General features: G+C 43.0%; 1 protein-coding gene and 3 long non-coding RNA genes across 4 annotated transcripts; 3 read left to right on the forward strand and 1 right to left on the reverse strand.

Moving 5' to 3' along the window:
* Positions 1 to 30,043: 30,043 nt before the first annotated feature.
* Positions 30,044 to 32,485, reverse strand: LOC127299616 (uncharacterized). Its single transcript, XR_007850516.2, has 3 exons — positions 32,267 to 32,485; positions 31,965 to 32,165; positions 30,044 to 31,298 (listed from the first exon to the last, which is right to left on the reverse strand). It is a non-coding gene; the product is annotated as an uncharacterized lncRNA (long non-coding RNA).
* A 1,716-nt stretch (positions 32,486 to 34,201) lies between these two features.
* Positions 34,202 to 34,985, forward strand: LOC139830993 (uncharacterized). Its single transcript, XR_011744736.1, has 4 exons — positions 34,202 to 34,358; positions 34,461 to 34,628; positions 34,716 to 34,832; positions 34,940 to 34,985. It is a non-coding gene; the product is annotated as an uncharacterized lncRNA (long non-coding RNA).
* Positions 34,986 to 35,022: 37 nt separating this feature from the next.
* Positions 35,023 to 39,281, forward strand: LOC127299605 (uncharacterized). The gene is made up of 9 exons (XM_051329598.2): positions 35,023 to 35,641; positions 35,739 to 35,963; positions 36,384 to 36,570; positions 36,666 to 36,852; positions 36,932 to 37,030; positions 37,137 to 37,268; positions 37,505 to 37,611; positions 37,694 to 37,766; positions 38,920 to 39,281. Exons 1-9 carry the CDS (start codon positions 35,173 to 35,175, stop codon positions 39,013 to 39,015), a joined length of 1,575 nt encoding a protein of 524 aa, XP_051185558.2. The 5' UTR covers positions 35,023 to 35,172; the 3' UTR covers positions 39,016 to 39,281.
* A 22,906-nt stretch (positions 39,282 to 62,187) lies between these two features.
* Positions 62,188 to 63,629, forward strand: LOC127348551 (uncharacterized). The gene is made up of 3 exons (XR_007879840.2): positions 62,188 to 62,323; positions 62,409 to 62,810; positions 62,896 to 63,629. It is a non-coding gene; the product is annotated as an uncharacterized lncRNA (long non-coding RNA).
* Positions 63,630 to 72,089: the final 8,460 nt, after the last annotated feature.

Genomic DNA, 72,089 nt, shown 5'->3' on the forward strand with positions numbered 1-72,089 from the left:
TGGAGATGGCGGTGGTGTCGATGGAGGAGCCTTCCGGGGGCACTTCCCCGTCCCGGTGGCGTGCCGGAACAGAGACTCCTGTCCCCCAGATCTTGGCTTCGCGATGGCGGCGGCTCTGGATGGTTTCTCGTACCGTGGCTTTTCCGTATCGAGGTTTTAGGTCGAGGACCTTTATATAGGTGAAGAGGCGGCGTCATAGGGTCGAAGAGGCGGCGAGGAGATAGGGGGGCGCGGGCCAGCCCTAGGCCGCGCCGGCCACCCTCCTGGTGGGCCTGTGGCCCCCCTCTGGTCCTTCCCGGGTGTTCTGGAAGCTTCGTGGAAAAATAGGATGCTGGGCGTTGATTTCGTCCGATTCCGAGAATATTTCTTTACTAGGATTTCTGAAACCAAAAACAGCAACTGGCCCTTCGGCATCTTGTCAATAGGTTAGTTCCAGAAAATGCACAAATATGACATAAAGTGTGCATAAAACATGTAGATATCATCAATAATGTGGCATGGAACATAATAAATTATCGATACGTTGGAGACGTATCAGTCTCTCTCCCACACAATGTATGCTAGGATCCATTTTATTCAAACAAAACAAAACAAAAACAAACAGACGCTCCAAGCAAAGTACATAAGATGTGATGGAATAAAAATATAGTTTCACTAGAGGAATCTGATAATGTTGTCGATGAAGAAGGGGATGCCTTGGGCATCCCCAAGCTTAGACGCTTGAGACTTCTTGAAATATGCAGGGGTGAACCACCGGGGCATCCCCAAGCTTAGAGCTTTCACTCTCCTTGATCATATTGTATCATCCTCCTCTCTTGATCCTTGAAAACTTCCTCCACACCAAACTTAAAACAACTCATTAGAGGGTTAGTGCACAATCAAAATTCACATGTTCAGAGGTGACATAATCATTCTTAACACTTCTGGACATTGCACAAAGCTACTGAAAGTTAATGGAATAGAAAAATCCATCAAGCATAGCAAAACAGGCAATGCGAAATAAAAGGCAGAATCTGTCAAAACAGAATAGTCCGTAAAGACGAATTTCTAAGAGGCACCAGATTTGCTCAAATGAAAATGCTCAAATTTAATGAAAGTTGCGTACATATCTGAGGATCACTCACGTAAATTGGCAGAATTTTCTGAGTTACCTACAGAGAATTAGGCCCAGATTCGTGACAGTAAGAAATCTGTTTCTGCGCAGTAATCCAAATCTAGTATGAACCTTACTATCAAAGACTTTACTTGGCACAACAATGCAAAAAAACTAAGATAAGGAGAGGTTGCTACAGTAGTAGCAACTTCTAAGACTCAAATATAAAACAAAAGTGCTGTAGTAAAATCATGGGTTATCTCCCAAGAAGTGCTTTCTTTATAGCCATTAAGATGGGCTTAGTAATTTTAATGATGCACTCGCCAGAAATAAGAGTTGAAGCAAAAGAGAGCATCAAAAGCAAATAAGAAACATTTTTAAGTCTAACCCACTTCCTATGAAAAGGAATCTTGTAAATAAATAAGTCAATGAAGAACAAAGTGAATATCATAGGAAGACAAAACAAGTGTAACTTCAAAATTTCAGCATATAGAGAGGTGTTTTAGTAACATGAAAGTTTCTACAACCATATTTTCCTCTCTCATAATAATTTCCAGTAGCATCATGAACAAACTCAACAATATAACTATCACATAAAGCATTCTTATCATGAGTCTCATGCATAAAATAATTACTACTCCCAACATAAGCATAGTCATTCTTATTAATTGTAGTGGGAGCAAATTCAACAAAGTAGCTATCATTTTTATTCTCATCACCATAATCATCAAATGTAGGAGGCATATTGTAATCATAATAAACTTTATCCTCCATAGTAGGTGGCACCAAGATACCACTATCATCATAAATGGGAGGCAGAGTATCATCAAAGTAAATTTTCTCCTCCATGCTTGGGGGACTAAAAATATCATGCTCATCAAAACCAGCTTCCCCAAGCTTAAATTCTTCCATAGCATTAGCAATAATAGTGTTCAAAGCATTCATACTAATAACATTGCCATTAGCACGCATATAAAGTTCCATAGGTTTTTTAATTTTCTCCTCAAACACCTCATGTCCTAACTCAAGATAAATACTATAAAGATCTCTAATATTTTTGTTGTTTTCCATTAAGCCTAACTAATGAAATAAAAACATTCATGGAATTAAGTAAAGTAAAACAAGTAACTAATTTTTTTGTGTTTTGATATAATGCAGCAAACAAAGAATAAAATAAAGCAAGACAAAAACAAAGTAAAGAGATTGGAAGCGGAGACTCCCCTTGCAGCGTGTCTTGATCTCCCCGGCAACGGCGCCAGAAAACGGTCTTGATACCCGTACAGCACGCGTCCGTTGGGAACCCCAAGAGGAAGGTGTGATGCGTACAGTGGCAAGTTTTCCCTCAGTAAGAAACCAAGGTTTATCGAACCAGTAGGAGCCAAGAAGCACGTTGAAGGTTGATGGCGGCGGAGTATAGTGCGGCGCCACACCAGGGATTCCGGCGCCAACGTGGAACCTGCACAACACAACCAAGATACTTTGTCCCAACGTAACAGTGAGGTTGTCAATCTCACCGGCTTGCTGTAACAAAGGATTAGATGTATAGTGTGGATGATGATTGTTGCAGAAAACAGTAGAACGAGTATTGCAGTTGATTGTATTCGATGTAAAGAATGGACTGGGGTCCACAGTTCACTAGTGGTGTCTCTCCGATATGAATAAGCATGTTGGGTGAACAAATTACAGTTGGGCAATTGACAAATAAAGAGGGCATGACCATGCACATACATGTTATGATGAGTATTGTGAGATTTAATTGGGCATTACGACAAAGTACATAGACCGCTATCCAGCATGCATCTATGCCTAAAAAGTCCACCTTCAGGTTATCATCCGAACCCCCTCCAGTATTAAGTTGCAAACAACAGACAATTGCATTAAGTATGGTGCGTAATGTAATCAACGAATATATCCTTAGACATAGCATTGATGTTTTATCCCTAGTGGCAACATCACATCCACAACCTTAGAGGTTTCTGTCACTCCCCTAGATTTAATGGAGACATGAACCCACTATCAAGCATAAATACTCCCTCTTGGAGTTACAAGCAAAAACTTGGCCAGAGCCTCTACTAGCAACGGAGAGCATGCAAGATCATAAACAACACATAGATGATATTGATAATCAACATAACATAGCATTCACTTATTCATCAGATCCCAACAAACACAACATGTAGCATTACAGATAGATGATCTTGATCATGTTAGGCAGCTCACAAGATCCAACAATGATAGCACAATTAGGAGAAGACGACCATCTAGCTACTGCTATGGACCCATAGTCCAGGGGTGAACTACTCACTCATCACTCCGGAGGCAACCATGGCGGTGAAGAGTCCTCCGGGAGATGATTCCCCTCTCCGGCAGGGTGTCGGAGGCGATCTCCTGAATCCCCCGAGATGGGATTGGCGGTGGCGGTGTCTCTGGAAGGTTTTCCATATCGTGGCTCTCGGTACTGGAGTTATTCTCGGCGAAGGCTTAAGTAGGCGGAAGGGTAGGTCAGGGGGCGCCACGAGGGGCCCACACCACAGGCCGGCGCGGCCAGGGCTTGGGCCGCGCCGCCCTGGTGTGGCGTCGCCTCGTCGCCCCACTTCGTTTCCTCTCCGGACTTCTGGAAGCTTCGTGGAAAAATAAGATCCTGGGCGTTGATTTCGTCCAATTTCGAGAATATTTCCTTACTAGGATTTCTGAAACCAAAAACAGCAGAAAACGGCAACTGGCTCTTCGGCATCTCGTTAATAGGTTAGTGCCGGAAAATGCATAAATATGACATAAAGTATGTATAAAACATGTAGATATCATCAATAAAGTAGCATGGAACATAAGAAATTATCGATACGTTGGAGACGTATCACCGTGATGCAGGACAATTCTGGTGCCGGCAGAAGCCAAAGACAGAAAACCGGATCGCAGCCATGGGCGGGTCCGAAGAAGCAATGGGTTGAAAAGAAATCGTGGCAAGATCAGGAAAAATACACCATGGAATCCGCGATAAGGTCTAGCATGTAATCCTCACAGGTGGTAGCCCACAAAGCATCAACTACCGCAGATTCCTTCAACTCCACGGCTTCTTGCGCTTATCGAAGAGCAGTTTTTCACGCTCAGATGATTTGCGGGATTGGTCCATAATGGTGATAGCTTGTTTTTCATAGCCTGGAGCTGTTGTTGAAGTTCGGTAAGCTCTTTTTGAATTGAATCAGCACACAAAGAATCGTCCTAGAAAACATCAGCAGACGTTCTCATAGAACGAGACGCGGCAGGTGAAGGAGCGAAAGGTCCAACAACCTCGGTATATTTATCAAAAATCAACTGGAAGAAAGAAATGTCGACACCAATCATTCGCAAGGATCACCTTTTCATTAATAGTGGAGATATTTACATAAGCGAGTTCCCTTACAAAAGTTGACTCCTAGCGAGTCGATATGGATAAGTCGCAGATCAGAAAGAAAGCAACAACTATAAAAGAAAAAAGAAAAAACATAGGGACAGGTTGGTCTACTTGACCTCCGTCCTGGCAGTGCTAGTGGATGCAGCAGGCTTCGGGCTCAAGAAGGCGAGGATTTTCTTCGAGTGGGGTTGGCAGCCTTAACCAAAGTTTACCACTTTTCCTTGTTCATCCCTTTGGGACTGCCAGCCTTCGCCCAGTCGATGTCCTGCTGGCTGTTGGCCACCAAGGTGATGGTTCCCTCGACTCCAACCTTCAATTTGTCCTGCCGATAGACCAGGGCAGGATCCTCTTTATCCAAGAAGCGTTGAACGAGCTCAAAAAAATCTTTGGCTGAGTTTCCTTAAGGAAGAAGTGGGGGAAGAGTCGTTTAAACGCGGCACGAGCATTGGAAATATTGGTGCGTGCCAAATCGCCATTTAACTCCAGGATTGAAAGGGTGTCGAGAAGATGATCCTCGATCCCTTCATGCAAAGTAAATTCTTCACCCATCTTTCCTGCTGGAACAAAGTACAGGTCCATCAACATTCAGAGACAAAATCAAGATACACACGAAGAGGCTAGTGCAGGGAAAAGCTTACTAATGAATCTTCGATTCTGGGTATCGAACCGATCTATTATGGCGTTCTCACGCTCGATTTTCCGAGAAACCTTGTCGCTCAAAGCATTCTCAGCATTTTGGAGCCTTTGGCGAAGATCTCCAACAACAACAGCGTCTTTTTCAGCTTTTTCGTGAGCCTTCTCGCTTCGCTCAAGCTTAGCTGCAAGCGTATCAGCGCGTTCTTCGGCTCGGTGGAGAGCCTCTGAAAAGAGTCAAAGGGTGAAGACCCAGCATCAGAAAACAAAAATAGGTGTTAGGCGAGGAAAGAAAGTCACTAAAACCAAGGGGGGTTTACCTCTCAAATCGTCGGCTTCATCACGGAACCCAATAAATTGGGTTCCAAGGTTGATGAGATGCTTCATCAGCTGTAAAGAGTGAACATCAGGAAGCAAGGTCAGAAGAAGCAAAACTCGACAAATGATCAAAGGCACCAGCGGCAAGAGAAAAATAGACGAGTAATACAAAATAGCGAATCAAAGAAAAACAAAACCTACATCGTCCAACGGAGTCGAGGACCTCCCCGCAACAATCTCATGACTATCGCCAGCCCCAATCCTTGCTTTCTTCGACAAGGGGGCTCGGGGGCTAGCTATAGGAGCCGACGTTTCCATGTTTTGTTGAGGGGGAGGTGATGATTCCGGAGCAGAACGACGTTCTTCAGAAAGAACCAGGGTATTGGACGTGCTCGTCGGAGCCGTACCATGAATTGCGGGTTCTTCCTTTTCTTCCTCCTCTTCGGAGCTTTAAATATAGAAAAATGAACATCCCGAAGAAAAAAGAAGTTAGACAAAAACATAAAAGTAAAGTGACTCACGAGCTAACGGCGCCAACGTCATCGTAGGGGTCGAAGGCAACCTCCTCTTCAGGTGAAGTTTCTTCGGCAGCCGATTCAGTGGGCTTGGAGGTGCCGGAATCTTCGGCATCATGTCTCTTCCTCTTGCGCCCAAGAGAAACGGCGAGAGGAGGAGAGATGGAGTAGTCAGAGTCGGAATGTTCTGACTCAGTCTCTTTTTCGGAGGATGCCGTGGATTTTTGAGATCCTGCGACTTCACTCTCAGGACGAGAGGTCGCTTGCGAGTCGTCGGTGACAACCGCTCACTCATATACCTCTCCACCTTCAGGAAGGGGGGAGAGAAGATAGAATTTGGTGGCCATGTACAATGCAAAAGCAAGATCAAGGTGATTATGCAAGGAAAACAAAAAAGCAGTCAACAAAAAATATCTAAGCAACTCGAAGGATAGCTACTCACTTCGGGAAGAGCGTGGGAGGCGCTATATGGCTCCACGCGACAAGAGGAAGGAACCTAGTGCTTCTTGATCAAAGAGGGAAAACGACGAATAAGCCTCTCCAAGTCTTTCACAGAGAGATCCTTGGACAAGCAATCAACATATTTCTCGCCAGAGTACACCCAAAGGGGTTTTTTGCGAGCCTGCAGTGGCTGCACCCTGATCCTAAGGAAGTAAGCAGTTATTTAAACACCCGAGAGTTCCTCTCCGTTGGTGTTCTAGAGCTGATGGATGCGCTTCATCAGAGACACAGTAGCCTTCTTTTCTTCGGCGATGGCCTCTGCGTCCCAAGATCGGCGCCTGAGAATTTCCTCGGCAGCTTCAAATGGAGCACTACCATACTCCTGAGAGCTGACGTAATCATCCTGGATGTACAACCATCTTTTGCGCCACCCTTGGACGGAGTCGTGGAATTTGACGTCAAAATAGTCAACGTCGGGTCGGATGCAAATGCAAACGCCGCCCACATTGTAGACGATGTTTCGGGAGTTGTTGCGCCGGAGGTAGAAAATGCGCTTCCATAGGCCCCAATTGAGGATGGGTGCCGAGGAAGCACTCGCACAAAGTAATGAAAATAGAGATGTGGAGGATGGAGTTCGGGGTCAACTGGTGTAGCTGGATCTCGTAGACAAAGAGAAGACCACGAAGGAATTCGTCGATAGGGGTGGAGAGGCCGCGAATGAGGTGGTCAACGAAAGTTACCCGATATCTGATTCGAGGACGCGGAAAGCTCTCGTCGCCAGGGAAGATCAAAGAATCTTGCTTCTTCAGCAGGCCAAGTTCCTTGAGAATCCTCTAATCCTGATTGGAGATCTTGGATCGCTCCCATCTAGAGAGCTCAGCTTTCTCCATCGGAAGGTTTGTGCCCGGAGCTATGTGCTTCGTCAGCCTCATGCGCGGTGGCATGTGGGAGCGTTTTGGTGGAGCAGTGGGGCGAAATAGAGCTAGGGCTTGAGGAGCTCAGAGGAATGGTGACGTGGGCATAACCCTTCGGGTACTCGACATTGCCATACCCGGTGCAAACAATGAAGCTGGACCAGCACAAGGACTCGACGAGCTGGACCTGCACGCACCTCAACTTGGACTACAAGGAAAGAAGACTCCAACACGAATCCTACTGGGACTCTTGTAAACCCTAGCTTGGCTGATATATAAAGCCAGGCAGGGGCACCCCTTAGGGACACACAACCAGAAACATAATCATAGAGGCGACACGCCTAGAAACCGCAACCCGCGGATTAGAACTAGACTAGATCCAACAACTCCGCCTATGGCGCCCCCCTGTACACATATATTCATATACTAGATTGCTAGCAGGACGTAGCGACCCTCCACCGCGGGGACGTGAACCTGGGTACGTCGTGTACCGCCTCGCTCCCGGAACTTCCGTCGTCGCCTTTCTCTAAAACCCAAGCCCCTCATGGTGGGCATTGCCGAGGAACCGCCTCGCCAAATGGCAATGGTGGAAGCAGAGAGAGGAAGAAGATGTGCGGCGCGGTGAAGGGGAAAAAGGTAGAAGATGCGGTAACTTTCTAGCGAGGAGTCGATCCGTCGCGCCGTTGGAAAAAAGGAGATGTATTTTTAGCCCTACGCGTGTCCACAAGGGCAGAACGGTATTTTTTAGCTAAAAGTTACAGCACAGAAGTTACTGTGTGTGCCGGAAATTACGGAGGACGTGTGTCCCCCACTTGCGCAATGTGTCGATGGTGCAGAATCTCAGGCCCACGTCTCAGTGAAGTGACAGGAACCGTGGTTTCCCAAGGAAGCAATCGTGGCTATCGTCAGCAAAGATGTCACTCCAAAGAAAACTTTGAGTGCTTCTATCAAATATAGCGACAAGAAAATCTCGAGTGTTCCGACAGAGAAAATTAGGGAGACAATGATCAAATACAAGCATTTGTTCATATGCTCTAGGGCTACTCTTATCAGAAGTATTGTTTATACTTCTGATAAGAGCACAAGGTGGCGAAGGACAAGATAAAGTTGGTGAAAATAGTAAAGGTTGAGCCTACAATCAAGTGCAAACACTTGGTTGTAGCCTCAGGGGCTACTCCCATCGGGAGCGCTGGTCGCGCACCCGATAAAATGAAAAAGAGATGGAACAGCAAGTAAAAAAAGGGAGGTTGACAAAATAGCGACAAGACAATAGAAGTTGAGCCTACAACCAAGTACAAGCACTTGGCTGTAGCCTCGGGGGCTACTCCCATCGGGAGCGCTGATCGCGCACCCGATGAAATATAAACTTCATCGTACATTTTCGAGTTATACATAACACTTTATGTACTCCCATCGGGAGGTCAATATATTATGTCATTGTATGACTCGAGTAAATATACCATTCCATCAGCCGAAAAGGCACTCGACAATATATTCTCAGAGTGCGTTCATCGCGATAAAATCTCTGAATGCTGTAATATTTTACGAAGGTAAGTCCCCGGGATCCGTCCTGTGCAGCGTGGTATCGCACCTGAATGTGCTCTACTACTTTATCTGTGTCAACAAACACGAAGAAAAATTCTAGCGGACGTGTTAGGTACTCGATAAAAATTCAACTGGAATTCGGCATATGGTAAGACCTTAAGCGGCGCATGTCGAATTAAGCCACTATCCCAAGGTCGAGTCGAGGGACTTGACCTTGAACTAGGTTTTTGCGGGATTGCTACAAGAGCAGTTAACTTGTACCTGATCCGTCAGATGAACCAACCCCATCTACCATTATCCCTGTACAAGATATAAATAGTTCGAGCAAAAATAAAGATTTATGGAACTTATGGATTGTTTTTACAATGGAGATTTTACTCGACTCTACGATTCAAGCAAAATCTCGGGGGCTACTGACATAGGCATCCTAGATGGGTCTGCCGAATAAGGTACTCGGGGATAACTGAAGGCCCATGACCCGAAGTTTATGAAGCCCGAAAGCCCAACAAACATTGATATGGAGAATAGATATATTAGGAAGTCTTGTTGTAATACGAGAGGGACTCGTGTAAACCTTCCGAACATTGTAAACTTGTACGATACGAAAGCCTCGGCTCCACCTCCTATATAAAGGGGACCCGAGGGAGAAAGAAAGGATCGAATCATTGTCAACACAAACCCTAGTTTTTAGCAGTCGAGCACCTTTGTCGGCTGAAACCTTCCAGATCTACTTTCCCTCTACTTTCTGCGAAAGCCAAGTCTACAACTTGTAGGCATTGACAAGTTAATACCTTGTCAGCTGTTGCTGATCAGATTCGACAAGTTCCTATTAGCCTCCATGGTGGCAATGACTATGTGTCTTGGCCTCATTCTCGGTTCAACCAATATACAGTACGATCAGCATATCATCTAACTAGAGAGAATCGCTTTGCGATTGATCGGAGCTCCAAAGGACGTGGTTCAGCTTCTGCAACTTTGGACAGCTCAGACTCCAAATTGTGGAAGAAGATGTGGTCTAACAAAGAACCGGGGAAGATGACCATCACATTGTGAAGGTTTGCACATGATTGTCTACCATGTGGCCACCAGCTTCAAAAACGGCATATCCGGGCGTCGACAACTTGTCCATTCTGCAACCAGCATGAGACCGTTGAACATGCTTTGTTATTTTGCCAATTTGCCAGAGAAGTGTGGCAAGATGTTAAATCGGAGAATGAGGTTTATATCAAGAGAAGCATGTTCCTTTCACCAAGGACCTGGGTGCTCGACTTTTTAAATCGTTCCTATGATGTTCAGATCACTACTGTTATTGTCACACTTTGGCATATTTGGGATGCTCGCAACAAGGCTCGAGAGGAAGGCGTCCTGATGCACCCCAAGCCAGTTGCTACAAAGGTGAATGCTTACATTGATATGATTCTTGTTCATCTGTATAAACCGCAAGCCAACCATAGTCGTGAATCCTCTTCTGTTACTAAATGGATTCCGCCGCAGGAGGGCAATGTTTTGGTGAACATTGATGCTTCTATCTTCACCTCTTCTAAGCAAATGGGGGATGGTATTGTCATTCGTGATCACATGGGTCTCTGTCCTGCCACTTGTGGTGAGCGCTCTAACAATGTTACAATGCCAGAAATGGCGGAGGCGCTGGCCATCCGCCGTGCTATTGTCTTCGCTCGGGAGGAAGGTTTCTTGGACGTCATTCTCGCATCATACTGCTTATCAGCGATACAACGCATAAATTCTTCAGTGACTGATCGTTCCCCAACATGATCGGTGGTTGAAGACATCAAGTTCTACTCCAAGAGTTTTCTTCTTGTGAATTTCAACATGTGTCACGTGTGCTCAACGGTTTCTGCTCATCAATTAGCTAGAGGGTGTGTTTCTTCTATTAATATTGTGTGGCGTGGTGTCTCTCCGGATAGTATCTGAGAGGCTCTTTGTAATGACATTTTATTAGGTATCAATAAAGCACACATTTCCCTCAAAAAAAAGGTACAAGCGTCTGAAACAATCTTTCCTCTCCTTAATACCCTTCTGGACATTAGTGTTCCACCACCAGGTATCCCAAACTTCGCTTCTACTTCCCCTGGACACTCCAAACTCCTCTGAGGCCACCTTACGAATACAGGTCGCCATCTTCATCCACATATTGTCCACATCAACTCCTTCCTCCCAAGGGCCCTCCTTAATGACCATCTCCTTAAATGTCTGAGCTACCTCCCCCTTGAGTTTCGACCACTTTGTTCTAGCTTTCGCATGATTATCCCGCTGGACACGAAGTCGAAAGCGGAAGTCTGCCACCACAAGCTTATGCTGATGGACAACACTCTCTCCAGGTATCTGACAAGGGATTAACTTGTCAATGCCTACGGATTGTACACTTAGGGTTTTGTAGAAAGTAGATGGAAAGTAGATCTCGAAGGTTCAGCCGAAAAGGTGCTCGACTAAGAAAACTAGGGTTATGTTGACAATAGATTCGGTGATTCTTTCACCCATCGGCTCCCCTTTATATAGGAGGGAGAGCCAAGGGATCTCTTGCCGTACAAGTTACAAACTCTGGGAGACTATCCGACTCTTTCCCGTACGATTACATGACTCGTGATTCCTAATATAACTCTATATTCCATATTGACATTCGTTGGGCTTCTGGGCCTTGAAAAGCTTCGGGTCGTGGACCTCCAGATGTCCTCGGGTTCTTTATTCGGCAGGCCGATTCGGGATGCCTATGTCAGTAGCCCCCGAGATTTTGTTTGAATCGTAGAATCAAGCAAAATCTCCATCGTAGAATTGAATTGCATCTTTACATATCACTGAGCCGAATACTTTTGCTTAACATATACTTTGTGCAGGGATATCGGTAGATGGGGCTGGTTCATCTGACGGGTCAGGTACCAGTTAAATGCTCTCGTGGCAAACCCGCATAAACCTACTTCAAGCTCAAGTCCGTGGACTTGAACTCGGGATACTAGTGTAACTCGACATGCGCCGCTTAAGGTCTTACCGTGAATCGAGTCCCAGTTATGTTTTATCGAGTACCTAATATGTCCGCAAGGATTTTTCTTCGTATCTGTTGATACTGATGAAGTGGTAGAGCGCATTCGGGTGCGATACCACGCCACACAAGACGGATCCTGGGGACTTACCTTCATAAAATATTACGGCATTCAGAGTTTTTACCGCGGCGAACACGCTCTGAGAATATATTGTCGAGTGCCTTTGTCGGCTGCTGGAATTGCTAATTTCTTTGAGTTCTTCAATGACAATATCTTGATCTCTTGATGGGAGTACATTACGAGTTATGTGTAACTCGAAGATGTACAATGATAATTCCTCGTTTGCACTTCTATATTGTCTTGTCATTCTCTTGTTTTTTCTTCCTCACATTTCATCGGGTGCGCGACCAGCGCTCCCAATGGGAGTAGCCCCCGAGGCTACAGCCGAGTGTTTGCACTTGGTTGTAGGCTCAACTTTTTCTATTTTTGTCAACCCTATATTTCTTCTCTTTCGCCTCATCCTCCTATCAGAAGTATAGATAATAGTTCTGATAAGAGTAGCCCCCGAGCATATGAACAGATTATTGCATCTGATCATAGGCTCTCGAAGTATCCCTTTTTTATAACTCGAAGTTTCATTGTCACTATATTTTGTTAAACCACCCGAAGCTTTCTTGAATGATGTCGTTGCTGATGATAGCCATGATGCCCACCTTGGAAAGACACGACTCATGTCACCTCACTGGGCCGTGGGTCCAAAACTCTGCGCCATCGACACGTCACGCAAGTGGCGGACACACGTCCTCCGTAATTTCTGGCACGCGCAAAGTAACTTCCGTTCAGTAAATTCAGAGTGGTAAGACCCTTTTACCCTTTGGCCACTCGTAAGGCTCACAACACTTCCCCTTTTCATCCAACGGCTAGATGCATCGTCTTCTCTCTATAAATTCACCCTATGTTCCTCATTCACCCCCTTCGTTGCGCCGCGCATCTACTCCTTCTCTCTCTCCGCCATTGCCATCTCTCAAGCTCCTTGCGCACACGCTCTCTTTCCTCCTGTTTCTCCACCAAACTGCTCCCCATGGCTCCGCGCACGAAGCAACGCAAGAACAAGGCTCCGGGCACCGACGAGCTCGCGGAGAAAGTCAAGGTTTCGGGCTGGGAGCAGTCCAAGATCTCTGCCCAAGACCAGAAGTTGTTGAAGAATATGGGTCTGCTGAAGAAGAAGGAAGCCCTAAAGATGCCCGGATATGGGAGCTTTCCTCATCCTCCCATTGGATTCCGGGTAACTTTCATCGACTTCCTTGTTCGCGGCCTTGCTGTTCCTGTCCACGAGTTTCTTCGTGGACTTCTGTTTATCTTTGGGATCCAGCTGCATCAGCTGACCCCAAATTCTCTCCTCCACATTTCTATTTTTATCAATCTTTGCGAGTGTTTCCTCGGTATCCATCCTCATTGGGGCCTGTGGAAACGCATCTTCTATCTCCGGCGCAAGAACTCTAGGAACGTCATCTACAATGTAGGTGGCGTTTGTATATGCGTCCATCCCGATATCGATTATTTCGACATGAAATTCCCCGACTCCATCCAAGGTTGGCGCAAAAAGTGGCTATACATCCAGGATGAGTCCGCCCTTGATACGTCTCCGACGTATCGATAATTTCTTATGTTCCATGCCACATTATTGATGATATCTACATGTTTTATGCATACTTTATGTCATATTTATGCATTTTCCGGCACTAACCTATTAACGAGATGCCGAAGAGCCAGTTGCTGTTTTTTGCTGTATTTGGTTTCAGAAATCCTAGTAAGGAAATATTCTCGGAATTGGACGAAATCAACGCCTAGGGGCCTATTTTCACACGAAGCTTCCAGAAGACCGAAGAGGATACGAAGTGGGGCCACGAGGTGGCCAGACACTAGGGCGGCGCGGCCCAAGCCCTGGCCGCGCCGGCCTGTCGTGTGGGGCCCTCGTGTGGCCCCCTGACCTATCTCCTCCGCCTACTTAAGGTCTTCGTCGCGAAACCCCCAGTACCGAGAGCCACGATACGGAAAACCTTCCAGAGACACCGCCGCCGCCAATCCCATCTCGCGGGATTCAGGAGATCGCCTCCGGCACCCTGCCGGAGAGGGGAATCATCTCCCGGAGGACTCTTCACCGCCATGGTCGCCTCCGGAGTGATGAGTGAGTAGTTCACCCCTGGACTATGGGTCCATAGCAGTAGCTAGATGGTCGTCTTCTCCTAATTGTGCTTCATTGTCGGGTCTTGTGAGCTGCCTAACATGATCAAGATCATCTATCTGTAATGCTACATGTTGTGTTTGTTGGGATCCGATGAATAGAGAATACTATGCTATGTTGATTATCAATCTATTATCTATGTGTTGTTTATGATCTTGCATGCTCTCCGTTATTAGTAGAGGCTCTGGCCAAGTTTTTGCTAGTAACTCCAAGAGGGAGTATTTATGCTCGATAGTGGGTTCATGCCTCCATTAAATCTGGGACGATGTGAGAAAGTTCTAAGGTTGTGGATGTGCTGTTGCCACTAGGGATAAAACATCGATGCTATGTCTAAGGATGTAGTTGTTGATTACATTACGCACCATACTTAATGCAATTGTCTGTTGTTTGCAACTTAATACTGGAAGGGGTTCGGATGATAACCTGAAGGTGGACTTTTTAGGCATAGATGCATGCTGGATAGCGGTCTATGTACTTTGTCGTAATGCCCAATTAAATCTCACAATACTCATCATATCATGTATGTGCATGGTCATGCCCTCTTTATTTGTCAATTGCCCAACTGTAATTTGTTCACCCAACATGCTTATTCTTATCGGAGAGACGCCTCTAGTGAACTATGGACCCCGGTCCATTCTTTCAATCGAATACAATCTACTGCAATACTTGTTCTACTGTTTTCTGCAAACAATCATCATCCACACTATACATCTAATCCTTTGTTACAGCAAGCCGGTGAGATTGACAACCTTACTGTTACGTTGGGACAAAGTACTTTGGTTGTGTTGTGCAGGTTTGTGGTGACCCTGCATACCACTGCATGTTGTAGTATGCCAGTCGTTGATATAACATTCACGAAGTACCATTCCGCAAATATTACATCCCTCAGAGTAGTACAACAGAACATAGCAGGTCCATAACTCATTCATTTATTATTACAAATATCATACACATGTCGTCTCGGAGCTCCTCTTGGGTCCTAAGAGGAATACTCCTGGGTTCGAGGCGAACCCAACTTAGCTTACAATATAAGAGTCTCATTAAGTTATACATTTATTTTCTCGAGCAGCTAAATACTAAGAGTTCGGGCTGCTCGGCTACTACTACTACTCGAGATGTTCAGGCTTGATCTCCTCCGGAAGCCTCCCCGGTTCCGTAGACGATGAGGTAGTCTACGCCCTCGATACCTCCAGAGAGGTCTGGTTCTTCATAGCCGATGATCTCGGCTCCTTCATTGTTGTCGTAGTCCTCCTCCAGACGATTCAGACAATCTAAGCATGGGATTTAAGAGTGGTATGAGTACGAGCGTACTCAACAAGTTCCTAATAGGTAAGGGGTGTTTAATGCTCTAACTACGATATTAGACCAGAAAGTCTAATACCAATGCAAGTTTTGATAAACATTTCTTCAAGAGATTGTTTTTATTCCAAAGAGCTATGTCCGTCAGCCTTCACCGGTTTACTAGAACTTCATGGAGCTCCTTTCCGGCCGCGTTCGCAGTTCCTTATCCCGGAACAGGGAGTGACAGGTCACAGTTCTTTACACTCTGCAGAGGTGTGTTGCTTTACCCATAAGAGATCTTAACCTTGGTGCCAACCGGGCAGCTTTCCCGTCCACACTTCCTTCGGTGTGAGGCCCAGTATAAGGTCTAGCCAATCATGTTCCTCCGCTACCTCGAACACCCACCCTTTGTTGCATGCCCCGACCCTGGGTCCACGCCGGTCCCATTATTCCTGTAGATTTCAAGGTGGACCCCGACCACGACGACAGTGCTGGGCTCTACCATACACTCCTACGCCGGTAGCTGCAACCCATCATAGACCGCATTACCGTGGGGAATTAGAATGGGATCCCCACCCTCCGGTTGTTCCGCAAGACACAACTGCTACGGTATGCAAAGCATTACCGTGGGGAATTAGAATGGGATCCCCACCCTCCGGTTGTTCCGCCAGATACAACTGCTACGGTAAGCGCATCCGTTGATGAACGAGAGGTGGAAACACTTTTGACTACTCCGTTCCACTCCGGATCTTATGGTTAACACGGGTATTACGGCACAAGAATCACTGGCGACATTTTTTGTTTAATCCTAGATGGATATAAACCCTTGCAATGGAACCTCCACCATATCAACACAATCCATGGTTCCATTGCCCACCACATAGTCATATTCATAGTTATGAAAATAGTGGTTTTGGTTTTTATGCAATAGTGATAACCATAATATTTTGCAAGTAATTTGATAGAAATACTCAAATGACATGAGCAAGTGATGAACTTGCCTGAACACTGCAAAGTTTTGCAGTTGGAAGGTGTGGACTGACCCTTGTCCTCTGTCTCTGAAAAATAGCATCATTGTCCGATAAGGGCAATGGTTAAAGAAGCAATTATGCATGATTCCAGTTTTAGGGTTTGTTCCCCCCTTCCGATGTCGTTGTTATTTTATGAGAGGTTAATACTAAGATAGATTTGGAGATACTCTATTTAGGGTAAATACAACCTTGAAATATTGTCAAGGTGTTTTTAAAGTCCAATTGCATTAATGGACTTATTTTCATTATTGAATATAATATGTGTGATTTAAATTCTTATTTAAATCATTAAAATAAGACTTATTCTTAATTGTCTTCAAAAATTCTGTTTGGGATTTTATTTAAATAGAGAATTTTGTGCTGATCCATTTTCATATTTTTAATTTATTTTTTAGAGCTTCTAAGCATTTCTTATTTAATTTCAAAGTTTCTGCATTTATATGAATTGTGAAATGACTCATTTACCCCTGGGCCCACCTGTCAGGGTGGCCCAGTGGGGTTAACCCTAACCCGAGCCACACTTGGGCTCGGTCGGCCCACTCGCCCCTTTCTTCCTCGCACAGAAACCCTAATCTCACCTTGTCTCTCTGGCGATGCCGTGGTCGCCGCCGCCTTCGCCGAAATACTTTGGCCGTCTCCGGCCAGCTCCGGCGGTGCGGTTGGTTGCAAAAGAACCGCCTCTCGACGGCGCACCGTCTGGTCCGCGTCGATCTGGCTTTCGCCTCCGTTTCTGCTCGCCCCCAACCTTGCTGTACCTCGGCCGCATGGATCCGTGAAGATCTGCCGTTCGCCGGCGTCCCTGGTGCCGTGGTGATGCTGGCGTTGCGGCGAGGTGGTGGCTTGGCTCGGCTTGGCCTGGCGCCGCCGTTCGCCCGGCGTGTGCCGCCATGGCCGTGCTTCTCTCCGTTACGCCTGTAAGTGCTCCCCTCCTTCTTCTTCCTCTAGTCCTTCTCTTAGCTGAGCTACAGCTGTCTCCCTTCATGGAGATGCCGTGGGGTGCCATGCTGCTGTGGCTATGTGCTGCGTCCTAGCTACTGCGCATGCCCTAGGGTGTGCTGCTGCTGCTCTCTGCTTGCCATGGCCTCGCTCTAGTCTTGTGCTTGTACTGATGCTCTCCTCTCTCTAGCTTATGCTTGTGCTGCTAAGCCTATGCTCATATTCATGCGAGTTCTTCTTCTGTGCCGACTCTATACTTGCTCATGAGCAAGCTGTGATGCTCATGGCTTGCCATGTTGTTCCAGCTGTTGTTGCTGTTACTGGATAACCATGTGTAGCCTTGGTTCTTGCCCCAGGCTTGATTACTGTGAGTAGTCCTTGCTTTTAGCAAGAGACAGTGTTGTTTGTATGATGATTATTGGTTCTGGCTCATGGTAGGCTTGGCCTTGCTTAATTGTTGTCCTTATACATCAATTCCTTGATGATATGCTTCTGGATACAATCATAAAAGTGGTTTATGTACTTGTTTGTGATTCAATTGTTGCTTAACTGTGGATGTTTAATTTATATGATTCCTGTGTGATGCCAGTGATGCCCTAGCATGCCCTGGCATGCTCTAGCAAGCTGCTGATGATCCTGTGTTCATCAGTGGCTTGTTAAAAGCTGTGATGCTCCATCTTGTGCCTTACTAGTGCTCAATTTGAGCTGTGTGTGGGTTACAGATAAGTGCTGGTGTGTGCTGTTGTTGGCTTAAGCAATTGCTGTTGCTTACAGTGATCCATTGGATCCACTGCAAGGCTCTGGTGTCTTGATTCCTTGTATAAATCATTTATCTGTGTAGCTTGGCAAGATTTATTTGATAAATGAGATGAACTGTTTCTGCAGTTATGATTCTTTAACTTGATTGACTTGAGCTAGAGGGATGCCAACCACTGGTTGGGTACCCTAGCTCATACTGAACCCACTTGGGTGATGATGTGATGGCTGGAAGTGTTGGATGTGGGTTGAGGTGGCCTTGACAGCCCTTTGGTGCTGTCATGGTAGCTCCCCCTTTCTCTGTGGCTTGCTGTGGTGAATAATTGCTCACTGGTTGATCCAACTCTGGACTTCCAGTGGCCTTTTGATGTTGATAAAGTATATAGACAACAGATTGTCTATGGTCTGATGGCATAGATAGCTGTAGGTGTTAAGTGTGTGGGCTAGGCTAGCTGTGTCTTCATCTTTTGTTGGATTTCTTCAGTTATGCATTAATTTACATAACTGTTGTTCCCATAGGATGATTGCCTAATGGCCTTTACCCATATTTGCTTGCACCAAATGGCTTTACAGCCAAATGATGACACAAACAGGGTTCTACCCTCTTTTGCTTCTATGACTTTGTGCATATGCTGGATTAGTATGAGCAAAACCTTGCTTGCTCATGATTTACTGGTATACCTCACTCCAGCTCCTAGAAATAGGGTTGGTGTAGAGGGTTTGCTTCTGGATGGATTGATGTGCTTGCCCTGCTCCTCCCTGCAACCTGGATTCCTGATTTGTTTCTGGTATTTGTGTAATGGTTGAACAGCAGTGGCTGTTCTTCTGTTCTTGCTGTTCTTGTGACTTACCAATTCAGTTCTGCCGATGGTTGAATCAAATGACTAGGGTTTGGCTGGGAAAAGCTTTTATATGCTTCTGGCTTGCTCTTGTTGGTCGACAGCACTACCTCTTTCCATGGTGACTCACTGTGTGTGTGTTACACATGCATACAGCCTTGTGTGCTGCCTGGTTGTGTGTGTGTGTGCAAGTCCAGCTTGGGACTTGTGCTGGTGAAGAGATCAGCTCGGCAGCTTGATCATATCCCCTCCATTTCATTTGTTTGCTAACCTGCCAAGTGGCTTTGCCACTTGGCTTAATGATCTGGTTGTTGTGTTGTTTGCAGGGATCAACCTGATGCTCCAAGGATCATGGAGATCATCAAGTACAAGGCTAAATGAAGATTAGCTTGTAGTGTTAGGATAGATCATTGAATTGTAATTTTCCTTTTTATTTTTCTATTTATTCAATTCTTGTAATGTGTTGTAATTCCATATTTCAAATCTGAATATTGTAAAGACAATGTATTATGTGTGTGATGATCAATAAAGCTCAAGTTTTTCTCAATGAGCTTAATTTAATTGTTGTATTACTCATATTCTTGCTTAATGTTAATTGTTTGTGAAATTATCTTTACTTGGAATTATGTGATGATCATTTAGTGTTTGAATTTGAAATTCAAATTCAAATTTGGTTTGAATTCATTCAAACAACTTAACTTATAATTCAATCATGCAACTTAAGATTTCAATGCAATATCACTTCTCTCTTCTCAAAACCCTAATTTAGATAAGTAGGAACAAGTTCATCGCACTCTCGAAACCCTAACCCTGTAAGGTGTCGAGAGAGAAACTTGTCCCCCTTCGATGCAGTTTTGTTTTAAAAGCGCGAAATTTCCCCGTAATTTACAATGCAATGCACATCCCTTTCTAAAATCTACCCCTCGATCGTCTCTAAACCTGGGATATTACAGCCTTTCCCCCTTAAAGAAAACTTCGTCCCGAAGTTGTGGCTGTAATACCTGAAGAGTTCGGGGTATGTTTTCCTCAGGTCTTCCTCCTTTTCCCAGGTGGCTTCCCTCTCGGGATGGTGCTTCCATTGTATCTTGCAGTACTTTATCGCTCGATTCCTGAGTTGTTTCCAGTTCTCCTCGAGAATCTTCGCTGGCTTCTCGATGTATGTCAAATCTGGTTGTAACTCAAGCTCTTCATGTGATACTGGTTCATCTGGGGTCTTCAAACATTTTCTGAGTTGCGACACATGAAATACGTTGTGAACCTGGGATAACCTTCCCGGTAGTTCCAATTCGAAGGCTAACCCTCGGTTTTGACTCAAAATCTTGAAAGGTCCGATGTACCTAGGGCTTAGCTTTCCTTTCACTCCAAACCTCTGAAGTCATTTCATCGGGCTCACCTTAAGGTATACCATGTCTCCAACTCGTGGCTCCCATGTTCTCCTCTTTTGATCGGCATAACTCTTCTGTCGGCTCTGGTCTATCTTGAGCCGATCTCTGATAATGTCAATTATTTGTTGCTTTTCCTTGACATAATCAGGGTTGAACTCTTTGCTTGCTCCGGCTTCATACCAGCATATCGGTGATCTACACTTTCTTCCATACAGAGCTTCAAATGGTGCCATCTTGATGCTGCTTTGGTAACTATTATTGTATGAAAACTCTGCTAGTGGTAAGTGCTCCTCCCATGATCCTCCGAAATCTAGGGCACAAGCCCTAAGCATATCCTCTAAGATCTGGTTAGTTCTCTCGGTTTGTCCACCTGTCTGGGGATGATAAGCGGTACTAAAGTCCAACTTGGATCCTAAAGCTTCGTGTAGTTGCTTCCAGAATGCTGACGTGACCGGATCCTCGATCCGACACGATCTTCTTGGGCACTCCATGCTTACTCACGATCTCTTTGATGTAAAGATCGATGAGTTTCTCTCCTTTATCCTGCTGATTTACCGCTAAGAAGTGTGCACTCTTCGTCAACCGGTCCACGATTACCCATATCATGTCCTTCTTTTTATTAGTCATGGGTAGTCCGGTGATGAAATCCATCCCTATTTCCTCCCATTTCCACTCTGGAATAGGTAAAGGTTGTAACTTTCCTGCCGGACTCTGGTGTTCAGCCTTCACTCTTTGGCAGGTATGGCATTCCGCCACATATTGTGCGATCTCTCTCTTCATATTGTTCCACCAGAATAACTCCTTTAGATCCATGTACATCTTTGTACTACCCGGATGAATGGAGTATGGTGTTTGATGGGCTTCCCGGAGTATTACTTCCTTGATTTCAGCAACATCCGGAACACAAATTCTCTTCTGGAACCATAATGATCCAGATTCTCCGCGGTGAAATTCTGATGGTCTTCCTTCATCTATTCTTCTCATCTCCTCCACGATGAATGGATCGTCCAACTGACCCATCATTATCTCGTTCTTCAGGTTAACATTCAACTCATCGGCTACTTGCAAAACCGATAGTCCTTCATGAGCTTCCTTCTCCAAAAGTTGTATTTGGGCTTGACTTATTTCCTTCCTCAACTCCGGTGATATTTCTTGTTCCACTCCTCCGGTGCTCTTCCTATTCAAGGCATCTGCTACAACATTGGCCTTCCCTGGAGTGTAATTGATGGTCAAATCATAATCCTTGATCAATTCTAGCCATCTTTTCTGCCTCATGTTGAGTTCTTTCTGAGTGAAGAAATATTTGAGGCTCTTATGATCTGTATAAAGCTCACACTTAGCTCCATAGAGAAAATGTCTCCATGTTTTGAGTGCAAATACAACTGCTGCTAATTCTAGATCATGTGTGGGATAATTTACTTCATGAGGTCTGAGTTGCCTCGATCCATAAGATATCACTTTTCGATCTTGCATGAGTACGCAACCCAATCCATGCTTGGATGCGTCACAGTACACGGTGTAATCCTTACCAACTTCCGGAACTGCTAACACCGGTGCCGTGGTGAGTTTCTCTTTTAGAGTTTGAAAACTCTTCTCACACTCCTCTGACCACACGAATGGTGTGTTCTTTCTTAACAGCTTCGTCATTGGTCCTGCTATCTTGGAGAATCCTTCAATGAATCTCCGATAGTATCCTGCCATTCCGAGGAATCCTCGGATTTCCTTGACAGTCTTGGGTGCTTCCCATTCTAGAACTGCTGCTACCTTGCTCGGGTTAACAGCGATTCCATCTTTGCTAATGACATGACCAAGAAATTCCACTTGATCTAGCCAAAATTCACACTTACTAAATTTGGCATAGAGTTGATGTTCTCTTAGTGTTTGCAACACTAATCTCAAATGTTCAGCATGTTCGGCCTTGTTCTTGGAATAGATCAAGATATCATCAATGAATACGATGACAAACTTGTCTAGATATGGCATGAAAATCTTATTCATGAGATTCATGAATATTGCTGGGGAATTTGTTAATCCAAAAGGCACTACAAGGTATTCATGATGTCCATACCTTGAAACAAAGGCAGTTTTTGGAACGTCTTCCTTCTTGATCTTTATCTGATGATAACCGGATCTTAGATCAATTTTGGAAAAGACTCCCGCGCCTCTAACTTGATCGAATAGATCTTGTATTCTTGGAAGTGGATACTTGTTCTTGATTGTGACGTTGTTCAGATTCCTGTAGTCTTCGCACATCCTTCTTCCTCCATCTCTTTTATCCACGAAGATCACAGGTGATCCCCATGGTGAAACACTTTCTTGTATAAATCCTTTCTGTTCCAAGTCATCCAATTGCTCCTTAAGTTCTTTTAACTCCTTAGGCCCCATTTTATATGGTGCTTTAGCAATCGGAGCTATTCCTGGAATTAGGTCGATAGTGAATTCTATCTCCCTATCTGGTGGCATACCAGGTAATTCCGCAGGAAACACATCCTGGAATTCATTCACTACAGGTATATCCTCTAACTTCACCTCCTTCATGCTGTTCAGCTGTAGCTCAACTTCAATTTGTGTATGTTTGTCGCCTTGGTAGATCATTCTACTTCCATCGGGGCTTTTCAAAGACACCGTCTTGTTCACACAGTCGATCAATGCTCCATTAGCTTCTAACCAGTTCATACCAAGAATGACATCAATGTCCTTCATCGGTAAAATGAACAGGTCCGCGTCAAACGCGCACTTATTGATCATAATGACTTGTTTTTGTTTGGTGTGGGTTACTACTATCGTTCCCCCCGCAGAAAGTATGGTTATGGGTGTATCTAACTTAGTGCAACTAATCCCATGTTTGATGATGAATTGTTGAGAAATGAATGATGTAGTTGCACCAGTATCAAAAAGTACTTTGCCAGGATGAGTGAGTATCTGGAGCGTACCTATCACCGCCTGATCGGAGTTGACCACCTCCTCCAGACTAGTGCAGTTCAGCTTGCCGAAGGGCTTCTTATTCTTCCAATTCCCTCTGGTGTTTCCTCCACGATTTCCTCCTCCTCCTGACTGACCTCCTCCATTATTTTTCTTGGGGCAGTCCTTCAGCATGTGCCCCTCCTGACGACAACCAAAGCATATAATCTTTGGCTTCTTGCAATCCCTAGAGAAATGCCCTGGAAGTCCACAGCTTCGACAAACCATTGGATTGGCAGTCTGAAAAGCTTGGTTCCTCCTACTATTGTAGTAGTTGATGTTGTTGTTGTTGTTGTTGTTGTTGTTGTTGTTGCTGTACCTGGGCTTGAAACTCAAGCTGGTATTGGGCTTGTTACTAACAAACCTCTTAGGCTCAAACTTGGCCTTCTTCCTCTTTTCCTCCTGCAGTTGTTTGAAATCATCTTCCAGAGTGATGGCAGCATCCACCAACTCTTGAAACTCCGTCGCTCTCATCATACGGAGCTGAACCTTGAACTGGGGACTTAACCCCCTCAGAAACCTTTTCTTCTTCTTGTCCTCGGTGTTGACTTCTTCAACCGCATACCGGGACAGCTTTGAGAATTCCCTGACATAAGTCAGGATTGCCTTGTCCTTCTGCTCGAGACTTTCAAATTCTCTACGCCTCAGTTCCACAATACTTTCAGGGACATTGGATTCCCTGAACTTCCTTGCGAATTCCTCCCAGGTAAATACCTTTCCAGCCGGATAAACGGCTACTATATTGTCCCACCATGATGCGGCAGGTCCACACAGCAGATGGGTAGCATAACGGACCTTCTCTTGGTCGTTACATCCAACGGTATTGAGCTTTCGCTCAGTATCCATAAGCCAATCTTCCGCGTCCATTGGCTCGGGCGCGTATGCGAAAGATATAGGCTTGGTATTCTGGAAGTCTGCTAGGGTGACTCCCGGATTCTCGGGTCTCTCTACCCGGTTCTGTTGCAGCAATTCTTGGAAGAATTTATTCTGCTGCTCCAACGTTACACGTTGTCTTTCCTCCACCAGCTGCATGTACTGAACAAAATTCTGCTGTGTCATGGGTGGTGGTGGTGGTGGAAACTGATTCCTGGCTGCTTCATCAGCCTCTTCCTTTTGTTTTGCTTCGCGCTCCATGCGCTGCGCTTCGGTCTCCTCTCCTAACGCTCCCGACATAACCCCCTAGTTCTGCAACACAAGATGATACTCATAATTACTCCATGCGCAAGTTTTCTGAGCTCAACTTTGTGCACAGAACTAGTCACGCAATGGAAATCAAGAAGCAAATCCAAATCATACAAACATATACCATGTATATTGATACGTCCAATTTGCATCACTATTTTATATCATAATTTGCTGTTATTCATTGATATATTTCATATTGGGACACAATACTTATGTTATTTCATCTATTTTGCATGTTTCATCATTATTGGAGGATCAAGCACCGGAGCCAGGATTCTGCGGGAAAAAGCACCGTCAGAACGCAATATCTCGGAAGATCAACTGTGGAAGGAAATTATACCAAAAATCCTATTTTTCAAGATGACGAAGGAAGCCAGAAGGAGGGGCCAGGAGGACCCAGGGTGGGCCCACACCCTAGGGCGGCGCGGCCCATGCCCTGGCCGCGCCGCCATGTGGTGTGGAGGGCCCACAGCCCCTTTCGCCTCCTTTTCTTCGCGAAATCCTTCGTCCCGAAAACCTAAGCCACAGAGGGTACCTCGCGAAGAGTTACAGCCGCCTCTGCGGGGCGGAGAACACCAGAGAGAAAAGAGCTCTCCGGCGGGCAGGAATCCGCCGGGGAAATTCCCTCCGGGAGGGGGAAATCGACGCCATCGTCACCGTCATCGAGCTGGACATCATCTCCATTACCATCATCATCATCTCCACCATCATCACCGCCGTCTCCACCGCTGGACACCATCACCGCCGTAGCAATTTGGGTTTGATCTTGATTGTTTGATAGGGGAAACTCTCCCGGTATCGATCTCTACTTGTTGTTGATGCTATTGAGTGAAACCATTGAACCAAGTTTATGTTCAGATTGTTATTCATCATCATATCACCTCTGATCATGTTCCATATGATGTCTTGTGAGTAGTTCGTTTAGTTCTTGAGGACATGGGTGAAGTCTAAATGTTAGTAGTGAACTATGGTTGAGTAATATTCAATGGTATGATATTTAAGTTGTGGTGTTATTCTTCTAGTGGTGTCATGTGAACGTCGACTACATGACACTTCACCATTTATGGGCCTAGGGGAATGCATCTTGTATTCGTTTGCTAATTGCGGGGTTGCCGGAGTGACAGAAACCTAAACCCCCGTTGGTATATCGATGCAGGAGGGATAGCAGGATCTCAGAGTTTAAGGCTGTGGTTAGATTTATTCTTAATTACTTTCTTGTAGTTGCGGATGCTTGCAAGGGGTATAATCACAAGTATGTATTAGTCCTAGGAAGGGCGGTGCATTAGCATAGGTTCACCCACACAACACTTATCATAACAATGAAGATTATTCATCCGTATGTAGCGAAAGCACTAGACTAAAATCCCGTGTGTCCTCGAGAACGTTTGGTCATTATAAGTAAACAAACCGGCTTGTCCTTTGTGCTAAAAAGGATTGGGCCACTCGCTGCAATTGTTACTCTCGCACTTTACTTACTCGTACTTTATTCAACTGTTACATCTAAACCCCCTGAATACTTGTCTGTGAGCATTTACAGTGAATCCTTCATCGAAACTGCTTGTCAACACCTTCTGCTCCTCGTTGGGATCGACATTCTTACTTATCAAAAATACTACGATACACTCCCTATACTTGTGGGTCATCAAGACTATTTTCTGGCGCCGTTGCCGGGGAGTGAAGCGCTATTGGTAAGTGGAATTGGTAAGGAAAACCTTTACTGTTGTGCTGATTTTATTTCTGCCTGCTGCTATAAGTCATTATGGAGAGATCTTCTCTTCAATTTTTATTTGGGAAATCTACTACTACTGCAACGGTAGTAGATGAGGCGCCAGGTGAGGAAGTGATACCATATAAAATACCTATGAAAATTATTGAACGTGTTATGGATAACCGCTATGAAGGGGATGGAACTGTCCATCCCGGTGATCATTTACTGTTTTTGCATGAATTATGCGGTTTATTCAAATGTGCAGGTATTGCTATGGATGAAGTGAGGAAGAAACTATTCTCTTTATCGCTGTCTGGTAAAGCGGCGCATTGGTATAAATTACTGGATAATGGGGATTCTCTTGAATGGAATGATATTGTGCCCCGGTTTTATTCTAAGTTCTATCCTCCAAGTGAAATTCATAAGGATCGGAATTGCATATATAATTTTTGGCCTCATGATGGAGAGAGTATTGCCCAAGCTTGGGGCAGATTGAAGTCTTTAATGCTCAAATGCCCCATTCATGAGCTTCCTGGTAATGTTATTATTGATAATTTCTATGCAAGACTTTCTTTTCAAGACAAGACCTTGCTGGATACTTCTTGTTCTGGATCATTTACACGCAACAAAGAAGAGTTTAAAAGGGACCTTCTTGATCGGATCCAAGAAAATACTGAAGGTTGGGAGAACGACAAGGATAGAGAATCAGGTATAATTTATGATTATAAATGCATTGAAGCTTTTATGGATACTGATAAATTTCGTAATATGAGTGCTACATATGGTCTTGATTCTCAAGTTGCTGTAAATCTTTATAAAGCTTTTGCCTCTCATTATGAATTGCCAAAGAAGAATTTTGATAAGTATCATGAACCGTATAAAGATAAAATTGATTCATCTATTAATAAATGCGTTGTAGTTGAATATGCTGATCATGTTATTCCTGAAGCTTATATTGAAAAAACTACTTTCCCTGCTAAAATGAAGGAGTACTCTGTTATAAATAGTGCGGTTCATAAAAGTGAAAAGAAACCTGTAGAACCTGAAGAACAAATAAAAGTTGAACCTGCGGTTGCAATAGTTAAAGATCTTGTGACTGAAAATGTGGAGGATGGTCATATTATTTTCTGTGAAGATGCTTCTAATATTGTTTCACATCCTAATAAACCCAAACAAGCTAGTGTTCCTATGCTATCTGTTAGAATTGGTGATCATTGCTATTATGGATTATGTGATATTGGTGCAAGTGTTAGTGCTATTCCTTATGAGCTTTACACGGAGATTATGCATGAAATTGATTCTTGTGAACTTGAAGATATTGATGTGGTTATTCAGCTGGCTAATAGAGAAACTATTTCTCCAATTGGTATTGTTCGAGATGTGGAAGTTTTATGCGGTAAGATTAAATATCCTGCTGACTTTTTGGTACTTGGTTCTGCTGCTAGTGATTATTGTCCTATTATTTTTGGTAGACCTTTTCTAAATACTTGTGGAGCTATTATAGATTGCAAGAAAGAGAAAATTTTGACTAAATTTGCTGGTGAATCTTATGAGTTTAACTTCTCTAAATTTACCAAAACTCCTTATAAAGCTGATTTGCCTAGTAATGATTTTAAAATGGAGCAGTGTGCATCTATTGTTCTTGTTCCTAACAATCCTTTGCAGCAACATTTGGAGGATAGCGAGAGTGAAGTTTTTAGGAAAGAAAGAGATGAGCTTGAGGAAATTTTTCTTCGCCAACCTATTCTCAAGCATGATTTACCGGTGGAAGATCTGGGTACAACACCGCCACCAAAGGAAGATCCTGTTTTTGATTTAAAGCCTTTGCCTGATAATCTTAAATATGCTCATATTGATGATAAGAAAATATATCCTGTTATTATTAGTTCTAAGCTTTCAGAGATTGAAGAAGAAAGGTTATTGGAAATATTGAAGAAGCACCGAGGCGCTATTGGCTACACTCTTGATGATTTGAAAGGGATTTCTCCTTCTATTTGCCAACATGCTATTAATATGGAAGATGATGCAAAGCCTGTTGTTGAACATCAGCATCGTCTAATTCGAAGATGAAGGAAGTGGTAAGGAATGAGGTATTAAGACTTCTTGAAGCTGGTATTATATATCCTATTGCTGATAGTAGATGGGTTAGTCCTGTGCATTGCGTTCCCAAGAAAGGAGGAATGACTGTTGTGCCTAATGATAATGATGAGCTCATCCCTCAAAGAGTAGTTGTAGGGTATAGAATGTGCATTGATTTTCGAAAAGTTAATAAAGTTACTAAGAAAGATCATTACCCTTTACCATTTATTGATCAAATGCTAGAAAGATTGTCTAAAAATACTCATTTTTGTTTTCTTGATGGTTATTCTGGGTTTTCACAAATTGCTGTTAAAGCTAAAGATCAAGAGAAAACCACTTTTACTTGTCCCTATGGAACTTATGCTTATAGACGCATGCCTTTTGGTTTATGTAATGCTCCTGCTACTTTTCAAAGATGCATGTCTGCTATTTTTCATGGTTTTTGTGAAAGTATTGTAGAGGTATTCATGGATGATTTTTCCGTCTATGGGAATTCTTTTGATAGTTGCTTGCGAAACCTTGATAAAGTTTTGCAGAGATGTGAAGAAACTAACCTTGTTCTTAATTGGGAGAAATGCCACTTTATGGCTAATGAAGGAATTGTATTGGGACATAAAATTTCTGAGAGAGGTATTGAAGTTGATAGAGCTAAAGTTGAAGCAATTGAGAAGATGCCCTATCCTAGGGATGTTAAAGGTATTCGTAGTGTTCTTGGTCATGCTGGGTTTTATAGGAGGTTTATTAAAGATTTCTCCAAGATTTCAAAACCTCTTACTAATCTTCTTCAAAAAGATGTACCATTTGTTTTTGATGATGATTGTAAGGAAGCTTTTGAAACTCTTAAGAAAGCCTTAACAACTGCTCCTATAGTTGAACCTCCTGATTGGAACTTACCCTTTGAAATTATGTGTGATGCTAGTGATTTTGCTGTAGGCGCTGTTATTGGACAGCGAGTAGATAAAAAACTGAATGTTATTCATTATGCTAGTAAAACTCTTGATGCTGCTCAAAGAAATTATGCTACAACTGAAAAAGAATTATTAGCTGTAGTCTTTGCTTGCGATAAATTTAGATCTTATATTGTTGATTCAAAAGTTACTATTCATACTGATCATGCTGCAATTAGATACCTTATGACAAAAAAAGATGCTAAGCCGAGGCTTATTAGATGGGTACTTCTTTTGCAAGAATTTGATTTACATATTATAGATAGGAAAGGTGCTGATAATCCTGTTGCTGATAATTTGTCTAGATTGGAAAATATTGCTTATGATCCTGTTCCTGTTAATGATAGTTTTCCAAATGAACAATTGGCTGTAATAAAGGTGAGCTCGCGAGATAGTCCTTGGTATGCTGATTATGCTAACTTTATTGTTTCCAAGTACTTGCCTCCAACCTTTTCAGCTCAGCAAAGGAGGAAATTCTTTTATGACTTGAGGCATTATTTCTGGGATGACCCACACTTATATAAAGAAGGAGTGGATGGTATTATGCGAAGATGTGTTCCCGAATATGAACAACAAGAGATATTGAGTAAATGTCATGGAAGTGCTTATGGAGGACATCACGCCGGAGAAAGAACCGCGCAAAAGGTTCTACAATCAGGTTTTTATTGGCCAACTCTCTTCAAGGATGCGAGAAAGTTTATATTATCTTGTGATGAATGCCAAAGGGTTGGTAATATCTCCAGACGTAATGAAATGCCTGTAGCGACCTCACCTTTTAAGGTGCCGATCTCTGTGCGTATTTGTGCTAGTCCCTGGATCAATCGCTAGCACACACAGTACAAGATGTAATACCAAGATACAAAGGTCTTTATTACATCGTATGATCCAGAATTTACATAAAGGATTACAAATTGCATAGCACAAGGCTAGCATATCATCAGAGTTTTACAACGGACAAACATAAACAACATGGAGTCCTTCGTCTTCATGTGCCACAGGCGAGCATGTTGAGGATAGACTCGTAACCCCTAACGTTTCCTTACTCATCGTCTAAAAAACCTGCAACATGATACGTTGCAGCCACGAATGGTCAATACATTTGAATTGTATTGGCAAGGACACTTTTGTGGACTCGAAAGGCATCCTATACCTACGTGCACATCTGGCTGGTAGAGCTCAGGTTCATTTTGCATAAAGCCAATTTTTCCCTATCATTTATCAAAACATTTTCTTTCAATCTAATTTACAGTAACATTGGTAAATCCCCAATGTAACCATTTAACAGTAACATTGGTAAAGCCCCAATGTACCTTCCTACCCTTGTTCACCCACCAAATTTTATTTAAGAAATTGGGATGAGGAGATCTTCGAACAAAGACTTGTCAGTTCGCTCAAGTTGTCCATAACCGGGGACACGGCTAAGTACTTAGATTTACACTCTCGAGAGGTTATACACCTTTACCCACATGACCTAGTCTGCTCTTTTTCCATGATGCACATTTTGCTCAAATGGACAGATGTTGACTAGGACGAGACTTTTCCGAAGTAATCCCCCAGACCATCCTCTACGGACCCGTACCAACCTACAATCCCCTACATCATCTGTCACGTAGGATCCGGGTTCTCACAACATACTCCGTCAAGCCAGAGCCCATATAGCATGTGGTTGTACGGTAAGCTAATGAGCAAGGTTGTCTACAATCTCTTTAATCCTGGGTGACTTTCCGCAAATGTGTACTCACACCAGGGTATCGCCGTTGACAGGGCCCCCTGATGCAGCCACCCGCTCCAAAGCTCCACCATTCACCCAGGTAGTTCATTAAACTTAGTTGTTTTTCCTTAACCTCTATCAAAACATTTTCCATGGCATAGCAGGTAACAACTAAATTTAATGGCGGCTAAAGGAGTGTAGGAGTGGTGTAGCTAAACTACTAGGATTTATTAGCAGGCATAAAGCATAAACCCTAGACATGTCTACTATAAAAACACTACGGTGCAAGAATTAAAACTGGGACTTTTGGTGTGTGTCACTTGCCTTTTTCAGTGGGAGGAGTTGCAACCTTCGCAGTCATAAAGGTTGCAGCTGTCACAGTCGCAATCTACAAGCATACATACATAGCACCATAAACACAAAGCACAACACAAATGCACAAACATAGACATGAGATGCATATGAGATTCACACAAGAGCACTCCATTTATTGTTCTATGGTTGTCACTATATGCATGATGCCATGGCAAAATTTTAGTGTTGAATTAATTATTAAAAACATTTCCTATCATTAGAAAAGATCTACAACACTAAACAAATACTACAAGAAAAACGTATAGGTAACATTTTTATTTTCTAATGCTACTGTACAGGGGGTTCAAATCTCTGCTAAATGCAAAAGGAATTACTTAAAACTATTTTGTAGAACTATTTATATGGCCAAAATACTCTATTTGAGTTTCTGCAAAAACTGTGTAAAAATATGATGCAAAAGTGCAATATTATGACACTAACGTATACTACACATTTTTCTGAGTTCAGGGACATCTTGTTTGCTAAATTTCGATAAACGGAACTAAAGATATGATTTTTCAAAGATTGGAGTATATCCTGCCTAGAGTATTCGAAAATTATAACCAATATGACAAGTGGCAGATTCTGATTGGATGATACCCCTTCATCTAAGTGATCTATTTTGGCCCTTGGATCTAGATCATGTGGTTCACTGGAAATAAGGAATAGATAAAAAAAAAAAACAAGGCAGCTCACGTACGGGAACGCACAGCAGTATTGTCTGATGTCGCCGGCGTTGACGTTCCGGTGCTCCTTGGCGATGGCGGGGAAGACGGTGAAGCTCAGCTTGACAAGGGAAACTCGATGACAAAGTCGCGGCGTCGAGGTGCAGTAGTTCGCCGGAAATTGCTCGCCGGAAAACCTCTCGCCTACGTGCTCACAGTCGAAGATGGCACCGTCGCTGTGGTGCACCAAAAATTGCGAATCAAAATCTGAGAGATGCGGAATGAAGAAAGAAAGGGTTTGGCGAAAACTAGAGGTCAAAAGATGGACTGTGCTCACCGGAATCGACGATTTAGTGTGATGGTACAGCGGACTTGCGAGCGAAAATTCGAGCAGCCTGGGGGCTCTCGGGAGGTGCCGTTTGAGGGGAAACGAAGAGGAAGATGTGGAGCTTAAGTAGGAAGAAACGGTGCGTCAAATGGTGGCTTAAATCGCCGGAAATCAATTGGAGATGAAATGTTAGTAACAGCCAACATAATACGTGCGTGCGTGCGTTTCTGTTTGGTAAATACTATATAACGCAGTCCGATGGAAGCTCTTTCGTCGGACCTCTCCGGAGACGTCGGTTTAGCTCCCGATCGTGCGGCTCCCTTCCTTTTTGACTCGTAACCTTCTGAAAATAATGACTTTTTTTGGTGATTAAATATGCGACAGTTACGGGCAGTTATTGCCTCCCTTAACGACGCCAGGCCCACTTCAACGCTAACGACGCCAGGCCCAGTTCAACGCTTACGCTGCCACGGGCGCAGTTCAGCGCTGCTAGGAATCCCGTCATCGGCGCCCTGCTCCCCATCCCGTCGACCTCGCGCTGCTCCCCGTCGACATCGCCCAGTCCACCGTCGTCCTCGCCCTGCTCCCCATCCCGTCGACCTCGCGCTGCTCCCCGTCGACCTCGCCCAGCTCCCCGTCGTCCTCGCCCTGCTCCCCATCCTGCTGCTCCGCATCTCGCCCTGCTCCCCATCCCGCTGCTCCCCATCCCGACGGCCTCGCGCGCGATTGGGATTGAAGCATCTCCGCCGGCACCATCTGCTCGCGGCCGACACAGGGATTCAGGCGGTTCATCCCGGCCTAATCTCAGCTCCCGACGTTGCTTCCATCTCGCATTGTCACAGATTTGGTGTACAAGGTAACAGATACATCTACGTCTCCATGTGTGGCTACTGTATAAACAAAATCTAGCTTTTCTCCAACCATTACGAATTTTTGATTCACTTTTCAAACTGGAATTATATAATTAATTTGTGTTCATCCATTCTATATGCAATTTTGTATCTCTTGCCTGGGTAATAGTAGCAATTTTTATGTTTCCATGTTCATCATTACGAATAGTAGCAATTTTTGTGTTCAACGATCACGCACTGATGCCGATGAAGTTGGTACATTTTTTGTGCAATCGGCGGGAAACATTGTTACATTCTATATTTTCAAATATGGCTGCTCCTGCATTGATGACAATATGCTTCATACCATCGGAGTGATGCTTCTGAGTTGATTAAGTTGTTCAAGACAAATGTGCTACTGCGTTGATTTTAATATGTTTCATTTCAACAAATATGATGCTTCTTGTTTCTTTCATAAAAAAATTGGTGCTTCTGATTTCTATCATGCTTCCATTCAGTTTGTTTCTACATACTTATATGTAATCTCACACTTCAACATGCTACTGTTTCCTTTTTTTGTAGCAATTTACTACACAATGACGAAGGATGACGATCCAAATTGTATGCTCAAGAGTCGTTTTTCAGCCGCTCGGTTGAGAGACATAGTGCTTGGGCTTAAGGAACCTCGGAGAAAACTCATTACTGATCGTGGGTGGGGTGTACTTCTGGATATTTCCGCATTCTCAGCTCCCAAGGGATTGCTGGAATGGATAATATTAAGGATTGATGCCGAGCTAGGTGAATTCAGAAATAGTAAGAACAAAACAAGCATAGTGTTCAACAAAGAAATGGTAGTTAAAGCATTGGGGCTTCCTTCTGGAGCTAGGCCGGTGGTGCTCACCGGTGATCATGAAGAATCACCATATCGTGAATTCTACAAAATTGAATATAGCACAGCTGGAAGGAGGGCGCCAATTCATCATGCTGAAAAGTTGCTTGAAGATGATGAGTTGGATCAAGAAGTATGGTTTAGGACATTCTTCATGGTGGTGATCAGTACATATTTCTTTCCTGGAAGCACCATTATGATGCCTACGGAATATCTTGGGAGCCTCGGTGAGTCCACACTCGTTCGTGAATATGATTGGGCGGACAAGATATTCTCACATACAATGTCAGAAATCAAGACATTCCAAGACAAAAGGAGAAAGGCACTGAAGGATGGAAACATGAAACCACTATGGGTTGGTGGTTGCTTACCATGGATCGCGGTATATTTTCTCCTATGTCAACATTCTTTCTTACTATATGTACAATTGTTTCAGATATTGTTACCTTATCCCAACCTTTTTTTCAACCAAAATATAATGTAGATTGTTTACATGGATCATTTGGAATTCCCTGTCTCAACTCTGTCGACTCATCGGATTAGTTATGATCTGCCGAGATCCTCTCATGTTTCCGATGCCGACTTCAAGTTTGTTATGAAGCATGATAAAAGCAAGCTGACACTCCAACCCCATACATATGGTGCACGCCCAGTAAGTTTTCCTATTATTTTTCAACCCCAAATGCAACACTACTTGCATGTCACCATACTTATTCATTTTCCACACTATTTTTTTTAGTTTCGTCCATTCCACCTCACCCCGTACGCCACTGTGAATGTAATCTTGGGAAATGAAGCAGCGCAAGAACACATTTTACCGCACATTGCAGTATCAAACTCCAACCATTTAGGGCAGGTACGAATAAATATGCAATCCATGGTTCAGCTATTTTTATTTTTGTGCTTCTACTGCATTACTACATGTTTCGACCCATCTTTTATATCACACCATGTTTGTAACAGGACGCATCTCGGCATTCCATAGCACAAGAAAATAATTTCCCAGAGGTATTTTGCACCATAATGTTGTTTCCTCACATCCTCTCAAACAATGCTTCGCGCCAACATGAATTTATTTTCATATTGTACAGGAGCTCCCAGATTACATTAGGATTGTCCATGAGAAGCACAGCAATATATGGCGCAAAGATGTTGAAAAGGCAGTAACAAGGTTAACGAAAATCCATGTCCAGCGCATGGCCGAGTATGCTTCTGATTTGTTTGCAGCTTGCAAGAATAACACAACAACTCCACATGGGCCATTGCCGCCAAGTGCCTCCACGCCCATCTTCTCGCCACCTAGAGCATCCACTAGCATTGCCGGTGCGCCCAGAGATGAAGAACCCGTGCTAGTCGGAGAAGATGTGCACGGTTCACAATTTTGGGAGGAAGCCACTAGGATTGCGGCTGAGATAGAACAGAGTGCTGGCAAAAAAACACATATGACGGATCCATCCTCTACTGCAAATGCACGTACTGAACATCAAGACATCACTGAACCAACTACAGAACTTCGCCCCATTAACGACATTGAATGTCCTACTTTCAACCTTTTGCCAGAAGGTGAAACTTGGACCCAACATTTTGCAGCCAACAATCACCCTTCCCCACGAGGTGTTGCCAACATAGCGACTTCCACAGGAGGAACATCAAAGGACACATCAGGTATGGGAAGGCCGCTACCATGCCATCCAAGCCATTTCAATTACCATTCTACTCATATGTATCTTATGTGCTCTGAATTCCATTCCTATTTTAATAGGTGCTGCAACCATTGAGACACATCTTAGTGATGTGGCCAAACCTAACGCTCCCGAGCCGGCAACTGAAGAACAACTGATTGCGCATACTGTTTCTTCTCAAGCAGATGCTACAGATAATACTGCTTCTGAAGCACCATGCGTTGATGTTCCCAAGTTTACATCTCCAGGAACCCAAGATTCTAATCAAGCTCCAAATGCTGAATGTGGCCAATCTCCTTCTACAGGTGTGCACCAAACAGATTTTTTTCTACATTTTTTCATATGTAGAATACTAAGCACTTGCAACATATATACATGTGCTATCACTTAAAAAATTAACTGCAAATCACACAAGCTTCTCCAATTTATATTCTTTGCTTCCACACATCGAACATCTGGCTTCTTCATCAACCAAATGCATTCTCACATGACAAATAAACCAACAATTTTGCTCATTCTATCAACTTATGTCGAAAATATAATCTGATTGCTTCTTATCATACATGCCTCCGTTTCCTCATCTACTTAATGCTTGCTACCTTGTATCTATCTGTCCCAACTTAATATACATGATGCTTGTTTCCAAATGACTTGTTGCAATACTTATAACGGAATTCTTCCTTAACCGGCATTTTTTCCTTCACATGTACCAACTACACTCGAAGTTGAATGCACTATCGGCACCCAAACTCAAGATAAGAAAAACAGGAAAAAAAGAGCTTTCCTAGACCGTAATAATGAAGCACAACAAAAAAAGCTCAAGAACCTTAAGGTTACTGACAAATCAAAGGATGCATATGACACCTACATTCTCAGAAGGTGCATAAGGAAGCCTGTTGACAATGAAAAAAGGTAACATTAAGTCCGATGCTCCCTTTATGATTTCATTGACGTCAATTTTGATCAAACACTTAGCTGCAATAATTTTTATAAATTTGCATCATCAGGCCTCCTTTTGTTGACTTTGGAGAATATCATGTCACATATGAAGAATTCCGCGAAGCTTTCAAACCCCGTGGATGCATCGACAAAAACGTCATGGAGCTTTTCATCCGGGATTTCAACTTGGTGACCAACAACCATACAACCAGTGAGCCATTGTGCACCAAGTTTGCATTCTCACAATCTTTGACCGTATGTTTCATTCTCCTGTACTCAACTATTTTACCGATGTTACTTCCAACATTATTTGACTCAACATTCATTTTTATAGACAAAGCTCATGGTCCATGAGGATAAGTTTGACCCTAAAACATGTATTACAGAATTCCAGAAAGTTTACAGAGATCACCAGCTCAAATCAAAGGATATGGTACCTATTGTCAATCACCTTCTTTCCAACCTCACATGTGAGATTTACCAAACAATACATTGTTCCACCATTCTTACTAGTGCTTCTTTTTTTTTTTGCTTCTTAGCTATACTTTGCAATAGTGGACACTAAACATTGGGTCCTAGTGTGCATCAACCTTCTCCTCAAACAAGTCAATGTCCTCGACTCTATGATTGGTGTCAAGAAAACTAGATGCTATGACAGAGCTGATTTTCTGGTATGAAGCATGTAAACTGTTTGTTTTATGATTTTTTCCAATGCAGTTTACTCACTCAACAGCCAAATTTGCGAAACTTGCTTTACAATCCATACTAACCATGCTTCTGTACCTTTACCAAAATGCTCTCACATACGAAGAACCTGCTTCATACCATTCATACATATATTTTCCAAATATTGCTTCATCGGCACCACAAATATTTGGTTCTCTAACTATTGTGTGCTTCTTCACAGGTGAATAATTTTATCAAACTTGCTTCCTTTGCGAACGCATTTCCTAAAACAAACTTTGGCCAGTTTGTCCAGAACAATCCTCAGGAATTGCGCCAGCAGACCACCACGTAATAGAATGACCCCCAAATACACTTTTATTCTCTCATCATTGCTTATGTTCGCTCACCTATTTCCCATGTTCATGAACAGATTTGACTGCGGAGTTTTCGTAATGATGTTCATGACACAATGGGACGGCAAGATAATGAAGCCTTTTGACCAGGTTTGTACCAACTATTTTTTAAGAACAAACATGTTTTCAATACCGATTTGTAGTGTTTCATCGGAATCCTTCCCTACCGCATGATAGAGATTACGTGCAGCGTCCGATTGCTATCGTGAGACCGTGAACCAGCCTGCCAGTTGTTATTTCTTGATTTGCTTCCTAATTTGTACTTGCAAGGATCACGTCTAATCCCACCATTTTCGTGGTCATCCAAAATAGCATTAGTGGTCGCTAAAATAATATACGTACCATGCATCCCTTTGGAGTTTCCAAATATTCCAGAGATCGCACATCTATTTACAAACATTCCCAAAAATGCTCCCCTCGTTAGTTTCCAAGTATTCATTCTTGATTTGTAGCAATCCAATTATTTTAGTTCATCTTACGGACACTAAATTCTGTAGTTTGCTTTCTTCGAAGCAAATTTTGTTTCCAAAACTATGCACGTTTGCTTCGAATGAAATTTAATTGAATTCGCTTCTCTATGAAAGAAATCTATTTGTAATGTGAAACTATATTTTTTTACTAGAATTCGTTTTGTTCATGCCCAATAATTTTTTTTGCTTCCGACGTCAATGTAATATGCTCCATTGTAATAAAAATGTGTCTAATTAGATTGAATTATTAAAAAAATATGGTTCGTCCATACTAGAGAATGCTTCCAACTGTATATAAATTTGTGTCCACCAACTAGATGAATGCTTCTACAGATTAAAATCTGTTTACACTGATTCGAGAATTTCGTCCAAACTTTTCTAGTGACAATGCTTCCAATAATATAAACAATTTTACCCATAAAATACTATAAATAACAAATGCTTGTAATGAGATGGCGAATAGCTTCCATAGAAAAAAAAATGCGCTCCCGTCGAACAAACAATCTGCTCCCGTGCATGCACTCTTCGGCTACCATGTTTTGCTTAGATTTGATTGTGCTGCTCGCTTCCTTCTTGCTTCACATGTGCTTCCTTCAAGCCAGAACATTGAACAACACGACCATTAGGTTGCTGCACTAGGCCGCCATGCTGACAAAATTTCCTATAGATGAAATCTGTTGTGCCGCAATTAACACTCCTTTGTTTCAATTAAGGAGCTCAATGGATTTACACACCAGTTCACTGTCCTAACCGCACCAAACTGATTTTTTCAGGATTTGATTCAACTTCGGATGCTCATCTCCTACAAGATCCTTACTTCGTCGTTGAACAAAGTTGATCCGACCTGGGTGTTGAAGAAGAAGAAGTGATTATCCGTGCAGCCTGCATGCTGAGGAAAAAAATAAATGTCTGTGCTTCCTTTGATGTAGAAGCATAGTTGTAGATTGCCAACTGCATCGTTGTTTTCATCAATTCCTGTGGAGACATTGCACTGTCTTTCCAATATGTATACACTAGTGCCTGCAAACTGCAGTAATATTTGAAAAAATAGTAGTGCCTGTGAACTACAATAATATGTGACAATCTAATGACGCTTCCGACATATTAAAATTTGTTGGAAGCTCTCTCTGTGATATTCATGCCATCACACGGTTACTTCATTTTTTGTATTACTTTGAATATGCACCGCATTACCAGCTGACAATTTGCTGGCATAATCAACTGTTATCTACTTTAGAAACTATGATGGGACTACTCACAACAGTTACTATCTGAGAATTGGATGCAACTTATACATATATTACAAACTATTCTCAGATTACCCAGAAGCAACCATATTGGCTGCCAGAAGCTACATACATACAGTTACAAACTGTTCCCCAAAGCAGAAGCATTTCTAACTGCCATCAGGAGCAACTAACATATTCCTTTAGAAGCTAATCTGATACTACCCCATAATCAGATGTACTTTCCAACACAATCCAGACTTCTTTCACATGCCTGCAAACTATATGACACTACCTCCAGATTGCGTCTACATAGTTTCGTGCATCCTGGAAGCATGCACATTAACACATATAACAACTCCAGTTTTCTCTTGCGGCCTTCTCTGCCAAAACACATGTGCGACCCTATAACCTGAAAAATAAATTGGTCACGTTTCTATGCAACAACAGCCTTTTACGTGAAATCATTACGAATGCTTGTTGAAGCTTCTAAAATTCACAAGCAGGTGACATACAAATAAGCAATGCTTTTAAGATCTACCTCTCCATTTACAAACTAGACAACAATTCAAAATAAAACACCATGTAAATAATCGGTGTTCACTTCCAGTGTATGTGCTTCAACTACACCAAAACAATGATACACAAAACCATTAATCAAGCTTCTCCTTCACGACTGACGGATTTCATCCAGGCATAGTGTTTAATCCCGTCCATTCATTTCAGATAAGCAAATACCAGAAACACAAATAAGTTTTTTCAAAAAGAAAAAAATGTAACCCAACAACCATTACCGCACGACCATACCGGATACACTCAATATTAAGTGGGACAATATTCGCATAAATATACACACTATGAATGCTTCCAACGAACTGCGCAAACAACCAGATCCTCACAAAGTTAGCTCTGTCTCGAGCCGAAAACGTTCCTCGCGGTCAGCTTCTTCTTTCCTTTCTAGTGCTTCTATTGGGCATTTCCTCCTGATGTGACCAGTTTCACGACACTTCGAGCAAGCATTCTGCGCTCTTTTCTTCGCTTTTTTCTGTGCTTCCTCCTGTCGCAGCTCCACTCTGTGCTTCCTCCTCTTTTCTTTTGCCGCGGGACGACCCTTTTTGGCAGAACGTGGAGGATTCATCATTTTTTTATCTGCTGCACCGATTTCCTCACCTCCTTCTTCTGCCACGACACCACCAGACAATCTTAATTTCTCAATCAAAGAGGTCAAATGTTCAGCACCACCTTCCACAATCTTGTATGATTCTGTGCCATAACACGCTTTCGCTGCAAGCTTATTCAACATCTTGCATAGAGCATTGTACCTCAATGTGTTTGTCTCTGGAACAACGCTATACCCTGAAAACTCTCTATTGCATTTAGCTTCACACACAGTTGCAGCCTCCGACCATCTATGAAGCAAATATTTTTCAGGTATTTCTTGGACATTTGTATGCACCATCACCTTCAGTATGTGGTGACACAACATCCCATTCACATAGAACCTGTTACATGTGCATAAGTACGAATTCTCTGACTGGTCATAACTCACCATCCGAATTTTCTTTGCTCTTGGATCATTTCTATGAAGCTCATACTTAACACCGTCACCTACAGTGGGTATATGCTATAAGCTGTCGTCATCTCCATAAATTCTCTGAATTTTGCAAATGCAGCTCTTGTATAAAATCTAGAAGCTTGCTCCTCAATCTTGTAACCGCAAAACAAAACAAATTCAAATGTGAATATGATTTCTAACGAAACAAGATCCTTACCAAGTGAGCATGATGTTACGCCCCATTACATACCTCGACCATACGGCTGCTGTTGTGGCTTCTCCTAAGAAACCAGCATTGTCCTCCCTATCCAGCCTAGTTTCTGAATGTACTCGTCTTTGCTTCACAAATTGCCAAACCGAGTCCTGCGGATGCACAAGCTTCTTGAAGAAAGAGTTCAAACCTTCCGACCTCCCCGTCGTGCTTGTGAAGGGAAAGAAATTCTTCTTGAAATATGCAGTGCCCAAGTTTCCCTACACCCCCACATTGTAATAAGGTGGTCGTTATCTACCAAACAATGCTTCGACACCATCACCTCGCCACATATTCTCGAACTCTTCTACCGTATCTGATCCATATATACAATAAAAAACTCCTTCTCGAAACCTTCACGTGTACGAAAAAGTGTACCAAGTTTGTCCTTTGCTATCCGAAGCACATGCCATAGGCAACAACGATGCAATCGTACGGGGAAAATATCATCTATAGCACCCGCCATTGCTGCGTCTTGGTCAGTCATTATGCATGTTGGATGCTCTTGACCCATAGCATCCATCCAAGTCTCAAATACCCACCTGAATGTTTCCTTCTTCTCATCTGGTATTAAAGCACACCCGAGCATGATGCTTTGCATATGGTTGTTTATCCCAACAATTGGTGCGAACGGCATGTCATATCGGTTTGTGCAAAATGTGGTGTCGAAGAAAATACAATCTTTGAACTTTCTGTACACCTCACGTGTCCTTCCATCAACCCAGAAAAGTGCTCTCACAGCATTGTTCTCATCAAGTTTTATAGCAAAGTAGAATTGAGGACTCTCCGCCCGAAGCTTCGAAAATACTCCAAGGTTTTCCCCATATCAGTATGAGTCACCTCATTTCTCAATTTAGTACGAATGTTCGCAACATCTCTCGTTTGTGTACGGCAATGTTCTGAGAGTTCCATGCAGATCACCTAATGTGGCCATGATGAGAGAGGTGCTCGGCATTGCGATTATGCAACGTCTTAATCAACATGTAGTCTTCATACGGTACCTTACGATGCGATCTGTAATACCTTGTCCACTCACCTCTACTCATCATGGGATGCGTGTGTTCCTCAATGAAAATTGTAACTTCCCATTTATCCTTCCTTAGTCCAACTGACATCCTAGCTTTGCAATCATGCCTCTTCAGCTTGTTTCTTCTCCTTTTTGGAGCTTCCGTCTTACTGCCAAAATTTTGGGTCTCCGATGTTGCTTCCATGGCCTTGTCCACTCCATCAAACACCTCTGGATCTAACAAACCTTCCCCCTGACTCTCAGCAACACCACCCTTCCGTGCATGAGCACACTCGAAATCCCTCCTTATCAAATGGTCACATCCCTTTTCTCGGCTCCTTTTAGAGCATCCTATCCTACTTCCAAAACCTGCTTTCTCCGCGTACTCATTATAAAACATCTGAGCATCTTCGATGGTGTTGAAAACCATGCCAACGTGTGGACACAATGGCCTAGAGCATTCTCCTTCTCGCTCTTCCTGAATCGAAGAGCTCTCTTGGTTAACCATCTCAACATCCTGCACATGGAAACATCAATTTATATTTTTAGAAGCGTTAACAACTGGTGTTTGCGGCTGACTACAAATTATGCTACTACAAACCATCTACATTCTTACATAAAACAAACAACCCTGCTTCATCAATTTCAACTTTTAGAAAAACTATAACTACAATACTTCAAAACATCTACGTACGGTAGCTTTGCCTTCGAAAAAAATAGCTTCATATGATCAATACAAATGCTTCTAACGTACTACAACTGGGCTCCATACACGAACGCTCCTATCATGTATCTTACATAATGATTATGACATTCCTTGTAAACGGTACTGAAACTATGAGATGAAGCTTCCTGGTTGCAGGCAACCACACGAATTTCCAGATAAATATTCAAACAAACTAAAATCAGTGCTTCGAACTTACGTACACGGGAAACAAGAAGTCTACAGAGTTTTCAGGTTCATTGAACTATACCTCTCCATCGCCATGGTTCACAACAGGAGGATTCCCGATTTCTTCAATACTGGGGCCGACTCCATCCGTTCCATATACACCCTTTGAAAAAAAATAGCTTCTTCTGATCAGTACAAATGCTTCTAACGTACTACAACTGGGCTCCATGTCGGATGAAGTAATAGTGATAGCGATCACCAAATAGGTAAATACTATTACGGGATCAGATTCCCATCGCCCCTATTGTATCTTACATAATGATTATGACAGCCCTTGTAAACGCTACTGAAACTATTAGAGGAAGCTTCCATGTTGCAGGCAAACATACAGATTTCCAGATAAATATTCAAACAAACTAAAATTACTGCTTCGAACTTACGTACTCGGGAAACAAGAAGACTACAGAGTTTTCAGGTTTATTGAACTATACCTCTCCATCGCCATGGTTCACAACAGGAGGATTCCCGATTTCTTCAATACTTGGACCGATTCCATCCGTTCCATATACACCCAACCTCTCTCTCAACTGAGGATCAATCACACATGAAGCACGCCGAAAAAATGGATTTGTATATGTAGGATATTCGATGTTATCTGTGAGGTGCGCCATGGTTTTCCAAAGAAAAAGTAAAGAAGCACCCGGCCCAGATCCTATGTTCTACTAGAGGAAAGAGAGAAGAGGTATCAGACGCTTGGAGGCATAAGCGGAGGCGCCATCCCTGCAAAAGAATGAATGACCGGTAGCATTAATTACTTTGCTGAACCCATGGTTGCCTTACTTCATGTGTGGGCCTGCTGTTTTCACATCACACGGTGGAGCTTCATCTGATCAAACGGCTTTGGAGGGGTCCGATGGGAAGCAAAGTTACGGGATCCGATTCCTAGCGGCCACCTTTCTGTTTGGCCTAGAACTTGAAGACGACGCTGATGTGGCGGTGGGACCCGCAGATTAGAAGTAAAAAATAAATAAAACGCGGACCAGGCGGATAGTAGACTACTGCTGCGTCGCTCGATCGTTCGTGACGTGCGCGCTCGCGCACGCATACATTGCATGCGGCCGTACGCGGGTGAGTCACATGGTTTGGCTGACTCGTACGAGTTTCCTGGCTGGTGCCACTCTTCTTCTTTTTTTCTTTTCTTTTTATTTTTTTTTACTTCTTTTCTATTTTGTTTTTATTTATTTGGAAACGATCTGAAAACTAACTTACTTCAAAACTGAATCAAATCAAGTCAGAAAATTATAAATAAGATATCAGTAGATTCCTTATTCAATCAAGAATATTTTGGAACCACTTGAGTTTAAATTTTTTTTTGATAAAATAAAATTTGCCACATAGATCTATATGGCTTAATTTGCATTTCTTCGGGTTTAAGGTTTCTTTATAAACTTGAATTTCGCTCAAAATTCCTAGGGAATGCAAAGATGCCATGATGCTTATGAATGCAATGCATGTTTATGAAAATCCATTTTTGAAAAAAAAAACTTTATAGAAAGTTTTAGTTCCTTGTCAAATTTTCAACCAAGACAAACAAACAAGCTTAGATTTTATTTTTATTTCACATTTCAAAATTTGGAAAATTTTGGGATGTGACAGACTACCACCCTTAAAAGAAATCTCGTCCCCGAGATTTGAGGAGGCTAGAAAGAAAGATGGGTTTGGGATATATTGGGGTGGGCTACCACCCTTAAAAGGAACTTTTGTAGATAGTCTTGTGTTTTGGGTTTAGGCTAAGATGTTCTTGGATATGACTTGGCACATCCGAGGATATGACTTTACACTCGGTCATCTTTTCAAACATCTATGGCTTCCGACTTCATATCCAGTAGGTGGCTGTTTATTCACATCTAGTGAACGTCATATAACTTCAAGGTAACTTGAGTAGGATTTTCCTCACATTTGGGATTCTAATCCATATAGGATGGTGGTTGATATAATTAGGACAATAAGGGGTCACTCTTTGGGTCAATCAGGAGGCCAAGATGTGAAAACTTCATGAGATCCTTCATCCTTTTCTTCTTGGTGTCTTCGACAACAACCTTCCACCACTCTTCATCTAGTGGTTAGATCTTCAATCTCACACGTAGTCCTACGCTTGGCAGCACTTGCCTACTATAAAGGTATAATATTTATCCATCCTAAGGTTCAGGTTTATCAGCGACGTCTCACTTGTAGGTATGTCTCTCTAGATTCGCAAAGTCAACATTACGAAAGCGAATAATAAGAGTAGTAGGAATGGTGATCAATCCATCCTGCACCCAGATTATTACTCCGTATTTGATTTATTGAATCTCGTATTCTAACACTTGGTCAACCTCACAAGTTTGACAAAAACTTCCATGGAAAATTGAATCAATGTTTCAATCCCCATTATTGAATTGTTTTGAAAACATTTCTATCGATCCTTAACTAGGGTTTTGTGTATCTCACATTCCACGCTTCTTCACCTTGTAGGAAACATCAAGGTTGGTTTTTCTAAGGTTTTCTTCATGACGATTTGTCAAGAAAACACTTGTTGGATTGGTTATAGATGAGAATTGATAGAAAGATTCTAAAGAACATTCCTACCCTCAACACAGCAGATCAAGCCAAATCATCTTACAAACAACATTCTAACAAGCATCAAGCAACAGGGTTCAAACACAGACAAACTAGTATGGTCATACCACAATTTGGTACGATCAATGTGTTATTACTATATCGTTGGTACGATGAAAGATAACTAATGGTGGTCTGGTCTATTTCTTCTTTGGATGATTCCAGTTTCTATTATACTCCTTCGGTATATCTTCGTTTGTTGTGTCGTTTGCATCGAAGTCTTTCTTCAAGTTCTTCATTGGCCATCCATAAAATCCTTCTTGCGGAGTCGAAGAATATCACATGAAGCATCGGTCCCTCACTTCAGGTAGAAGGTCATCATGTGTCTTCCCTTAATGGTTTTCAAGAGTTAGGTCATCTAAAGGAAGAGGAATATTTTTTTGAAGATGAAGTGGGTAAGAATACAAGAAGTTCAAAAAGAAAACATCATTTTAACAGAGATAAGATTAGATAGATTTTCCACCTAAGGTCTTCCTATTTCTAATCCAAACCTAGGGTCACGAACCTATGGTCAACACAATGCTCTGATACCATCTGTAGCGACCTCACCTTTTAAGGTGCCGATCTCTGTGCGTATTTGTGCTAGTCCCTGGATCAATCGCTAGCACACACAGTACAAGATGTAATACCAAGATACAAAGGTCTTTATTACATCGTATGATCCAGAATTTACATAAAGGATTACAAATTGCATAGCACAAGGCTAGCATATCATCAGAGTTTTACAACGGATAAACATAAACAACATGGAGTCCTTCGTCTTCATGTGCCACAGGCGAGCATGTTGAGGATAGACTCGTAACCCCTAACGTTTCCTTACTCATCGTCTGAAAAACCTGCAACATGATACGTTGCAGCCACGAATGGTCAATACATTTGAATTGTATTGGCAAGGACACTTTTGTGGACTCGAAAGGCATCCTATACCTACGTGCACATCTGGCTGGTAGAGCTCAGGTTCATTTTGCATAAAGCCAATTTTTCCCTATCATTTATCAAAACATTTTCTTTCAATCTAATTTACAGTAACATTGGTAAATCCCCAATGTAACCATTTAACAGTAACATTGGTAAAGCCCCAATGTACCTTCCTACCCTTGTTCACCCACCAAATTTTATTTAAGAAATTGGGATGAGGAGATCTTCGAACAAAGACTTGTCAGTTCGCTCAAGTTGTCCATAACCGGGGACACGGCTAAGTACTTAGATTTACACTCTCGAGAGGTTATACACCTTTACCCACATGACCTAGTCTGCTCTTTTTCCATGATGCACATTTTGCTCAAATGGACAGATGTTGACTAGGACGAGACTTTTCCGAAGTAATCCCCCAGACCATCCTCTACGGACCCGTACCAACCTACAATCCCCTACATCATCTGTCACGTAGGATCCGGGTTCTCACAACATACTCCGTCAAGCCAGAGCCCATATAGCATGTGGTTGTACGGTAAGCTAATGAGCAAGGTTGTCTACAATCTCTTTAATCCTGGGTGACTTTCCGCAAATGTGTACTCACACCAGGGTATCGCCGTTGACAGGGCCCCCTGATGCAGCCACCCGCTCCAAAGCTCCACCATTCACCTGTAGTTCATTAAACTTAGTTGTTTTTCCTTAACCTCTATCAAAACATTTTCCATGGCATAGCAGGTAACAACTAAATTTAATGGCGGCTAAAGGAGTGTAGGAGTGGTGTAGCTAAACTACTAGGATTTATTAGCAGGCATAAAGCATAAACCCTAGACATGTCTACTATAAAAACACTACGGTGCAAGAATTAAAACTGGGACTTTTGGTGTGTGTCACTTGCCTTTTTCAGTGGGAGGAGTTGCAACCTTCGCAGTCATAAAGGTTGCAAATTACACACGATCGCAATCTACAAGCATACATACATAGCACCATAAACACAAAGCACAACACAAATGCACAAACATAGACATGAGATGCATATGAGATTCACACAAGAGCACTCCATTTATTGTTCTATGGTTGTCACTATATGCATGATGCCATGGCAAAATTTTAGTGTTGAATTAATTATTAAAAACATTTCCTATCATTAGAAAAGATCTACAACACTAAACAAATACTACAAGAAAAACGTATAGGTAACATTTTTATTTTCTAATGCTACTGTACAGGGGGTTCAAATCTCTGCTAAATGCAAAAGGAATTACTTAAAACTATTTTGTAGAACTATTTATATGGCCAAAATACTCTATTTGAGTTTCTGCAAAAACTGTGTAAAAATATGATGCAAAAGTGCAATATTATGACACTAACGTATACTACACATTTTTCTGAGTTCAGGGACATCTTGTTTGCTAAATTTCGATAAACGGAACTAAAGATATGATTTTTCAAAGATTGGAGTATATCCTGCCTAGAGTATTCGAAAATTATAACCAATATGACAAGTGGCAGATTCTGATTGGATGATACCCCTTCATCTAAGTGATCTATTTTGGCCCTTGGATCTAGATCATGTGGTTCACTGGAAATAAGGAATAGATAAAAAAAAAAAAAACAAGGCAGCTCACGTACGGGAACGCACAGCAGTATTGTCTGATGTCGCCGGCGTTGACGTTCCGGTGCTCCTTGGCGATGGCGGGGAAGACGGTGAAGCTCAGCTTGACAAGGGAAACTCGATGACAAAGTCGCGGCGTCGAGGTGCAGTAGTTCGCCGGAAATTGCTCGCCGGAAAACCTCTCGCCTACGTGCTCACAGTCGAAGATGGCACCGTCGCTGTGGTGCACCAAAAATTGCGAATCAAAATCTGAGAGATGCGGAATGAAGAAAGAAAGGGTTTGGCGAAAACTAGAGGTCAAAAGATGGACTGTGCTCACCGGAATCGACGATTTAGTGTGATGGTACAGCGGACTTGCGAGCGAAAATTCGAGCAGCCTGGGGGCTCTCGGGAGGTGCCGTTTGAGGGGAAACGAAGAGGAAGATGTGGAGCTTAAGTAGGAAGAAACGGTGCGTCAAATGGTGGCTTAAATCGCCGGAAATCAATTGGAGATGAAATGTTAGTAACAGCCAACATAATACGTGCGTGCGTGCGTTTCTGTTTGGCCTAGAACTTGAAGACGACGCTGATGTGGCGGTGGGACCCGCAGATTAGAAGTAAAAAATAAATAAAACGCGGACCAGGCGGATAGTAGACTACTGCTGCGTCGCTCGATCGTTCGTGACGTGCGCGCTCGCGCACGCATACAGATACATTGCATGCGGCCGTACGCGGGTGAGTCACATGGTTTGGCTGACTCGTACGAGTTTCCTGGCTGGTGCCACTCTTCTTCTTTTTTTCTTTTCTTTTTATTTTTTTTTACTTCTTTTCTATTTTGTTTTTATTTATTTGGAAACGATCTGAAAACTAACTTACTTCAAAACTGAATCAAATCAAGTCAGAAAATTATAAATAAGATATCAGTAGATTCCTTATTCAATCAAGAATATTTTGGAACCACTTGAGTTTAAAATTTTTTTTGATAAAATAAAATTTGCCACATAGATCTATATGGCTTAATTTGCATTTCTTCGGGTTTAAGGTTTCTTTATAAACTTGAATTTCGCTCAAAATTCCTAGGGAATGCAAAGATGCCATGATGCTTATGAATGCAATGCATGTTTATGAAAATCCATTTTTGAAAAAAAAAACTTTATAAAAAGTTTTAGTTCCTTGTCAAATTTTCAACCAAGACAAACAAACAAGCTTAGATTTTATTTTTATTTCACATTTCAAAATTTGGAAAATTTTGGGATGTGACAATGCCAATGAATTATACTCTTGTTATTGAACCGTTTGATTGTTGGGGATTTGACTTCATGGGACCTTTTCCGTCTTCAGAAGGTAACACTCACATACTTGTTGCTGTTGATTATGTTACTAAATGGGTGGAAGCTATACCTACAAAAAGTGCTGATGGTGAGACCTCTTTAAGAATGCTTTTAGATATTATTTTTCCTAGATTTGGAGTACCTAGATATATTATGACTGATGGAGGTTCTCATTTTATTCATGGAGGTTTTAGAAAAACTCTTGCTAAGTATGGTATTAATCATAGAATTGCTTCCGCTTATCATCCTCAAACTAGTGGTCAAGTAGAATTATCAAATAGAGAGATTAAATCTATTTTGGGAAAGACCGTTAATAAAACTAGAAAGAATTGGGCTAGTAAATTGAAGGATGCACTATGGGCTTATAGAACTGCTTATAAAAATCCCATGGGAATGTCACCTTATAAAATGGTTTATGGGAAAGCTTGTCATTTACCTTTAGAACTAGAGCACAAAGCTTATTGGGCTGTTAGAGAATTAAATAAAGATCCTAAACTTGCCGGTGATAAGAGGTTGCTGCAATTAAGTTCTCTAGATGAATGGAGAAGTGAAGCTTATGAAAATGCTAAACTCTTTAAAGAGAAAGTTAAAAAATGGCATGATAGAAGGATTATCAAAAGAGAATTTAATATTGGGGATAAAGTCCTATTGTATCGGTCTCGTCTCAGATTCTTTGCTGGGAAATTACTCTCGAAATGGGAAGGACCATATGTTGTCGAGGAGGTGTATCGTTCAGGAGCAATCAAAATTAGCTCTCTCCAAGGCAATGCTACGCAAGTGGTGAATGGACAAAGACTCAAGCATTATATCTCAGGTGATTCCTATAATGTTGATATTGATATTATTCAAGTGGAAACACCGGAGGCTTACATCAAAGGGCAAATTGACAGTCCGCCAGAACTCGACTTTGAATAGGTAACAGTGCTGGTAAAGAAAAGTACGCAATTTACTTTCCGAACAATATTTTTGCTGTTTCTGGAAAAATGAAAAATTATGAGTTCGAAACGGAGTGGAAAGGACGCACGAGGGGGCGCCACCATAGGCCGGCGCGGCCAAGCCTGGGCCCGCGCCGCCCTATGGTTTGGCCGCCTCGTCGCCCCTTTCCGACTCTGGTTCGATCTGGTACTTTCCGTTTGTCGTGAAATTTTTTGCTATATAATCCCCCGGACCCCTGGAGGTCCGTATATCGTGTTCTCGACGTGTTTTGTTTCGAGCTATTTCTGCCAGGATCTGTTTTCGGTCTAGAAGCACCATGGCCTCCAACAACAAGGGCAAGGGGCTTTCGGAGGAAGAAGTGAAGGAGGTGCCATCAAGACAAGAGCAGCAAGCCGGAGGGAGCAAGCAAATCTTGGTGGGATCTGTTGACACTCGACGTTCTTTTTCTCATAACCTGCAGGGACCTTTACCACCCGCTCTTAGCCTCGACTCCTTCCCCATGTTGGAAGAAGTTCTACGGACCACCGATGAGTTTTGTGATCAATATCGGGCTCTAAGAAGAGAAGTGGAGATACTCCAAGAGGAGAATTGCCGTCTCCGAAGAATGCTGGAATACCACTCGATTTGCATCACAAGGTCGTCATCGCCAACTTCAGATAACAATGAATCTCTTCGAGTCTTAGTGCAGAATTGTCAAGCTGAGAAACTGAAGCTGAAGGAGTTTATTAAGAAGCGCGGGAGGAGTTCATCACCACCATCGCCGAAGGAGTAATTCATCATCGGTATTGGCATCCCCTTGGTTTGTTCCAAGCTTGGGGGAGTGCCGCGGTATCACATTATCACTACCTTTTACTTTTCATTGTCAAGTAGTGTCATATCATGAGTAGGGAAGTTATCATATAAGATGGGTTGCCGTTTGGAAGTGTCTCTCCTTTAGTTGGTTATCTATGTATCCCTTGGTGTGAGTTATCGTTATGGAATATTAATGAGAAGTCTTATCATTTACATATTGCACATCTTATTTTAGTTTGCAATCTCTATTATATAATTTACCTTGTCATTAGTATTGGTATCACTTTGGGAGCATTGAATAAATCTATTTGGTTTTGGCAAACTTAGCATTGGTCAATAGCAACAACACTTTGAGGTTTAAATAGAAAAGAGAAATACATGTAGTTGTTTCATTGTCTTTCTTTCTTGTTAGCTCATAGCTTATTATTCTGAAGTTAAGATTGTTTGTGCTTACAAGAAAGATGCATGATTGTTTCTATCATATGTATATTTGTTTGTTTCCCTCGACTCTTATGCTTGCTAATTAACCTTGCTAGCCAAAAACCTGTACTGAGAGGAATACTTCTCGTGCATCCAAACCTTAGCCCAAACCTATGCCATTTGTGTCCACCATACCTACCTACTACATGGTATTTTCTGCCATTCCAAGTAAATACTTCATGTGCTACCTTTAAACAATTCAAAACTTAGTATCTCTTATTTGTGTCAATGTTTTATAGCTCATGAGGAAGTATGTGGTGTTTTATCTTTCAATCTTGTTGGGCAACTTTCACCAATGGACTAGTGGCTTCATCCGCTTATCCAATAATTTTGCAAAAAGAGCTGGCAATGGGATTCCCAGTCCCAAATTAATTAAACTAAATAGACACTCCTCCATGGTATGTGATTGATGGACGGCACCCGAGGATTCGGTTAGCCATGGCTTGTGTAAGCAAAGGTTGGGGGGAGTGTCATCATCATAATAAAGCTAAAATAAAAAGGCATTCCTTCATGGTATGAGATTGTTGGCAGGCACCCGAGGATTCGGTTAGCCATGGTTTGTGAAAGAAAGGTTGGAAGGAGTGCCACACAAAATGAAAATGATATGGGAGCCGCTCTTTGGAGGTTGTTTGGCAAGGGGGTTAGAGTACCCGCTACCAGTCGTTGACAACAACAAACACCTCTCAAAATGTTACTTTTATTCTCTTTATATGATTGCAAAACTGAAAAAGCTCTAGCACATGATTTAATCCCTGCTTCCCTCTGCAAAGGGCCTGTCTTTTACTTTATGTTGAGTCAGTAAACCTATTTCCCTCCATCTCAAGCAAGCATTTGAGTAGTTGTGATCAAACCATTATATTGTGATTTGCTTCATCATGTCTTTTATTCTTCTTTGTTTAGTACAAGTTTTATCTGAATGAATATAGCTTTGCACGTTATCAATGATTATGAAGAGACCATTATGATTGAGTATGCAAGTTGTGCCTTATAAACTTTTAACATGAGAGCGCTGCTCAATGAGATAAGTATAATCTGTTAATTGTTCTCTGACCAAGAACGAAGTTTGCCATCACCAATTATGATTTCTTATGCACCTTTACTTGTGATTACCTTATACTTGTTTCAAGTTGAGTTATATGAGGAAGTTGTTTACTATTATGTCTTGTGCGAATGAATATGATGCTTCTTGTCCGTATTTTATTTATCGACTCTTCACTCCATAAACATGTGGTCCTGTCTATCGAGCTCAGTTTCGCTTGGGGACAAGCGAAGTCTAAGCTTGGGGGGAGTTGATACGTCCAATTTGCATCACTATTTTATATCATAATTTGCTGTTATTCATTGATATATTTCATATTGGGACACAATACTTATGTTATTTCAACTATTTTGCATGTTTCATCATTATTGGAGGATCAAGCACCGGAGCCGTGGATTCTGCGGGGAAAAAGCACCGTCGTAACGCAATATCTCGGAAGATCAACTGTGGAAGGAAATTATACCAAAAATCCTATTTTTCAAGATGACGAAGGAAGCCAGAAGGAGGGGCCAGGAGGACCCAGGGTGGGCCCACACCCTAGGGCGGCGCGGCCCATGCCCTGGCCGCGCCGCCATGTGGTGTGGAGGGCCCACAGCCCCTTTCGCCTCCTTTTCTTGGCGAAATCCTTCGTCCCGAAAACCTAAGCCACAGAGGGTACCTCGCGAAGAGTTACAGCCGCCTCTGCGGGGCGGAGAACACCAGAGAGAAAAGAGCTCTCCGGCGGGCAGGAATCCGCCGGGGAAATTCCCTCCGGGAGGGGGAAATCGACGCCATCGTCACCGTCATCGAGCTGGACATCATCTCCATTACCATCATCATCATCTCCACCATCATCACCGCTGTCTCCACCGCTGGACACCGTCACCGCCGTAGCAATTTGGGTTTGATCTTGATTGTTTGATAGGGGAAACTCTCCCGGTATCGATCTCTACTTGTTGTTGATGCTATTGAGTGAAACCATTGAACCAAGTTTATGTTCAGATTGTTATTCATCATCATATCACCTCTGATCATGTTCCATATGATGTCTTGTGAGTAGTTCGTTTAGTTCTTGAGGACATGGGTGAAGTCTAAATGTTAGTAGTGAACTATGGTTGAGTAATATTCAATGGTATGATATTTAAGTTGTGGTGTTATTCTTCTAGTGGTGTCATGTGAACGTCGACTACATGACACTTCACCATTTATGGGCCTAGGGGAATGCATCTTGTATTCGTTTGCTAATTGCGGGGTTGCCGGAGTGACAGAAACCTAAACCCCCGTTGGTATATCGATGCAGGAGGGATAGCAGGATCTCAGAGTTTAAGGCTGTGGTTAGATTTATTCTTAATTACTTTCTTGTAGTTGCGGATGCTTGCAAGGGGTATAATCACAAGTATGTATTAGTCCTAGGAAGGGCGGTGCATTAGCATAGGTTCACCCACACAACACTTATCATAACAATGAAGATTATTCATCCGTATGTAGCGAAAGCACTAGACTAAAATCCCGTGTGTCCTCAAGAACGTTTGGTCATTATAAGTAAACAAACCGGATTGTCCTTTGTGCTAAAAAGGATTGGGCCACTCGCTGCAATTGTTACTCTCGCACTTTACTTACTCGTACTTTATTCAACTGTTACATCTAAACCCCCTGAATACTTGTATGTGAGCATTTACAGTGAATCCTTCATCGAAACTGCTTGTCAACACCTTCTGCTCCTCGTTGGGATCGACATTCTTACTTATCGAAAATACTACGATACACCCCCTATACTTGTGGGTCATCAATATACATACTTAAGTGGTCTTATTACAATACTCAAGTCGATGTGAGTATGCAAACTCACTTATTAAAGTATATGTACAAATTTATACAAATATTACATACTATAATACACGTGGTACTTGTGTATTATAGCCTCGCCTCCCTTGGTGGACTCTAGTCGATCTTCACTCCCGGTACATCCCAGGCTTCCATCCGGTCGAACGTGTCGTCCTCCTGATAGACCCTGGAACATAAGGTCTCCCCGTCGGCTGGTAATCCGAATCAGATGATGATCCTAAGGAGAAGTCAGTGTTCACAAACTGATCGTTAAGTGCATCATAGTCCACCCATCGGGTGTACTCCCCTGTAGCTCCACCATAAGTGTTTCCAACACTCGTACCCGACTCAACCTGTGTCGGATACCCTCCATCAACTCCTTCATTACTAGGATAACTCTGGTTCTGGGTTGTGGCGTCATCATTCATCTCTCCGTCATAATACACTGAAGTACTATGAGTTCCCGTATCAGATCCCCAACGCCAACCCGTGGAATTTTCTATAGGAGTCTCGGAATGCTGATTGTTTCCGGATTCCTCTCCGCCCTCATATCCCCCATAGGAACTACCCAGATAGTTCCCGGGTGTAACCGGTGTAGGTTCACGCTCAAGAGGATCAATACTAATGTAGTCACTAGCTGAGTAAACTGGTGTGTGTACCACATTCTCCATAGGTTCTTTCCCCCTAATCTCCTCCTTGGGTTCAGTAAACTCCTCTAGCATCGTATCAATTGCTCCCGTCAAATGATGATTCAACTGAAAGAGCAATGATATAAAGTTGCGGCTATTGTCCATGTATTTTGCAGCTGCTATTGGTTTGCGTTTTGCATATTTGTAGTGGTTAAGCATGGGATCCTCTTCCTCCTGATTATGAGGAATGTGGGTAAATTCGGAACCCATAAGCTCTTTCATCTTATGCTCCCGAATGTCGGTTATGGCTCTCATAACGGCTATATGGTAGGCTGTGTTGATAGTTCTGGCTTCCCTTGCTGGCATTACCACGCTCATTCCCAAAGATTCAGGAAGTCGCAGTCCCACCCTACACTTGGCCAATACAGTACCATCGTAGTACATGTATTTCTTTACTTGGATCTGGGGATCACACCCAAATTCAAGTAACATGGCTCGTAGAATATCTGCAAGTCCTCCTTCGTATTCACTCAGTGTGGAATCCATTACTTTCACGTTTCGTCCGGGACGTGAACTTGCCATGTTGGCTGAAGAAATAGAAAGAATATAAGATTAGTAATAATGCATCATAATAGAGATAATAAAGAATTATCGCACTAAAAGATATGATTGTTGTATTCTCAATTGAATATACACCATATTTTTAGAGAATTCTTTACTAGTCCTATTTTACTCCTAACGTTTGGTCCCATTTACTAGGTTCCAACCTAAGGTCAAAGCTTTTGCTCTGATACCAACTGTGGTGACCCTGCATACCACTGCATGTTGTAGTATGCCAGTCGTTGATATAACATTCACGAAGTACCATTCCGCAAATATTACATCCCTCAGAGTAGTACAACAGAACATAGCAGGTCCATATCTCATTCATTTATTATTACAAATATCATACACATGTCGTCTCGGAGCTCCTCTTGGGTCCTAAGAGGAATACTCCTGGGTTCGAGGCGAACCCAACTTAGCTTACAATATAAGAGTCTCATTAAGTTATACATTTATTTTCTCGAGCAGCTAAATACTAAGAGTTCGGGCTGCTCGGCTACTACTACTACTCGAGATGTTCAGGCTTGATCTCCTCCGGAAGCCTCCCCGGTTCCGTAGACGATGAGGTAGTCTACGCCCTCGATACCTCCAGAGAGGTCTGGTTCTTCATAGCCGATGATCTCGGCTCCTTCATTGTTGTCGTAGTCCTCCTCCAGACGATTCAGACAATCTAAGCATGGGATTTAAGAGTGGTATGAGTACGAGCGTACTCAACAAGTTCATTATAGGTAAGGGGTGTTTAATGCTCTAACTACGATATTAGATCAGAAAGTCTAATACCAATGCAAGTTTTGATAAACATTTCTTCAAGAGATTGCTTTTATTCCAAAGAGCTATGTCCGTCAGCCTTCACCGGTTTACTAGAACTTCATGGAGCTCCTTTTCGGCCGCGTTCGCAGTTCCTTATCCCGGAACAGGGAGTGACAGGTCACAGTTCTTTACACTCTGCAGAGGTGTGTTGCTTTACCCATAAGAGATCTTAACCTTGGTGCCAACCGGGCAGCTTTCCCGTCCACACTTCCTTCGGTGTGAGGCCCGGTATAAGGTCTAGCCAATCATGTTCCTCCGCTACCTCGAACACCCACCCTTTGTTGCATGCCCCGACCCTGGGTCCACGCCGGTCCCATTATTCCTGTAGATTTCAAGGTGGACCCCGACCACGACGACAGTGCTGGGCTCTACCATACACTCCTACGCCGGTAGCTGCAACCCATCATAGACCGCATTACCGTGGGGAATTAGAATGGGATCCCCACCCTCCGGTTGTTCCGCAAGACACAACTGCTACGGTATGCAAAGCATTACCGTGGGGAATTAGAATGGGATCCCCACCCTCCGGTTGTTCCGCCAGATACAACTGCTACGGTAAGCGCATCCGTTGATGAACGAGAGGTGGAAACACTTTTGACTACTCCGTTCCACTCCGGATCTTATGGTTAACACGGGTATTACGGCACAAGAATCACTGGCGACATTTGTTGTTTAATCCTAGATGGATATAAACCCTTGCAATGGAACCTCCACCATATCAACACAATCCATGGTTCCATTGCCCACCACATAGTCATATTCATAGTTATGAAAATAGTGGTTTTGGTTTTTATGCAATAGTGATAACCATAATATTTTGCAAGTAATTTGATAGAAATACTCAAATGACATGAGCAAGTGATGAACTTGCCTGAACACTGCAAAGTTTTGCAGTTGGAAGGTGTGGACTGACCCTTGTCCTCTGTCTCTGAAAAATAGCATCATTGTCCGATAAGGGCAATGGTTAAAGAAGCAATTATGCATGATTCCAGTTTTAGGGTTTGTTCCCCCCTTCCGATGTCGTTGTTATTTTATGAGAGGTTAATACTAAGATAGATTTGGAGATACTCTATTTAGGGTAAATACAACCTTGAAATATTGTCAAGGTGTTTTTAAAGTCCAATTGCATTAATGGACTTATTTTCATTATTGAATATAATATGTGTGATTTAAATTCTTATTTAAATCATTAAAATAAGACTTATTCTTAATTGTCTTCAAAAATTCTGTTTGGGATTTTATTTAAATAGAATTTTGTGCTGATCCATTTTCATATTTTTAATTTATTTTTTAGAGCTTCTAAGCATTTCTTATTTAATTTCAAAGTTTCTGCATTTATATGAATTGTGAAATGACTCATTTACCCCTGGGCCCACCTGTCAGGGTGGCCCAGTGGGGTTAACCCTAACCCGAGCCACACTTGGGCTCGGTCGGCCCACTCGCCCCTTTCTTCCTCGCACAGAAACCCTAATCTCACCTTGTCTCTCTGGCGATGCCGTGGTCGCCGCCGCCTTCGCCGAAATACTTTGGCCGTCTCCGGCCAGCTCCGGCGGTGCGGTTGGTCGCAAAAGAACCGCCTCTCGACGGCGCACCGTCTGGTCCGCGTCGATCTGGCTTTCGCCTCCGTTTCTGCTCGCCCCCAACCTTGCTGTACCTCGGCCGCATGGATCCGTGAAGATCTGCCGTTCGTCGGCGTCCCTGGCGCCGTGGTGATGCTGGCGTTGCGGCGAGGTGGTGGCTTGGCTCGGCTTGGCCTGGCGCCGCCGTTCGCCCGGCGTGTGTCGCCATGGCCGTGCTTCTCTCCGTTACGCCTGTAAGTGCTCCCCTCCTTCTTCTTCCTCTAGTCCTTCTCTTAGCTGAGCTACGGCTGTCTCCCTTCATGGAGATGCCGTGGGGTGCCATGCTGCTGTGGCTATGTGCTGCGTCCTAGCTACTGCGCCTGCCCTAGGGTGTGCTGCTGCTGCTCTCTACTTGCCATGGCCTCGCTCTAGTCTTGTGCTTGTACTGATGCTCTCCTCTCTCTAGCTTATGCTTGTGCTGCTAAGCCTATGCTCATATTCATGCGAGTTCTTCTTCTGTGCTGACTCTATACTTGCTCATGAGCAAGCTGTGATGCTCATGGCTTGCCATGTTGCTCCAGCTGTTGTTGCTGTTACTGGATAACCATGTGTAGCCTTGGTTGTTGCCCCAGGCTTGATTACTGTGAGTAGTCCTTGCTTTTAGCAAGAGACAGTGTTGTTTGTATGATGATTATTAGTTCTGGCTCATGGTAGGCTTGGCCTTGCTTAATTGTTGTCCTTATACATCAATTCCTTGATGATATGCTTCTGGATACAATCATAAAAGTGGTTTATGTACTTGTTTGTGATTCAATTGTTGCTTAACTGTGGCTGTTTAATTTATATGATTCCTGTGTGATGCCAGTGATGCCCTAGCATGCCCTGGCATGCTCTAGCAAGCTGCTGATGATCCTGTGTTCATCAGTGGCTTGTTAAAAGCTGTGATGCTCCATCTTGTGCCTTACTAGTGCTCAATTTGAGCTGTGTGGGTTCTGAGATAAGTGCTTTGGTGTGTGCTGTTGTTGGCTTAAGCAATTGCTGTTGCTTACAGTGATCCATTGGATCCACTGCAAGGCTCTGGTGTCTTGATTCCTTGTATAAATCATTTATCTGTGTAGCTTGGCAAGATTTATTTGATAAATGAGATGAACTGTTTCTGCAGTTATGATTCTTTAACTTGATTGACTTGAGCTAGAGGGATGCCAACCACTGGTTGGGTACCCTAGCTCATACTGAACCCACTTGGGTGATGATGTGATGGCTGGAAGTGTTGGATGTGGGTTGAGGTGGCCTTGACAGCCCTTTGGTGCTGTCATGGTAGCTCCCCCTTTCTCTGTGGCTTGCTGTGGTGAATAATTGCTCACTGGTTGATCCAACTCTGGACTTCCAGTGGCCTTTTGATGTTGATAAAGTATATAGACAACAGATTGTCTATGGTCTGATGGCATAGATAGCTGTAGGTGTTAAGTGTGTGGGCTAGGCTAGCTGTGTCTTCATCTTTTGTTGGATTTCTTCAGTTATGCATTAATTTACATAACTGCTGTTCCCATAGGATGATTGCCTAATGGCCTTTACCCATATTTGCTTGCACCAAATGGCTTTACAGCCAAATGATGACACAAACAGGGTTCTACCCTCTTTTGCTTCTATGACTTTGTGCATATGCTGGATTAGTATGAGCAAAACCTTGCTTGCTCATGATTTACTGGTATACCTCACTCCAGCTCCTAGAAATAGGGTTGGTGTAGAGGGTTTGCTTCTGGATGGATTGATGTGCTTGCCCTGCTCCTCCCTGCAACCTGGATTCCTGATTTGTTTCCGGTATTTGTGGAATGGTTGAACAGCAGTGGCCATTCTTCTGTTCTTGCTAATCTTGTGACTTACCAATTCAGTTCTGCCGATGGTTGAATCAAATGACTAGGGTTTGGCTGGGAAAAGCTTTTATATGCTTCTGGCTTGCTCTTGTTGGTCGACAGCACTACCTCTTTCCATGGTGACTCACTGTGTGTGTGTTACACATGCACACAGCCTTGTGTGCTGCCTGGTTGTGTGTGTGTGCAAGTCCAGCTTGGGACTTGTGCTGGTGAAGAGATCAGCTCGGCAGCTTGATCATATCCCCTCCATTTCATTTGTTTGCTAACCTGCCAAGTGGCTTTGCCACTTGGCTTAATGATCTGGTTGTTGTGTTGTTTGCAGGGATCAACCTGATGCTCCAAGGATCATGGAGATCATCAAGTACAAGGCTAAATGAAGATTAGCTTGTAGTGTTAGGATAGATCATTGAATTGTAATTTTCCTTTTCCTTTTTCTATTTATTCAATTCTTGTAATGTGTTGTAATTCCATATTTCAAATCTGAATATTGTAAAGACAATGTATTATGTGTGTGATGATCAATAAAGCTCAAGTTTTTCTCAATGAGCTTAATTTAATTGTTGTATTACTCATATTCTTGCTTAATGTTAATTGTTTGTCAAATTATCTTTACTTGGAATTATGTGATGATCATTTAGTGTTTGAATTTGAAATTCAAATTCAAATTTGGTTTGAATTCATTCAAACAACTTAACTTATAATTCAATCATGCAACTTAAGATTTCAATGCAATATCACTTCTCTCTTCTCAAAACCCTAATTTAGATAAGTAGGAACAAGTTCATCGCACTCTCGAAACCCTAACCCTGTAAGGTGTCGAGAGAGAAACCTGTCCCCCTTCGATGCAGTTTTGTTTTAAAAGCGCGAAATTTCCCCGTAATTTACAATGCAATGCACATCCCTTTCTAAAATCTACCCCTCGATCGTCTCTAAACCTGGGATATTACAAGGTTCCACGTTGGCGCCGGAATCCCTGGTGTTGCGCCGCACTACACTTTGCCGCCATCAACCTTCAACGTGCTTCTTGGCTCCTACTGGTTCGATAAACCTTGGTTTCTTACTGAGGAAAAACTTGCTGATGTACGCATCACACCTTCCTCTTGGGGTTCCCAACGGTCGCGTGCTGTACGCGTATCAAGACTGTTTTCTGGCGCCGTTGCCGGGGAGATCAAGACACGCTGCAAGGGGAGTCTCCACTTCCAATCTCTTTACTTTGTTTTTGTCTTGCTTTATTTTATTTACTACTTTGTTTGCTGCACTAAATCAAAATACAAAAAAAATTAGTTGCTAGTTTTACTTTATTTGCTATCTTGGTTGCTATATTAAAAACACACAAAAAAATAGTTACTTGCATTTACTTTATCTAGTTTGCTTTATTTACTATTTCTAAAATGGGTACTCCTGAAAATACTAAGTTGTGTGACTTCACAACCACAAATAATAATGATTTCTTATGCACACCTATTGCTCCACCTGCTACTACAGCAGAATTCTTTGAAATTAAACCTGCTTTACTGAATCTTGTTATGAGAGAGCAATTTTCTGGTGTTAGTTCTGATGATGCTGCTGCCCATCTCAATAATTTTGTTGAACTATGTGAAATGCAAAAGTATAAGGATGTAGATGGTGACATTATAAAATTAAAGAGTGTGGATTTTGTACACCCAAGCATGGGTGTGGGTGTCTTCTTCGCTGTTGATCGAAACATGGAGATTCGTGCAAAGTCTGACATGTTGAAACATTATCCTCCACTTTTCATTTTCCTGTCACGTCCGTTGTTCCTTTTCTCCCGGCTTTTTGCCATACGGCACGCTACCTGCTGTTCGCGTCGGGGGACAGGAGACGTGCTGTCTACCAAAAAGTAGTAGGGGCTCTGTCCTCCATCCCCAACCCTCTCCCCCGTGTTCCCTGATGTTCTAGCCGCCGACGCGCAGATAGCTCCCGCCGTGCTCCGTCGCCGACGTCGCCGCCGTCCGCCGTGCGACGTCTCCGCCGTCGCTAGCTAGCCGTCCACGCCGCCGTCGCCAGCGCACGTCTTCGCCATGCGCCGTCCCCGCCGTCGCCATCGTACGTCTTCGCCGTGCGTCATCCCCGTGCGCCGGCCCTACCGTCGCCAGCGAGCTATCAACGACGCCGACGTCGCCATCGTACGTCTTCGCCGTGCATCGTCCCCATGCGCCGGCCCTGCCGTCGCCAGCGAGCCGTCCACACGCGCCGCCGACTCGCAGGTACAGTTAGCCATCGACGTGCGCCGTCGTCGTCTCCCCCTTTTCATTGGATCTTGTACTAAACGGCGAGGAGTGTTGCCTGCAGGCAATGGCCGCGGGGGCAACAACAGAGCGGACCGTTCCCCATTGTTTGGAAGGGGCAAGGGGGTGAATCCTCAAGTTTCTTCTCCCCTGTACCCAAGTACATTGGCTAGCTGATTCCTTCGCCGGGGGCTGCGTAAGGTGGCGAATCGAGCATCTCCGCCCAAGCAGGCACCACCGACGCCGAGGGAATAGGTGCTGAAGGCTCTGTCTTCGACGCCGTGGCCAGGGAAGAAGGGTCGAGCCACGAAGGGTTCGGCGGCAACGAGCTGGGCTGCAGCATGGACGAGCGCCTGTCTCCAAATTTCGACGGTGCTGCTGCCCCATCTGCTACAAGCGCCGGTGTCCAAGAGGGGGCCGGCGACGAGGACGACGTCGGGATCGGGAAGTCGAGTTCAAGAAAAAAGTGTGTCGCTGCCGGACCTCCATTTCTTCTCTCTTCCCCTCTCTTTGTCTTGCTGATGTACCGACGCGTATCGGGCCGCTTGCAGGCAATGGCTGCCATAGCCCATAACAAGTTATGGAGGGAGTGACGACGCACCATGGGGAGCTTCTTCGCGCGAAGGGGCGCCGTCGAGCGGGTCATGCGCGGTGGCGCCATGGAGGAGTAGGCGAGGTGGGGGCGTTGGGCAACGGAGGAGCGGGCGATGTGACGGAGGCAACGCGGGCCTGTCCTGGGCCAGGTTGTCGCGGCAGCTGCGCGCGTCCACCTGAGCGGCCGATGAAGCGACGGCGACCGGGGCAGAACAGCGTGCGCCAGCTCCAAGTGGCTCGTGGCCTTCACGCAGCTCCTTGTCAACCCCTCGTCCTACATGCCATGTCAGCTCGTGCGGGAGCTTGACCTCGTCGCGCTGCTGCTAGCGCTGCCGCCGCAGGAGCTGCTCAAGCAATGGTCCTCCCCGCGGCTGGGCAAGACGGAGCATGGCGTCTGAAAAGTGCCGTCGTCCAAGGAGAAGGCGGCGAGGGAGCCCACGCTCATGGTGCTCGACCTGCCGAAGTTGGCGCTGAACCGCGTGCTCGAGGAGGTGTCCCCGGCGTCGCTTTCCGCCATGGCGTGCTTCTGCGCGAGGCTCAGGCTTGTTCCTCTGGTTTAGTCGTGTGTTGACAGTTAGTTAAACAGCAGCGGGCAGACTGTTTTTAGGATCCTTTATGTCCGACTACCACTGGCGTGTAAGCTGTTTCATGTTGTGTTTTGTCAATGATAATGATCAATAAAAATGCCGGCGGCGAGTAATTTTTTGCATCCATGATGGTGTCGCTTGAGGATGGTGACTCTTTTTCTGACGTTTTGGAAGCCAAACTCTGTACCGGGGCCAAACTGTACTTGGGTGTTCTTTTGATTCAGTCCTTGTTTTTTTTTTTTTTTTTTTTTTTTTTTTTTTTTTTGCGGGGGATTCAGGTAGCTCTCTCAGTAAAGCTTGCTGACATCGTTTGGGAACACGGCGCTTAAACCAGGTATGAGTTTAGCACTATTAATTGATGATATGATTTGCAAACTGCCATCTGAAAGAAACCTTGTTTCAGCAAGCCATCAGATACATTTTGTGCTGGGACGATGCTCAAATGAAATCATAGTAGGTGTCCCTCGACCCATCAATTTCATTTTTCACGAGAGCATGCTAACAGTAGAGCGTCTTGGGCTCAACAGAGAGATTCAGTGTAAAAACCCCAGCGTGCACATAGTAAAGTGTAATTAATGTGCTACGGCAAGGCTAGCATGCTTTACTGTGCAGCAGCTGCTAGAGCATGTGAGAGAGGATGGTGGGCGGGTCTGCTGTCCGGTGAGAGAGGAGACGGAGCAGAGGAATCGTGGGGTCAAAAGCCGTGTCAGGAGGAGCATGGGACCCACTAGCCTTGCAGAATTGAAGCAAATAGCATAAAATGATTTCTCTCCCTGCCATCTTATCCGAATCTTGAAGCATCCAACGGCTGTAAAAACATCCACACCCATGCTTGGGTGTACAAATGTATTTCCGTAAAATTAAAATTGTTTCCTTTCTCATTAAGAGGAAGAGCTAAAGATTGGTTGCTATCTCTGCCTAAGAATAGTATTGATTCATGGACTAAATGCAAGGATGCTTTTATTGGTAGATATTATACCCCTGCTAAAATTATATCTTTGAGAAGTAGTATAATGAATTTCAAACAATTGGATAATGAGCATGTTGCCCAAGCTTGGGAAAGAATGAAATCTTTGGTTAAAAATTGCCCAACCCATGGACTGACTACTTGGATGATCATCCAAACCTTTTATGCAGGACTGAATTTTTCTTCGCAGAACCTATTGGATTCAGCTGCTGGAGGTACCTTTATGTCCATCACTCTTGGCGACGCAACAAAGCTCCTCGATAATATGATGATTAATTACTCTGAATGGCACACGGAAAGAGCTCCACAAGGTAAGAAGGTAAATTCTGTTGAAGAAACATCTTCCTTGAGTGATAAGATTGATGCTATTATGTCTATGCTTGTGAATGGTAGGACTAATGTTGATCCTAATAATGTTCCGTTAGCCTCATTGGTTGCTCAAGAAGAACATGTTGATGTAAACTTCATTAAAAATAATAATTTCAACAACAATGCTTACCGGAACAGTTCTAGTAACAACTATAGGCCATATCCTTATAATAATGGCAACGGCTATGGTAATTCTTATGGGAATTCTTACAAAAATAATAGGAATACACCCCCTGGACTTGAAGCCATGCTTAAAGAATATATTAGTACACAAACTGCTTTTAACAAATCTGTTGAAGAAAAGCTTGGGAAAATTGATATACTTGCTTCTAAAGTCGATAGTCTTGCTGCTGATGTTGATCTTTTGAAATCGAAAGTTATGCCTAATGAAAATCATAATAATAAGATTGTTACTACAGCAAATGCCATCCAAGTTAGAATTAATGAGAATATAAGATTGATGGCCGAATTGCGTGCTAGGTGGGAAAAAGAAGAAAATGCTAAAGAAGATAATATAGCTAAAGTTTGGACTATTACCACCACTAGTAATGCTAATGCCTCACATGTTGCTGCACCTCCTACTATTAATGGTAAAATAATTGGTGTTGGCAATGTTTCCACTTCTAATGCAAAGCGTGAAAAACCGTCTGAAACTGCTAAAACTGCTGAAACTGCCTGTGATAAAACTGCTGAAATTTTTTCCAACATTGGGGACAATGATCCCATTGCTTTAGATTATAATGGTTTGGATTTTGATGATTGCCACATCTCTGAAGTTATAAAGTTCTTACAAAATCTTGCTAAGAGTCCTAATGCTAGTGCTATAAATTTGGCTTTCACGAAACATATTACAAATGCTCTCATAAAAGCTAGAGAAGAGAAATTAAATCGCGAAACTTCTATTCCTAGGAAGCTAGAAGATGGTTGGGAGCCCATCATTAAGATGAAGGTCACTGACTTTGATTGTAATGCTTTATGTGATCTTGGTGCAAGTATTTCCGTTATGCCTAAGAAAATCTATAACATGCTTGACTTGCCACCATTGAAAAATTGTTATTTGGATGTTAATCTTGCTGATAGTTCTACAAAGAAACCTTTGGGGAGAGTTGATAATGTTCGCATTACCGTTAACAATAACCTTGTCCCCGTTGATTTTGTTGTCTTGGATATTGAATGCAATGCATCTTGTCCCATAATATTGGGAAGACCTTTTCTTCGAACTGTTGGTGCTATCATTGATATGAAGGAAGGTAATATTAAATATCAATTTCCTCTCAAGAAAGGTATGGAACACTTCCCTAGAAAGAGAATGAAGTTACCTTTTGATTCTATCATTAGAACAAATTATGATGTTGATGCTTCGTCTCTTGATAATACTTGATACACACTTTCTGCGCCTAGCTGAAAGGCTTTAAAGAAAAGCGCTTATGGGAGACAACCCATGATTTTACTACTGCACTTTTATTTTATATTTGAGTCTTGGAAGTTGTTAATACTTTAGAAACCTCTCCTTATCTTAATTTTGTTGCATTGTTGTGCCAAGTAAAGTCTTTGATAGTAAGGTTCATACTAGATTTGGATTACTGCGCAGAAACAGATTTATTGCTGTCACGAATCTGGGCCTAATTCTCTGTAGGTAACTCAGAAAATTATTCCAATTTACGTGAGTGATACTCAGATATGTACGCCACTTTCATTCAATTTGAGCATTTTCATTTGAGCAAGTCTGGTGCCTCAATTAAATTCATCTTTACGAACTGTTCTGTTTTGACAGATTCTGCCTTTTATTTCGCATTGCTTGTTTTGCTATGCTTGATGGATTTTTCGATTCCATTAACTTTCAGTAGCTTTGTGCAATGTCTAGAAGTGTTAAGAATGATTATGTCACCTCTGAACATGTGAATTTTGATTGTGCACTAACCCTCTAATGAGTTGTTTTAAGTTTGGTGTGGAGGAAGTTTTCAAGGATCAAGAGAGGGAGATGATACAATATGATCAAGGAGAGTGAAAGCTCTAAGCTTGGGGATGCCCCGGTGGTTCACCCCTGCATATTTCAAGAAGACTCAAGCGTCTAATCTTGGGGATGCCCAAGGCATCCCCTTCTTCATCGACAACATTATCAGGTTCCTCTAGTGAAACTATATTTTTATTCCATCACATCTTATGTACTTTGCTTGGAGCGTCGGTTTGTTTTTGTTTTTGTTTTGTTTGAATAAAATGGATCCTAGCATTCATTGTGTGGGAGAGAGACACGCTCCGCTGTTGCATATGGACAAATATGTCCTTAGGCTTTACTCATAATATAAATGGCGAAGGTTGAATCTTCTTCGTTAAATTGTTATATGGTTGGAAACGGGAAATGCTACATGTAGTAATTGGTAAAATGTCTTGGATAATGTGATACTTGGCAATTGTTGTGCTCATGTTTAAGCTCTTGCATCATATACTTTGCACCTATTAATGAAGAAATACATAGAGCTTGCTAAAATTTGGTTTGCATAATTGGTCTCTCTAAGGTCTAGATAATTTCTAGTAAGAGTTTGAACAACAAGGAAGACGGTGTAGAGTCTTATAATGTTTACAATATGTCTTTTATGTGAGTTTTGTTGTACCGCTTCATACTTGTGTTTGTTTCAAATAGCCTTGCTAGCCTAAACCTTGTATCGAGAGGGAATACTTCTCATGCATCCAAAATCCTTGAGCCAAACACTATGCCATTTGTGTCCACCATACCTACCTACTACATGGTATTTCTCCGCCATTCCAAAGTAAATTGCTTGAGTGCTACCTTTAAATTTCTATCCTTTACCTTTGCAATATATAGCTCATGGGACAAATAGCCTAAAAACTATTGTGGTATTGAATATGTACTTATGCATTTTATCTCTTATTAAGTTGCTTGTTGAGCGATAACCATGTTCCTGGGGACGCCATCAACTACTCTTTGTTGAATATCATGTGAGTTTCTATGCATGTCCGTCTTGTTTGAAGTAAGGGTGATTTACCATGAGTTGAATGGTTTGAGCATGCATACTGTTAGAGAAGAACATTGGGCCGCTAACTAAAGCCATGATCCATGGTGGAAGTTTCAGTTTTGGACAAATATCCTCAATCTCATATGAGAAAATTAATAATTGTTGAATGCTTAAGCATTAAAGAGGAGTCCATTATCTGTTGTCTATGTTGTCCCGGTATGGATGTCTAAGTTGAGAATAATCAAAAGCGAGAAATCCAATGCGAGCTTTCTCCTTAGACCTTTGTACAGGCGGCATAGAGGTACCCCTTTGTGACACTTGGTTAAAACATATGTATTGCGGTGATAATCCAGGTAATCCGAGCTAATTCTGACAAGGTGCGGGCACTATTAGTATACTATGCATGAGGCTTGCAACTTGTAGGATATAATTTACATGATACATATGCTTTATTACTACCGTTGACAAAATTGTTTCTTGCTTTCAAAATCAAAGCTCTAGCACAAATATAGCAATCGATGCTTCCCTCTGCGAAGGGCCTTTCTTCTACTTTTATGTTGAGTCAGTTCACCTATTTCTCTCCACCTCAAGAAGCAAACACTTGTGTGAACTGTGCATTGATTCCTACATACTTGCATATTGCACTTGTTATATTACTCTATGTTGACAATATCCATGAGATATACATGTTACAAGTTGAAAGCAACCGCTGAAACTTAATCTTCCTTTGTGTTGCTTCGATACCTATACTTTGAATTTATTGCTTTATGAGTTAACTCTTATGCAAGACTTATTGATGCTTGTCTTGAAGTACTATTCATGAAAAGTCTTTGCTATATGGTTCATTTGTTTACTCATGTCATTTACCATTGTTTTGATCGCTGCATTCATTACATGTGCTTACAATAGTATGATCAAGGTTATGATGGCATGTCACTCCAGAAATTATCTTTGTTATCGTTTACCTGCTCGGGACGAGCAGGAACTAAGCTTGGGGATGCTGATACGTCTCCGACGTATCGATAATTTGTTATGTTCCATGCCACATTATTGATGATATCTACATGTTTTATGCATACTTTATGTCATATTTATGCATTTTCTGGCACTAACCTATTAACGAGATGCCGAAGAGCCGATTCTTTGTTTCTGCTGTTTTTGGTTTCAGAAATCCTAGTAAGGAAATATTCTCGGAATTGGACGAAATTAACGCCCAGGGGCCTATTTTCACACGAAGCTTCCAGAAGACCGAAGAGGATACGAAGTGGGGCCACGAGGTGGCCAGACACTAGGGCGGCGCGGCCCAAGCCCTGGCCGCGCCGGCCTGTCGTGTGGGGCCCTCGTGTGGCCCCCTGACCTATCTCCTCCGCCTACTTAAGGTCTTCGTCGCGAAACCCCCAGTACCGAGAGCCACGATACGGAAAACCTTCCAGAGACGCCACCGCCGCCAATCCCATCTCGGGGGATTAAGGAGATCGCCTCTGGCACCCTGCCGGAGAGGGGAATCATCTCCCGAAGGACTCTTCACCGCCATGGTCGCCTCCGGAGTGATGAGTGAGTAGTTCACCCCTGGACTATGGGTCCATAGCAGTAGCTAGATGGTCGTCTTCTCCTAATTGTGCTTCATTGTCGGGTCTTGTGAGCTGCCTAACATGATCAAGATCATCTATCTGTAATGCTACATGTTGTGTTTGTTGGGATCCGATGAATAGAGAATACTATGCTATGTTGATTATCAATCTATTATCTATGTGTTGTTTATGATCTTGCATGCTCTCCGTTATTAGTAGAGGCTCTGGCCAAGTTTTTGCTAGTAACTCCAAGAGGGAGTATTTATGCTCGATAGTGGGTTCATGCCTCCATTAAATCTGGGACAGTGACAGAAAGTTCTAAGGTTGTGGATGTGCTGTTGCCACTAGGGATAAAACATCGATGCTATGTCTAAGGATGTAGTTGTTGATTACATTACGCACCATACTTAATGCAATTGTCTGTTGTTTGCAACTTAATACTGGAAGGGGTTCGGATGATAACCTGAAGGTGGACTTTTTAGGCATAGATGCATGCTGGATAGCGGTCTATGTACTTTGTCGTAATGCCCAATTAAATCTCACAATACTCATCATATCATGTATGTGCATGGTCATGCCCTCTTTATTTGTCAATTGCCCAACTGTAATTTGTTCACCCAACATGCTTATTCTTATCGGAGAGACGCCTCTAGTGAACTGTGGACCCCGGTCCATTCTTTTAATCGAATACAATCTACTGCAATACTTGTTCTACTGTTTTCTGCAAACAATCATCATCCACACTATACATCTAATCATTTATTACAGCAAGCCGGTGAGATTGACAACCTCACTGTTACGTTGGGACAAAGTACTTTGGTTGTGTTGTGCAGGTTCCACGTTGGCGCCGGAATCCCTGGTGTTGCGCCGCACTACACTTCGCCGCCATCAACCTTCAACGTGCTTCTTGGCTCCTACTGGTTCGATAAACCTTGGTTTCTTACTGAGGGAAAACTTGCCGCTGTACGCATCACACCTTCCCTCTTGGGGTTCCCAACGATCGCGTGCTGTACGCGTATCATCCCTCACCCAAGAGTATGGTCTCGCGCCTTTTGATCCTGCCGAGGAAATCCAGAGGCGCAAGTCTTGGGACATAGAAGCCACTGCCGAGGAAAAAGCAGCCACTGAAGCTCTGATGACCCGCATCCATCAACTTTAAAACACCGAAGGGGAAGAACTCTCGTGTATGCAAATAATTACCTACTTCCTTCGGATTTGAGTGCAGCCTCTGTAGGCTCGCAAAAATCCTCTGTGGATGTACTCAGGTGCTAAGGATGTCAACCATTTTTCCAAGGATCTTTCTGTGAAGGAATTGGAAAGGCTCGTCCACCGCTTTACCTCCTTGAACAAGAACCACGAAGTCCCGTCGTCCCATCGCATGGATCCATATAGTGGTAGCCACGCTCTCCCCGAAGTAAGTGTGTTCTTTCAGGTTGTTTTCCATATTTTTTGACTGTTGTTGATTTCCCTTGTGTGCTCATTTTCTTGCCTTCTCTTTGTTTTGTACCTTGCAGGACCACCAAATTCTTTCTTCTCTTCCCCCACTACCTTAAGGTGGAGAGGTGGATGGTCGAGTCGTTGTTACCGACGATTCGCAAGAATCTTCTCTTCCTGAGAGTGAAGCCATGGAATCTCAAAGATCCGCAAGTTCCTCCGAAAAAGAGACAGAATCAGAACAACATTTTGAATCTGCCCACTCCATCTCTCCTCCTCTTGCCACTTCTCCAGATGGGTGCAAGAGGAAAAGAGACAATGTCGAAGATTCCAGCGCGTCCAAGCTTGCTGAAGAAGGGATTCGTCGTTTCTTCGTAGTTGTCGCAATCACTTCAAGCAGTGGAAAGAACAAAAAATGTGTGGAAAGTCCTTGGGCTGTTGAACAGAACATGGTTCCGGTCAAGATATTGTGTTTGGTTCGGGAGACAACCATTGTAGATTCCAGCCGAGAAGACCGGGAAAAGATAAGGATAAAGCCCCGGAGGAACAAGGTGCCTTCGACCCCTTCGTCGATGCTAGCGTTGTTAGCTCGTAAGTTGATCTTTTTTGTTTTTGTCTATCTCTTTTTCTTTCGGTATTCTCATATTTTGCTTTGCTGCTATATTGACAGATCTGACGAAGGAGCCGAAGAGGAGGAACCCGCAGCTCATGGGCCAGCTCCTACGAGCACCTCTGTAACATCCCAAATTTCAATAAAAGAAAGTTAGAAGAATTCCAGAGAGCAAAATTTCAAACCAACAAAAAAAATTTAAATTGCATATAGTGCCATGCATAGGACTTGTGCATTTGATTGATATGCCATGATGATTCTTATTATGTGTATAAGATAAACCCTAAAACCCTAATGTGATCATGAGAAGATCACAAACCAAATAAATCCAAAAGAGGAAGAAAATCAAATAAATAAAAAAACCTAAAACCCTCACATATGCCCTATGGCATTTTTATAAATTTTGACCCTAGACCAATTTGGTCTTCACCATTAGTTGAATAATGTTACTAAACACTTATTACAACTTTTGGAATCAAAGAATCACAAATCAAATGGATTTCAAATATAAAACTTGCTCACATATGATAATGGCCAAATCTGCCAATTATAGTCTGATCACCACTTTGAGCCTTTGCAATTCAAATTTTGTCAAACCAAACCTTGCTAACTCTTTACACCACATCCAAGACAACATC

The sequence above is a fragment of the Lolium perenne genome, chromosome 1 (genome assembly GCF_019359855.2).
Source record: "Lolium perenne isolate Kyuss_39 chromosome 1, Kyuss_2.0, whole genome shotgun sequence".
NCBI classification, from domain to species: Eukaryota; Viridiplantae; Streptophyta; class Magnoliopsida; order Poales; family Poaceae; genus Lolium; species Lolium perenne.

Excerpts from the sequence above, each read along its gene's own strand:
- LOC127299605 (XM_051329598.2), top strand. The coding sequence starts at position 35,173 with ATGGCCGAGTATGCTTCTGATTTGTTTGCAGCTTGCAAGAATAACACA. Across the intron at positions 36,571-36,665 it reads CCTGTTGACAATGAAAAAAG|GCCTCCTTTTGTTGACTTTG; the intron begins GTAACATTAAGT and ends TTGCATCATCAG. Across the intron at positions 36,853-36,931 it reads CATTCTCACAATCTTTGACC|ACAAAGCTCATGGTCCATGA; the intron begins GTATGTTTCATT and ends TCATTTTTATAG.